Source organism: Azolla caroliniana, unplaced genomic scaffold (assembly GCF_043228905.1).
Source record: "Azolla caroliniana isolate FFs.n. ecotype wild unplaced genomic scaffold, voAzoCaro1.0.p SCAF_15, whole genome shotgun sequence".
NCBI classification, from domain to species: Eukaryota; Viridiplantae; Streptophyta; class Polypodiopsida; order Salviniales; family Salviniaceae; genus Azolla; species Azolla caroliniana.
Window position 1 is genome coordinate 5,118,918 of NW_028230450.1, and position 72,089 is coordinate 5,191,006.

General features: G+C 41.6%; 1 protein-coding gene, 3 non-coding genes and 1 pseudogene across 4 annotated transcripts; 1 reads left to right on the top strand and 4 right to left on the bottom strand.

Moving 5' to 3' along the window:
* Nucleotides 1–24,827: 24,827 nt before the first annotated feature.
* LOC147854450 (CSC1-like protein ERD4) lies at nucleotides 24,828–29,042 on the bottom strand. Its single transcript, XM_087331708.1, has 7 exons — nucleotides 28,707–29,042; nucleotides 28,343–28,491; nucleotides 27,950–28,225; nucleotides 27,448–27,723; nucleotides 26,756–27,306; nucleotides 26,145–26,403; nucleotides 24,828–25,699 (listed from the first exon to the last, which is right to left on the bottom strand). The coding sequence occupies exons 1-7, from the start codon at nucleotides 28,963–28,965 to the stop codon at nucleotides 25,301–25,303; spliced, it is 2,169 nt and encodes a 722-aa protein (XP_087187834.1). The 5' UTR covers nucleotides 28,966–29,042; the 3' UTR covers nucleotides 24,828–25,300.
* Nucleotides 29,043–50,649: 21,607 nt separating this feature from the next.
* LOC147854451 (putative plastidic glucose transporter 2) lies at nucleotides 50,650–51,496 on the bottom strand (annotated as a pseudogene).
* Nucleotides 51,497–68,095: 16,599 nt separating this feature from the next.
* Nucleotides 68,096–68,259, bottom strand: LOC147854452 (U1 spliceosomal RNA). The gene has a single exon (XR_015531113.1). It is a non-coding gene; the product is annotated as a U1 spliceosomal RNA (small nuclear RNA).
* A 2,141-nt stretch (nucleotides 68,260–70,400) lies between these two features.
* LOC147854453 (U2 spliceosomal RNA) lies at nucleotides 70,401–70,607 on the top strand. Its single transcript, XR_015531120.1, has one exon. It is a non-coding gene; the product is annotated as a U2 spliceosomal RNA (small nuclear RNA).
* Nucleotides 70,608–71,418: 811 nt separating this feature from the next.
* On the bottom strand, nucleotides 71,419–71,582 carry LOC147854454 (U1 spliceosomal RNA). Its single transcript, XR_015531124.1, has one exon. It is a non-coding gene; the product is annotated as a U1 spliceosomal RNA (small nuclear RNA).
* Between the last annotated feature and the right edge of the window lie 507 nt (nucleotides 71,583–72,089).

Consider the following 72,089-nt stretch of genomic DNA (forward strand, 5'->3'; position numbering starts at 1 on the left):
TCGACGCCACGGCGGTGGTATGGGACGCCGATCGAGGCTCGAGTCCGTCTCGATCCCTTCGCTCGGGGGTGGTCGGGTGGATCGGCACCCTTCTTTCTCTTTCTCCTTTCTATCTTTCATTTCTTTATCCTTATCTTAAGCTTACTTTAGTACCTAGATCTATAATACCATCTAACCTCTAAGGTGTGAGTGCATGGGTGAACTACCATTGTGAGCTACTCTCATAAGTAATAGAAAGTTTGTTTTCATATATCCATCTCCATGATTGTAACTCTATGTCTCTATCTAATCGATTCTCAATATTTCTAACAGATAATATATCATTACATTATGGATTGCAGGTCAGCGTGCAATATCAGTTTGTTGGTATGCTACAATGTCTCAAGTTGCCTTAGTTGACATTGAAAGCTCATGAGAGTGTCCTGTCTCCTTCACCAGTTCCATGAATCCATTGTAGGCCACTGTGTTGCTTTTTATCATAGTTGCACTAATTTAAGCTCCAAATCCATATTGTGTCTAATTCTCATCATATCTTAGATCAATTCAGGTAATAATTTGTCCACAATCTTGGTAATTTTCTAGTCACCATATCAACATCTTTCAAGGTAAAAGGTATTTCTTGACTATATATTCAATTAGGATGTAGTGGAAATATATACAATGTTTGACATCTTCCATTGTGAATCACACTCAACAATGACACTCTTTCCACATGAAGGCTCCATGGTAATTTGCTTCACTCATCATTATCCCTCTAGATTTCTCCTTCTAGTAGTATTACAACCCATGATAAGGATATGGACATGGCAGAAGAAAAACTTGGATTTGAATCTTCATGAAGAAGATTATATCGGGGGGATAGTGATCATACTATTGAAGCACCATTTGGGATAGTTGACTCTAGGTTTGCATCGTGATCTCTGCCCATTGTCGTAAGTCTTCCCACCCTTGCTCTACTTCTGGCTCATTTTGGATTTAGCATATAAAGGCACCAACTCTCGATTTGTTAACACCTTCTCCTAGGTGGGAACTCCTATCTTCATTTTGCCCTTGCGAAAAGTGATGAAATTCTTCTGTCAATTCTGTTTGATATTAGTTGTTTGAAGCCATGGTCGACCCAATCGTAGAGGGTATGCCCTAGGTACATCCAACTGTAGAACAATTGATGATATTTGAAATGAATGACCTCCGGTTACAATGTCCAATTGACGAATTAGCCCTAATGGTCAGGCAACACTTGTATCTGCCATTCGTAACCAGAATGGACATGCTTCCCATTTTGTGATGCCTAGTCAATTGCATAATGACATCCACTCCCAAGCCTCCATCAACTATGCAGTTTGAAACCTCGCGGCCCCGTATGATTACTTTGATTGTTGTGCTTTGCTCATCCATAATTGTCGGCCCTTTAACTGGATTTATGAAATTATCCTCCACCTATTCTGACTTCTTGTTGGTGAGTATTGTTGTGATTGTTTGTGTAAATCTGGGTACTAATTTTAGTAACCCAACCAATGGTAAAGTGATTAGACAATTTGCAAGCACTTGCCATGTGGGATCATTCTCTGGTGTCAAGTTTGTTACTTTGTGCTTCATTTATGCAGTGATTTCTTCATCGACCATTTCACTATAATCCTAAAGCATTCTATTCTTTTGTTAGCTGTCTCGACCCATTCCTTGGTGGCTTTCCGAATTGCTTCTTGAGTGTCCCATTCTAATTGTTTTGCCTTGCTCTTGGGAGTAACTTATTGCACTTCTACTGTAACCATATTCACAGTTGGAGCTTTGCCCTTACCCTTTGTTGGGCATGGATTCGCATAATGGCCGTCCTCTTGACAAATGTAACAGATAGGTTTAGATGACCCACTTGACTCACCCTTCTCTATTTGCGGTTGGGGCAGTCGAAAATCCTGTCGCTCTGATTCATCCCTATGGTGATTATTATGCTGAAATTGTCGACTATGTTTAGGACATCTGTGCTCGTCCCCCTTTTCTTGATTATTCGACCGATGATTAATTGGTCGGCTGTTGTCATAGTAATGTCGTTGATTGGGATGACCTTTTTCGTAATGTCTTTGATAATGCCGATCGTAACGCGGTGAATAGTCACGGTCATAACGATCTCTCTTGTAATTATCTTGGTGCGCCATTCTTCAATAATCATTGTTATAATCATCACGTCGATAATTACCTTGGTGTTGTCTATCTTGCTTAGATCGGTAACAATCGTCTTATCTAGTTCTATCGATCTCCCTAAATCGATTTGACTAAGGGGTTTTATCATCCCCCCGTCTTTGTTCCTCTTGTGGCTATCTGCCGAATTGTAGCCATCAACTTGTTGAGTAGATTGTACTCACACTAATCAGTAGTGTGAGCTTTAGAGTGACAAATTGGGCAATGTGTTCTTAGTGTGCACTCGATTGTAGAATGGCCTAGATTGAGACAAGTCATACATTGAATGGCCTACAAAACTGTAATTCTTCATGAGTTGGCAATGACTTGTGCAATGAAGCCATGAATATTGTGTTTTTAGTCTATGCTTTATCCATCACAAGTGCCTTGTCGATTACTTCTTTGAGAGGTACGGAGTTGTACAGTCAGAGTCGTATGGAGTGGCTCCCTAAGGTCCGTCAGAAAGGTTTCTTTTGAATCCTCTTCATGAGGTGCACATGCAAGCTGCCTCCTAAGATTATGAAATCTAATCATGAATTGGGGAACCGGCTCACATAGAATTGGCTAATAAGTTCCCGTTGTGTGACCTGAGGATGAAAGAGGTGAACAAACGTTTCATGAAATTGTTGAAATGATTCAAATTCTCCTTGTTTATGTTGGGAGAACCAATTCACAGATAGTCTCTCCAACGACAATCTGAACTCGGCTATCTTTAATGCATCCGCATCAGCCGATGATAACCTATAAAAGACATGGTTATCCTGCCATGTTGTCAAAAAAGGAACACACATGTGCCTCTGCGTCTGCTTCATCATTGTACTTGGAATAAGGGTACACCATTGTATCGCCTAAATCTTCTATGAAATCGATTGGTCGTAGGCGCAAGTCGGATGACTCTTCGTCCGAGGTACTGTTAGTCGTCGTCTACAAATCCGGAATGGCATCCAATTCCTCCTCAGCCTCCTGCCGAGACCGGTTGAAAATGTCTGAATTAATTAGGTTGTTTTGATGCACACGTCGGGTGTTAGATCTCATGTGTGGTCGATGATTTTTTACTGATTGATCTTTGCTCTATTGATCATACGACAACCATTCTCCATTTGTCCTTTTGTCTCTTACAGATCTAACCAGGTGTGCCAAATATTGTGTTGTCCTAGTCGATAGAGACAAGGGTACAACAACTTCCTTATTGAGTTGTTCTTCTAGAGAAATAGAGACAGGGAAAAAGAGAAAGAAAGAAGGATGAATTCTGATTTTTAGATTTCCTGTTTCTCTTCTCTCCTCAATTAGAGAGAAGTGTGTGATGTTTTCATATAGGATACATGTGACTCTTCGTATCAAGAGTCATAACTGTTTATTTTAATTAGTTTACAATTTTATTCTTTTCCTTATATTTTTGAACACTCCTCCCTAAGGAAAATAATCAAAATTCTAAGCTTTTATCTTTGGTTTTTGTATGATTGAGTAGTCCGATGTTTTTGCAACATTGTAGATGTTTATGACTTGCTACTGGCTTTGTTAAGGAATCTGCCCACATCAAAGTTGATGGCATAAACTTTATGTTGATCTTCTTTTCTTCAATCATGTCTCTTAAGAAGTGGTGCTTGACAGATATGTGACGTATGTTGTCGCTAATTCTTGGGTTGCTTGCCAACTTTAAGCATGACTGATTGTCGTAGTAGATTTCTATTGGTTCTTCTTTAGCAAAATTTATTTCTTCTAATATGGCTTTTAGCCAAATTCCTTCTTTTGCAACTAGGGTAGCAACAACATATTCCGCTTCTATGGAAGAGAGTGAAACCGTAGCTTGTTTTTTCGATCTCCACGCAATCGCTCCTCAGGCAAAGGTGTAGACGTAGCCACTTGTGGATTTTCGGTCATCCACATCTCTTACCCAGTCGGCGTCAGTCCATCCATGAAGAGTATTTGAGGGGTTTGCCCATCCACAATATTTTGGTTGGATCAACTCTGAATGCATGGATTGAAAAGTAAGACACAAGTGTTTAGTATGTTTAAGATATCAAAGAATTCTCTTAACTGCTTGCCAATGTTTGGGGCCAGGGTTCGTCATAAAGCGTGATAGTAATCCTGTACTAAAGCATAAATATGGTCTCGTGTTACTAACTAGATATTGTATGGAGCCTATTACTTGTCTATAGGGAATGTTTTCCATTTCAGTTTCTTCTATGAGTGATTTTGGGCTATCTTCAATGGACAACTTAAGTGTGGTAGGAAGTGGGGTAGATATGGGTTTGCAATGTTCCATGTTAAAACGTTTTACAATATTATCAATGTATCGAGATTGTGAGAGTGATATTTGTCCTAGATTTGTATTTCTTTTTACTTCTATTCCTAGAAAATAGGTCATGGGTCCAAGATCGGTGACAGGAAAAACTGATTTCAACTCTTGTTTACAAAATCTTAAATAAGATAGAGAATTTGATAATAAGGGAAAATCATCCACATATACTCCTAATATGATGAAGTTGGATGCCGATTTTCTAAGATAGATGTTAGGTTCACTTTTAAGTCTACTATAGCCACATTTTATTAAGAAAGTGTGGAGACGATAGTACCAGGCTCGAGGTGATTGTCGTAGGCCTTGGATGGACTTCCAAAGTTTGCAGACGTGTGTGGGAAATTGTGTATTTTGAAAATAGGGGGGTTGCGCCATATAGACTTCTTCTTCGAGGTCACCATGTAGAAACGTGGTTTGAACGTCCAAGTGATGAAGCTCAAGCTTTTGAGCCGCAACGATGGCCATAAGTAGTTGAAAGGATGTTATTCGTAGTGTGGGACTAAAAGTATCTATGAAGTCTATTCCGGGTACTTGTGTGAAACCTCGAGCAACTAGTCTTGCTTTGAAATGAATAGGTTGTCCTTGGGGGTCATACTTTATTTGGAGTACCCACTTGCAAGTGATGATCTTACGATCAGTGGGTTTTTCCACTAACTCCCATGTTTTATTTTTGGTGAGGGAATGCATTTCATCTTTCATTGCGTTTATCCAATGATCTGCATTTTGGCTTTGAAGTGCTTCTTTGACGTTGGTAGGTTCTTCGAAATTGATATGTGGACTGTCTACGTCGAGGTTGGATGTATGCCCCGTGTCAAGATCGCTAAAATGAAACTCTAGTTTGTCTAATTCTTGGTAGATGCCCGATAGTTTTCTAAGGCGTCTAGGAGGTGTAGTGTCGATGTTAGAGATGAGCATGTGTTTAGTTTGTGGGCTGTTTGGAGAGTTGAAATTGTTCAAAGTCTTTGGGTGTGACAAAACATATGGATGCCCAATGTTTGAGTGGTCAGTTCTGTTATGGGAACTGAGTTAAGGATGAGGGCTAGGTGACATGGTCTTCAGTTGTCAGTTGTGTAAGTCAGCAATGGACAGTTCAGGACAGTCGCGATGGTCTGTTTGTGTTGGTCGCATGAGGTTGTGATTGTGTTTTCCATCCTCATCAGAAGACATGGTTCTGTAGGTAATAGAGGACGAACCCTGATCGGTGACATGCAAGGGCGACAATGGGCGGGGATGGAGCGAGTGAGCAAAAGATTGAGTTAGTTGAATATGGTCATCTTGCTCGGCCCGTTGTAATGGAGCGTTGCGGACAAGTCGCTTTGCCAAGGTAAGTTTATGATATTTGTACATAGGGTTGTTGTCTTCACACAAGGGGGAAGGCTATGCATCGTGTGATGAGTTTATTTGGGTGTCCAAATATGTGGAGTCATATTCATCGTCAGAAGAGTGATAGTGTGAGGGTGATGTCAGGCAGAGGGAAACTTAGGATGGTGTAGCGGCTATTTTGGAGGAGCCGTCGTGTGGATCATGTAGAGAGTGTTCGTCAAGTTGTAGTGGCCAGGAAGTGATATTACCTTGATGGTGTTTGTCTACTTCTATGTTTGTTAAGGAATTGTCGGGACTCTTATGTTTTTGAAGAATGTTATCTTCATCAAATAGGACGCTTCTACTGAAAAAGAATGTGTTTGTGTCAGGATTATATAAGCGATAGGCTTTATAACTGTGGGCATCGCCATAGCCGATGAAGATTGCTTTCTTGGCTTTTGTGTCAAGTTTCTTTCTTTTGGTGTCTGGTATGTGAGCAAATGCAGGACACCCGAATATTTTAAGATTTTGGAGGTGTGGTTTATATCCATACCAGAGTTCGAATGGAGTGAGGAAGCCTAGGGAGTGATGGTAGATTCGATTTTGGATATAGCAAGCTGTCGCAATAGCTTCTTCCCAAAATTTCGAATCTAGTTTTGCAGCATTTAACAAGCTTCTATTTTTTTCTTTCTATAGTGCCATTTTGTTGAGGTGTGTGTGGAACAGACCTTCGATGGTGGATTCCTTGTTGTGAAAGTGTTTTTAGAATCTAAGCCATTGAACATTAGGAGAATATAAAGTATAGATAATTCACCTTTTGAGGATAAGAACACGAACTAAGACCTTAGGGAAGAAGTCAAAAGTAAAAGTACGAGACCAAGAGAAAAGTAAAAAGAGAAAACGCAGACTATAAAAAACAGTAAAAATAGAATGGTCATAACTCCCTCGTTGTTTATCCAAATATCATGTTTAAATATGGATTAGAAAGCTTGTAAAAAGAGCTTTCTATAGCTTTTTAAATCGCTTAATTTGGATATCGGATGAGGGAGATATGACGATTAGAAGGTTGATGTGTCATAGCTAAAAATAGGGAGATAAAAAGCTTCTAAAAATAGCATGAACGTGGATAAGAAGAGGAAGGTTATAAAGAAGAAGTAATATGAGTGAGAAGGGGCGAAGAGTGAAGGCCAAAGAGTGGATGAGGAGTGTTAGGAAGAAGTGTCTTTGTGGAAGAGGAAGTGTCTTAGAAGAGGAAGGTCTTTGGTTTTAGTTCAATGTGGAGTTTGTCTCCTTTGTATTCTCTTGATGTTGGAATATCAGAATATTCTTATTTCTTGCTCGCTTTCTCTATCTTTTTTCTTAGTTTCTTGAGTTATACTCTCTAATCATAATTACCTAGAGCTATATAATATATTATGATTTTCAACTCCATCTAATCGGTTTGATCAAGCCCTCATATAGTGTATAACTATCTATTATCTTATACACTCTATCATTTTGGCGCTCCAGGGAGGGCGGATCCTTTCCGTATAGGAGGGAGAACTTATCATTTAATTGTGTTACTATATTACATTAACTTAGCTATGCAATTTGCATTTTCAGGTGAAAGAACACAAGATGCGGGTGCCTTTTTGGCATCTTTTGAGCATCATGCTGTCTCTATTGGACGCATCACCGACAATGAGAAGTTACCTTTATTGGTAGCTACATTCTATGGTCGAGCTCGAGATTGGTATGACTCTCTTCCTCCAAACCAACAGGGAGCATATCAATTGTTGGTGCACCAGTTTCGTGCCAAATATATTCAACGACGAAGTGCAACCGAAGTAAGGGAAGAGCTATTTCGACTAAAGATGGAATCACCAATTGGTTTCACTGAGTATGAAAGAAATTTCAAGGATTTGTGGACTACATGGATTCGTCTTCGTGGCGGCACTGAAGACGAGTGGTTTAAAATGGAACGATTCAAGATGGGTCTTGATATGTATTTCCGTTTGGAAGCAAACTTGAAGGATCCCACATCGTTTCAAGCTCTTATCCAAGTTTGTCAAGCTTATGATCGACAAGTGAAGATGATGAGCTCCTTGGGGGATCCCCAAATGACGGCTTTGGGTGCAAATTTGATGCCTCGTGCCAACTTTCAAGCCTCATCTTCAATTGTGCATGGGGGACAAGTGTTTCCAAATGTGTATACCACCACAACAATAAACCCAACAAGTATATCCCAAGAAGTTGAACAAGTGAGGAGTGAACAAGATACCATGGCATTGGTAAATCGGCGCTTTGATGAAGTGATGACCCACTTGCGACAATCCCAAGCAATTCACAACACTATTCCCGATGGTGGTGGCTCTAGAGGGCATCACGGTGTAATTTGTTATTCTTGTCAAGAGGAGGGACACATCTCAACAAGATGTCCTCATGGACAACAAAGAGGCATGGGAAGAGGCATTTATCAAGTGCAAAGGAATGGACAACGACCTAACAACAATGAAGTCGAAGGAAACGTAACACTCCCTATGGCTCAGGTTCCTACAATCCCTCATAATGTGAATCTTCTTAATTTTATTGATGATAGTGATAATTCTTTTGAAGTAGCTCCTGTGAAAAGGACAAGGTCCTCGCAAAAGGAGAAAGAAGTTGAAGGAGAATCTAGTGCCTCAAGACAAAAGAAGAAGTCTAAGGAGAATGAGAAAGAGGAAAAATTGAGAAGGAGACACTCTAGAAGAAAGATCAAGATGGAGGACATTCCTATGGGTGAAGGTGTAGAAGCTTTCAATTTGAAGCATGAGTTGATTTCAAGTGGACCAAGGATAACATGGCCGCAACTTCTCCAATTATCTCCCACATTACGAAAGGAGTGGGGGCGACTTGCAAGTATTCGCCAAAGTCGGAAGACTGTGCATTATGTGGGAATCGTGCGAGTAGAAGATCGAAAGGACATACGACCCACCATCCCCGTCTCCATCAAAGGGTTTCACATCAAAGATGCGTTGGTTGATAGTGGTGCTAGAGTAAGCTTGATTTCTGAATTTGTGGTAAACAAAGTGGGAATTCCTATAAGTAGGTCATCTTCGGCAAGAGTGGCTGTAGCCGATGGTGGAGTGGTCCATTGCATTGGCATAGTGGAGGATGTTGTCATCAAGTGTTTTGGGGTAAGCATTTCCATGGATTTTCATGTAATACCACTAAAAGGACCGTCATATTCTTTGGTACTAGGACGACCATGGATGCAAGAACTCAATGTTGTCCAAGATTGGAGCAAAGGTTTGATGACCATAACGCCATCAAAAGGAGTGAGCATACATTATGATATGCGGCAACAAAGACTTATTGAGAAAGAAGAAGATGGAATAACTGAATATGATAGTGGGTCCGCATATGAAAGTGATGAAAGTGAAGATTCCTCGTCAGAATGGGAAATGACCACATCATATGCCGTTTTGAAGGAAGAAGATGATGAAGGAGGTTTAATTACTATGGAGCAAAAAGAGAAGATGATTTCTAAAGATCTTAAAGGGCAAGAGAGGCAACAATTTATTAATTTGATTTCTGAATTTCCTAACCTTTTCATTAGTGATTATGCTCATATTAGGGGTGTAGATGTCATCCAACATCACATAAATCTAAAGGAGGGTACAACTCCCGTTGCGCAAAAGTTGCGAAGGCTAGGTCACGTGCAAAAGGAGGCCTTATTAAAGGAAGTCAAAGCTTTGTTGCGTGCACAATTCATTTACCCAGTGGAAGATTCTGAATGGGTTTCGCCCATTGTGGTGGTACCTAAAAAGAATGGAAAATGGAGGGTTTGTGTTGATTACAAACCTCTAAATGCGGCTACCAAGAGGGATCACTTTCCTCTCCCTTTCCAAGATGAAATATTAGATGAAATTGCGGGTCATGAAATGTACTCTGTTTGTGATGGCTATTCAGGTTATTTTCAAATTCGTATTGCGGAAGAGGATCAAAAGAAGACGACATTCATCACTCCATGGGGATGCTTTGCATATCGATGCATGCCCTTTGGACTCACAAATGCTGTTTTTACATTTAATCGTCTTGCTATTCATGTATTCCAACCATTCTTTGGAAAGTTTGTTAGAGTCTTTATGGATGACTTTGCAATTTATAGTAGCAGGAAAGACCATTTGGAAAAGGTTCGCTCGGCATTCAAAAGATTGGAGGAATGCAAAATGCAACTCAACCCAGAGAAGTGTCACATAGGTGAAAAGGAGGTGGTGATGCTTGGTCATGTGGTGTCTCAAGAAGGAATCAAAGTTGATAGCTCAAAGATTGAAGCAATTCAAAAGATGACAACACCCACGAGTATCAAAGATTTGGAGGTATTTGTTCAAAAAGTTCGTTACTTTGAACGATTCATTCATATGTTGGCCCAAATTCTCTATCCTTTTCGCATTATTCTTCGCACCAACAACTTCTTGTGGACATCTACAACTGAAGAGCAATATGTAAGAATAAAAGAACTATTATGTAATGCTCCTATTCTAAAGCCACCTGATAGAACATCTACCTTCTTTCTTTCTCTTAGTGTTGGATCTCATGCTATAGGAGCCATTCTTATGCAACAAGATTCTGAAAATAGGCTTATGCATCCTATATATTTTATTAGTAAAGCCATGTCTGATGTAGAGAAAGAATTCTTAGAAGTAGAAAAGTGGATGTTAGCTCTTATATATGCTTGTAAAAAGTTTAGAAGCTTTCTACTACCTCATCATTTTGTAATAATCACTAGCATGTCATTACTCCCATATGTACTCCAACATGTGAGCATTTCAGCACGAATTGCTAAATGGGCTCTACTATTGGCGGAGTTTGATTTTGAAGTCAAATTGGAGTCAACTATGCGTGCCGAATTGGCGGATCTTCTCACCTTTAGAGAAACCTTTCATGAAGAAGACTTGGTAAAGCTACGAAAGGCACTTCCCGAGCCGGATATGGAGGATGCATTCACCTTATTCTTTGATGGGGCATTTCGCAAAGCCACAAACATAGCCGTGGGTGGGATTATTCTCAAGGATCCTCAAGGAGACAGAGTAAAAAGTGAAGGTATTACATTAAGTGGTGTGAATTCAAATAATGAAGCGGAGTATGCTACCTTGTGTTATGGTCTTCGTCTATGTAAAGCTATGAAGATAAAAAGATTAATTCTTAAGGGTGATTCCTTATTGGTAATTAAACAAATTCAAGGCAATTGGAAATGTCAAAGTGATGGGCTTAGAAATTTTTATAAAGAAGCAATGAGTCTACTAAGGTCTTTTGAAAAGATACAGGTTAAGCATGTGGGGAGATTATACAATAAAGAAGCGGACGCATTAGCTCAAGCCCAATTAGATAAGATCAAGGAAGGTTTCGTTGGTGTTTTGGAGACGTGCAAAGATGTAGACTCCCTAGAGGAAGTACATAATTTTCTTAATAAAGGAGAGTTTCCAAATAACCTCAATGCTTTGCAAAGAAAGCGTTTGGTGGCAAAGGCTTCACAATATCATTTGGTGGGTGAAGATTTGTACAACAAAGGGAAAGATGGAGTTTTACGAAGAGTTCCTAACAAAAGCGAGATTATAAAGATACTCTTTAAGTTGCATGAAGAAGTTTGTGGTGGGCATTTAGCCCATGATATAATGATAAGAAAGATTTTACTAATTGGTTTTACATGGCCTACTATCCATAGGGATGTGCATGATTGGTGTAGATCTTGTGATGCATGTCAAAAAGCGGGAATAAGACATCTACAAAGTGGACCTTTACAACCCATTGTGGTGTTTGCTCCATTCGAGAAATGGGGAATTGATGCAGTAGGACCTCTTCCGAAAACTCAACATGGTAAAGAGTTTATTTTGGTGGCCATTGACTACATGACAAAGTGGGTGGAAGCTATAGCAACTTCCTCGATTAAAGCCAAAGATGTAGCCCAATTTGTGTATAAGAATATTTGTACTAGATTTGGAGTTCCCATGGAGATTGTATCCGATCATGGACCCGGTTTTAGGAGTGAAATGTTAGCTTGTCTATTAAGCAAGTTGAAGATTAAGCATCGATATTCAACGCCTTATTATCCTCAAGCAAATGGTGCAGTTGAGAAAGTGAATGGGCTTATAGTGAAGAATTTGACAAAGTTAGTGCAAGACAAAGTAAGAACATGGGATAGGTATTTGGATGATACTCTTTGGGCTTATAGAGTTTCTTATAAATCCTCCACAGGTTTTACTCCTTTTTATTTGGTTTATGGAAAAGAAGCGTTACTTCCGATCGAACTTGAGATCAAAAGTAATAGACTAATGGAGGCATCGCATCGCTCAAAAGGAAATGATGTGATGAGTCGTTTAGCGAGCAACCATCTACTACAATATTCAAGAGAAGAAGCTGTGGAGCATTACTTAAATCAAGCAATGAAGAGAAAGGAGGCATATGACAAAAAACACAAGGGCAACCACATTGAAGAAGGATCATTGGTTCTTAGGTATGATAATAGATATGATTATATTCAAGGACAAAAGCTTGATAATAAGTGGGAAGGACCCTTTGTGGTTCACAAAAAGTATGACAACGGAAGTTACCAATTGAAAGATGTGGATGGAGCACTTCATTCTTATCGAGTGAACGGATGGCGCCTTAAAAAGTATGTAACTCGGGGACCTACTTATATTCCCCAAGTTACTAATGATATTGTTGATACGGATGGATGGGAGCAAGAAGTGGACTTGTTTCCCCATACATTATTTTCTTAATAGTCCATATTGTAGACCCATCTTTCTCTCTATTAACAAAAAGGAAGATGGTAATAGTGATTATTTTTTTTATTTGTAGAGAATGTGAGGTTTTTCCTACCGATTAGCGGGGGTTTTACTCACATCTTTTTATTTTCTTTTTATTATATCTCTCTCATTGTCTATAGCCAAGAGATTGGCGAGAGAGCTTTTGTTTGTTAAGTACTGCCAATAAGTGCTTCGCCATAAATGGCTTAGCCTCTAACAAGGGGGAGGGCTAAATGTGAAAGTGTTTTTAGAATCTAAGCCATTGAACATTAGGAGAATATAAAGTATAGATAATTCACCTTTTGAGGATAAGAACACGAACTAAGACCTTAGGGAAGAAGTCAAAAGTAAAAGTACGAGACCAAGAGAAAAGTAAAAAGAGAAAACGCAGACTATAAAAAACAGTAAAAATAGAATGGTCATAACTCCCTCGTTGTTTATCCAAATATCATGTTTAAATATGGATTAGAAAGCTTGTAAAAAGAGCTTTCTATAGCTTTTTAAATCGCTTAATTTGGATATCGGATGAGGGAGATATGACGATTAGAAGGTTGATGTGTCATAGCTAAAAATAGGGAGATAAAAAGCTTCTAAAAATAGCATGAACGTGGATAAGAAGAGGAAGGTTATAAAGAAGAAGTAATATGAGTGAGAAGGGGCGAAGAGTGAAGGCCAAAGAGTGGATGAGGAGTGTTAGGAAGAAGTGTCTTTGTGGAAGAGGAAGTGTCTTAGAAGAGGAAGGTCTTTGGTTTTAGTTCAATGTGGAGTTTGTCTCCTTTGTATTCTCTTGATGTTGGAATATCAGAATATTCTTATTTCTTGCTCGCTTTCTCTATCTTTTTTCTTAGTTTCTTGAGTTATACTCTCTAATCATAATTACCTAGAGCTATATAATATATTATGATTTTCAACTCCATCTAATCGGTTTGATCAAGCCCTCATATAGTGTATAACTATCTATTATCTTATACACTCTATCACTTGTGATTTGCAGAAATTTATGAATTCCTTTGAGTGGTATTCTAGTTTGTGGTTAGTTAGATTTTCAGCGAGGTGAAGGTAATTTTTGAATGCAGATAGAGCTTGATTTTTTGTTTTTAAGAAAGTAATAATGGTGAATTTACTATAGTCGTCGATAAAGCTTATGAAGTATACTAATCCACGAATTGATTTTGTAGGAAAAGGGCCGTAGAGATCATTGTGGAAAAGTTGTAGGGGTTGACTACTTGTGGTTTGTTGGCTTGGAAAAGGATGTTGGGGCATTTTTCCAAGAATGCACCCTTCACAAATTTTCAAGTTTGTGAGGTGGGCTTTTGGAAGGCCTAATGCCATATTATGAAATTTCATAATTTTTATGACTTGTAGACGAGTGTGTGCGAGTCGATGGTGCCACACATTCGTTAAAGTAGATTGTTCATTTGTTGATGTATAGTGTGCTTCTAATGTGATGGCTATGGGTGTGCATGGGATGCGATAGAGTCCGTCGTCTAGATGTTTACTATTAGAGACATGTACTAATGTAAGCATTAGATAAGGATAGAATATAGATCTAGATAGACAGGAGAGAGAGAAAGAAGGGTGCCGATCCACCTGATCCACCCTCGATCGGCGTCCCATACCACCGTCGTGGCGTCGAGTCGTACCTGGTGCTGGAGCACTCGCTACAAGAGTTGACCCACCACAAGACAGAGTCTCGACGTAGTCAACCAGATGATGAAATGAGGGTAGTTAGGCCTCTTATTTATAGCGATACCCAAGGCCCCCAGGCAAGTTCACACTTGGCCTAATGGGTTGTCTCAATCCCGAGGATTAAAAGTAATCCTCCCCTTCTTTTCACTCTCGTTAACCCTCACACTTATCCACGTGTATAGAATACTACGGTAAATTCTCACCACGGGATATTATATGGTCATGCCCGTAACATACTACGATAAAGTTAGGGAAGTTAGTTCCGAGAGTATTTTCGCGTTCCCATGTGGCATCTTTTATTGATTTATCCATCCATTTGATTTTAAATTCTCGGATTTCTTTAGTACGTAATTTTTTTGTTTTAACATCGAGAATTCTTTTTGGTACATGTGGTTCAAAAGATAATTCTTCAGAAGTAACCAGAGTTTCAGTTGTAATTGTATTGTCGCCAGAACCTAGAAGTTCTTTTAGATAACTCACATGAAAGACTGGATGAATTCCAACACCATCGGGAAGAGCGAGACGATAGGCTGATGACCCAATGTGTTTGAGGACCATAAAAGGTTCACAAAAATGTGGGGCTAACTTAGCGCACTTACTCTTAGACAATGTCTTAGAATTGTGAGGTACACGTAAAAATATCTTCTATCCAGGGTTGAATACACGAGGTTGCCTATGATGATCGGCATAAAAACGCACTCTATCTTGAGCTGTTTTTATATTATCTCGTGCAATATGCAACATATCTTGCATATACCGAAGAAAGTTTTGCGTACTTCGCAACTCATCATGATGTATATTAATATCAATCGGGGGGCTCATGGCTTAAAACCATACATCAACATAAAAGGACTATATCCCGTCGACCTATGCTTGGAGTTGTTATAAGAAAACTCCAAAATTGGGAGATAACGTTCCCATTTAGTTGGTTTTGCACTAACGTATTCTCGAAGCATGTCCTCAATAATTTGATTTACTCGTTCTATCTGTCCATTGGATTGAGGATGATCCATGGAGCTCATGCTCAACATTGTTTCTAATTTCTTAAAGACTTGTGTCCAAAAGTCACTAGTAAACTTTGGATCTTGATCACTCACGATATCCATCGATAACCCATAAAAACGAAATAACTCGTCAATGAATCGGTAAGCCAATTCAGGAGCTGTTACCATGGGTTTAGTAGCAATAAATCTGACCATTTTAGTTAGTCTGTCAACCACAACCCAGATGGCATCAGGCCCTTTTTGGGTGCGAGGAATGCTAACAATAAAATCCATGGATATACTTTCTCACTTATTATTGGGAATGTCCAAGGGATGTAAAAGTCCTGCGGCTTTAAGTCGCTCGGCTTTGTTAACCTGACATTGGTGATATTTAGTCATATAAGTATGTATGTCAGGACGCATCTTAGGGCAATAGAATTGAGTGGAGATGAGAACGACTGTGCGATGTATTACAGGGTGCCCTGCTGAACGTGCATCATGGCATTAAAAAAGAATTCTCTTTTTTACCTCAGGCAAATCTAGAACACAAACCTTCCCATTACAGTAGAGCAGACCGTTAGCAATGTGGAAGTATTCCTTCGAGGATGTGGTGGTGTCTATTCCAGACTCAACTCTTGCCCAGTATTTCGCAAAATAACTGTCATCAGGATACTTTCCTCGAAGGTGATCATAAAGATCTGATGATATTTCAGTGAAGCTAAGCATGTTAACTTCACGGATGCAACTTAGTGCATCAGCGACAGTGTTCATGGAACCTTCACGATATCGTATGGAAAAATCAAAGTCCTGGATGCGATCAACCCATCATGCCTTACGACCTTTCAGGTCTTGTTGGTCACAAAAATATTTCAAGGACTCGTGGTCTGTAGTTTACCACAAAGTGATTTCCATAAAGATAATGGCGCCATGTTTTGAGTGCATGTATAACTGCAAATAATTCCTTTTCTTGAACGGTATACCGACATTGAGCAGAATCAAGTTTCTTACTCTCAAATGCTATTGGTTTACCATCTTGATATAAGACAACACCTATAGCATAATCGCTTGCATCGGTTTCAACCTCAAAAGGTTTTGAAGGATCAGGTAAAAGAAGTGAAGGAGCCTTGCACACCAGGTCCTTGAGTTCCTTAAAGGTGAGGTCTAGTGTAGCATTCCAGACAATAGGTTTTGTAGACTTACGCGTTTGACCTTTTAGAAGATCAGTAAACGACGTTGTCAATTGGGAGTAATTACCAAGGGATTCTCACAAAAACCCTACAAAACCAAGGAATAATCGAACTTCTCGAATGTTCCGAAGAGTGGGCCAAAGCTTGATTTTCTCGATGCGAGAAGGATCAATTTCAAGTCCTCGTTCGGTTATGAGATGTCCAAGATAAGTAATTGATTTCTTGAAGAACTCCCATTTTGAGATCTTCGCATAAAACTGTTTGTCACGCAATGTTTGTAAAACAAAGCGGACATGTTTGGCATGTTCTTGTAATGTACAGCTATAAAATAAAATATCATCCAAGAAAATAACGACAAATTTTCTAAGATGTTCTCAAAAAATGTCATTCATTTCTTGTTGAAATGTAGCCGGAGCATTGGTCAAACCAAAAGGCATAACCAAAAACTCATAATGGCCATAGCATGCACGAAATGCCGTTTTAGGAACATCGTCCTCACTTATACGAATTTGATGGTTGCTAGTACGGAGATCAAGTTTCGTAAAATACCGAGCTCCTTGGAGACGGTCAATTAGATTGTCAGCCCGGGGCAATGGATACGAATTCTTGATCGTCACTTTATTCAAGCGTCGGTAATTAATACACATACGCCATGTGCCCTCTTTCTTTTTAACCAAGAGAACTAGTGCACCCGATCGAGATTTACTATAACGTATATAACCCATTCGTAAATAGTCCTTGAGTTGCTTAGCTACCTCATCCTCTTCAAATCGACTTAAGGGATAAGGAGGTACACTTATTGGTGCAACGCCAGGTACAATATCTATACGATGGTTTATATTACGTTTAGGAGGTAACCCATCTGGTAGTTCACTCAGAAAAACATCACGAAAATCATTTAAGATTTCATCAAGTTGTTGTTGTTCAAAATATGTTAATTGAACAAAGACATTATCGATATTGTAAACGCGAATGTCCGGATCAAGTACACAATAAAATAGAGTAGAACAAGACAACTCGGATATTGATGGAGAGGAAACAATCGAGAGGGATTGTTTTTTTACACATTGAATAAAATGAGTACAATCGTTCAGTACAAATGTTATTGAATGATGAACCCAATCAATAAATAAAGAAGAGTTTTTATTATAAAACCAAGGATAACCCCGTATTACATCGGTGGTACAAAGATTCATTACATGGAAGTCCACTTCCTCTATATAAGTATCAATAGAAATTCCTAATGAATGAATCGTCGCGTTGATGTATTGTACTCTTCCATCAGCCAAGTGCACCGTGTAGGTGTGATCACTTACGGTGGGTTGGATTCCCCATATCTGAACCAAATGATCATTGACAAAGTTGTGTGAGCTTCCCGAATCAAATAAAAATTGTATGGGAGATCCATTGATATACTCGTTTGCACGTAGTAAATCATTGAGACCCAATACATAGTGAGGGAAAGAACATTGACAATTACTTAAATGATGTGTATAGACCTGAAGGACATTAGGAATCTGACCTTTATGGTCTGCAACTTTAGCTTTGTTGTCATGCTCTTTCCGTTAGAGCTTTCGACATTGCTCTTTTGTATGACCCTTCTTTTTGAAGAATACGCAAAAAGGATGTTGTCGCTTACAATTGCGATCCATGAATTCATTGGGGGTCTTGCGTTTCCCAGCGAATTGCGATTGCTTAGTCCCGGGCGCTTCGTTGGGTTTGTTGTGGTCCTTCTTCGAAGTGCGTTGATAGCGAAGAACTATTTCAACCGCCTCTTCGAAGGATTTTGGATCCTTATCGTGCACTATCCAATGATAGTCCGAATTGGGGATGCCATTGACAAAACAAGCTATTAACCAATTGTCCCCTTCTAGACCCGATTTTTGGATTTGGGTTCTAACATGGTGGACATAGTCTTCTAGCGAGGAAAACTTCTTGCTAGAGAGGTTCATTAAAGCTTGAGCTACCTCGGTTCAAGAGGGAGGTTGCAGAAATTGGCCCTTGAAAACTGTGACAAAATCTGTCCAGGTATCGAGCAATTTCCCCAAAGTACGAAGCCCACGCCACCAGGCGGCGGCCTTACCCCCTAGTTCTCAGCTGACATATGCTATCTTCGTACTATCTAACATGGGATAGAGCTCAAAATGCGACTCCCATCGGCCCAGCCACGTGCAGATTGCTTCTTCGGTTCTTTCCTTTTTGTCTCCCGTAAATGGCTTAACGACAAATGATGGTTCACCTTCCCGCTCATCAGGTCTATTAGTGTCACGTTGTAAACTAATGCCACGTGCCTCGAGACCACTTTGAGATTGCCGAAGTTCGGTCATCTGTTGAGCGGTGAAACTAAGGTATTGGCTTATTTGCGAAAAATACATCTCAATGGACATTTGTCCAGGAGGATTCCCTTGAGTTCCTTCCACTTGAGCGGATGCCATCGGGTCGTTATTTTGAGCCATTAAATGATTATTTCTGAAAAGAAATAGGATAAGGTCAGAGAGATAGTCATAACATCATGTCGTGATGTAAACATATCATGGGCGAACATTAATCGATATCATTATCTCACGTCAATACCCCTCTAGACGTATGAGATGAGGTTCAAGATCAGGTTACTATGGTAACACAAAGGTGTTTTAAAACCCATGGGGGTGACAATTTAATGTCTTTCCCTGGTCTCTATAGTGATTTTTTCATGGCGGCTCCCCGAGGCTCAACCATGTATGTTCGTGTCATGAATAGTTTATCCACGAAAAAAATGTTAACAATAAACTATGTTTCTGTGCCCACATATGTGGTTTCGGATCTTTACGTCATATTACGAGGACCCCGAAGTGCACTTAGACCTTAAGTCTAAACATGTGTTATAGTCATATGTATCAACGATGTTGTATGGTCTTGGTCATATTTGAACTCGAGATCCCGAGAACAAATGCATTAAACACTGAGCCAACCCAGTAGATTGCTCTTCTTTGAATGTTTAATGTTTCATGCGTATAAGAGATATGCAAGGCATTTGCCCATATATGTTTTTTTAAAAGAAACATATATTTCAAGAGTCTTTATTTCCCCCTCGTTTACTACAAAATATGTTGGTACGTTACCTAACCTCAAGTCTCGTAATTACGATGGCATACGCCAAAGTGCAACCTAATGGTCAAGCCAAATGAGCCCTCTTTTCGTAGTAGGCCCACGTGGCGCATCACATGGTCACGTCATTACGAATGCATCTCGTAAGAATGATCTCATGGTGGCATTGCATCCATGTAATGAGGGAGGGATGTTGGATACGTGTGTCATAGGAGCGACCTCACATGAAGTGGGTCAAGCCCTACGTACTCAACATCATTATGGCTATAGGCGTTTCTTTACGTAACGAAATATCGAAGTCACCAACGGGGATTTCAACAATGAGAAATTGTTGAAAAAAGGGATGGTCTCACAAAAATGTGAGGATGGCCACCAAGATCCTTTCCCCGAAAAGGAAAACATTCGATATAAAGATCACGTAATATCAAATATACACATATATTTATTTATCACATATATACGATCAAATACGTATACATGTGACCACATATGTGTATATTAAAAAAAATCGTAACATTAAATAGCTAACATATGATGAAATCGAGACACGTAATCGAGGCATATACCTCTAAGCACACGAGACATCCAAAAATAAGGGTTAATCGTAATACGCAATTGAGGTATTGACCTCTTACGCATACGAGACCAAACGCATATCTTTTACAACAAATCGAGGTATTGACCTCATACGCAAACGTAACATGTGTTTGTGAATGTAATACACAATTGAGGTATTAACCTCGTGCGCATACGACAGTCATCACATATTCAATATACGTCAAATGAGGCATTGACCTCATACACATATGTAAACGTTTTATACAACCAATGAATTAACACTACAACATCATTGAATTAATGAAAAAAATCTACATATTCACCATACACATGATTCGATGGGAGAAGAAAAAATAGACAAAAAAAACCAAGAAAGATTACCAATGTTCCTTTGTTGATCCTTGTCTGCATAAAGGCCGACCGCACGTAGATCGATCGTCATCAATCAAGACAACAAAAGACAACAAAAGAAACATTAGAAAATGAGCTCTGATACCAACTATTAGAGACATGTACTAATGTAAGCATTAGATAAGGATAGAATATAGATCTAGATAGAAAGGAGAGAGAGAAAGAAGGGTGGCGATCCACCCAACCACCCCCGAGCGAAGGGATTGAGACAGACTCGAGCCTCGATCGGCGTCCCATACCACCGCCGTGGCATCGAGTCGTAATTGGTGCTGGTGCGCTCGCTACAAGAGTTGACCCACCACAAGACAGAGTCTCAACGTAGTCAACTAGATGATGAAATGAGGGTAGCTAGGCCTCTTATTTATAGCGATACCCAAGGCCCCAAGGCAAGTTCACACTTGGCCTAATGGGTTGTCTCAATCCCGAGGATTAAAAGTAATCCTCCCCTTCTTTACACTCTCGTTTAACCCTTACACTTATCCATGTGTATAGAATACTACGGTAAAATCTCACCACGGGATATTATATGGTCATGCCCGTAACATTTACAAATGTATTTAGTTATCTGTCCATTCGGGGTTTTATGCTTAATTTGTGCATATGTTTCTTCGAACTTTATGGAGGTGCCATTTTTGGTTGCTTGACAGACGGATAGTAGGTTTTTTGTGATTCCAGGAACAAAATATACATTGTCTACTATAAGAACTTCGTTGTTTTCCAGGAAGAGGTTTACGTCTCCTTTTCCTAAAGCATTTAGCCTACCATTATTACCAAACACGACGGGGATTGGTGATGATAAGGTGTTATAATGTTTTATGGATTTTCTATTATTTGTCATGTGATGGGTGGCACCGGTATTGAAATACCAGGTATTGTCAGATTTCTGTTTTGTATCGATTCCTGCTGTTAAAGCTTCGACAAGGAATGCTTGCATAAGATCGTCATAACCATCGTCAATTTTTTCATTATTTGTTTCAGTTGGGTATGATTCATCTTCTGAAATTTCTTCAGCTAAGTGGGCTTCTACTCGAGATCTAGATCTTTGATATGGTTGTTTAATTCTGGTTTGTCTAAACCTACATTGATTGTTTGTATGTCCAAGTTTCTTGCAGATGGTGGATAAAATTTGTGAGAACCTAAGGCCTCCAGTTTGTGATCTAAAATTTTCTGGGTAATATGTGGGCTTGTATTCTGTTCTTTGATTTTGAGAGGGTTGTTTGTTATGGTATGCTATCATTGCTAATGTGTGTTGTGTTTGTTCCGGTCGGCGTGCCTTTTTCATTGCCTCTTCTTGTCTTATACAATTTATGAGGTCAATGAGAGTTGTGTTTGTGTTAAAATTTTGGGTGGTGACGAAAGTGCTCCATGATGGTGGCAATGCACCTAATAGGAGAAGTCTTTGCAACTTTGACTCTAATTCAACTCTAGACGTAAGACAATCATCTAGTTTGCGTTTCCATGAGTTTATAAATGCACACATATCCTCTTCTTCTTGCATCTTTAAAATTACTAATGAGTTTAGAGTCATGACCTGATTTCCGTCTGTAGTTGGTTCAAATTCGTTTTTCAAGTCGATCCACATGGCGTTTGCAGTGCAACAATTTATGACCGCGTCAGCTTGTTGGTCCTCTAGATTCGACTTAATTTCTAACTTTGCTGCCAGATCTTTTTCTTCCCATGCAGCGTAGTTCGGGTCTGACGTTGTGGGTTGTGTCTCTCTGCCCTCAACAACTGCCCATAATTTTAGTTGTTTGAATATGAGGGTCATTTTGCTACTCCAGACTCTATAGTTGGTGCTATTCAATTTGGTAATTGTTGTTTTTCTATACAAGAGGTTTTGGGATGATGAAGGAGTTGCCTCAGCCATGGTTGAATAAAAAATTCAGAACTAGGAATGTACAGGTATTTAAAAAATTCAATTTGGTAATTGTTGTTTTTCTATACAAGAGGTTTTGGGATGATGAAGGAGTTTCCTGAGCCATGGTTGAATAAAAAATTCAGAACAAGGAATGTACAAGAATTGTGGTCCACAAAGCATTTTGTTGACTCTGTTTGCTGTTTCTCTACGAGGTCTTTGAGAAGGGGAAGAAATCTTGAGTGATTTGTTGATTTTGTTCTCTGTTTCTCTATAATTCCATATGGAACCTTGCTCTGATACCATCTAGAGAAACAGAGACAGGGAGATAGAGAAAGAAAGAAGGATGAATTCTGAATTTTAGATTTCCTGTTTCTCTTCTCTCCTCAATTAGAGAGTGTGATGTTTTCATATAGGATACATGTGACTCTTCGTATCAAGAGTCATAACTGTTTATTTTAATTATTTTACAATTTTATTCTTTTCCTTATATTTGCCAACAATTCTATCAACAGAATAGTGGTTGGAGATTGGAGTCGTCGAATTTGCTCTATGGTTATCTAAACACAACTAGCCATAACACAAATAATGAATTACTATATACTATATGATCGACTATTAACTATAGGTATTCTGAGTAAGAGAATTCTGAATAGAAACACAGAATATACTCTAACTAACAAAATTATATTCAAAACTATAGCAAATTATACAAATCAATCATGTTACGATGCTCTCGGCCCCTTCTTAAAGGTGGCCTGAAAGTCCTTTCAAGAATTGTACAACTGCCTATTCAGCAAAAATCCTACGGTTACACTAACTGTCCTAATTTTTACTTGGCAATAATATTATTTCGACTATTTCTTTTCCCATTAGTCCTCTACGACTATGACTACGACTAGCTTGACGACTTATAGACTTGGCTAGCCGACCAGCTAACAAGAGGCATTCGATAATGTCCGATGTAAGAACGATAAAAAAAATGTTATTGGCGCAATTATAGAATATAGGAATGGTTTGAATAAGTTTGAGGAAACTAAAGTTGATTGGCATTGGGGATAGCGTTAATAGCATACTCTTGAAAAATGGTTAGGAGTTAAGAATAAAATGTTCTTGAACTAGTAAACACAAAAGACATCAAAATTGCAAGTTCTGTCAAAGTTTGTGCTTAACAAGTAAAGCCAAGGAGGCCCAATATGAGTGGATTGATGGAACAAATGATGCTTCAGAATTAATGAGGCTGAATTTTAGAAAACGATGGTGTACTACACCGATGGTTGCAAAAATTGGAGTGGATATACGGTGGCAGTACATAGTACCGAGATGGTTGTTCCCCCTTCCCATTAGATGATAGAGGGGCATGAATGACATGAGAAACATGGAGAACAACATGTGGGCTATTGAGTGTAAGATAAATAAGTGAGGTAGCCTATGTGGAAGCAGATAATGACTAAAGTTGTGTATTGTATGTCATTTTAACTAATGAAGTATATTCTTATTTGTAAAAAGAAGAAGAAGAAGAAGAAGAAGAAGAAGTAAAGCCAAGGAAACCCTAAGATAACTAATGCATGAGGATTATGCTAGGTTGTTCCCTCTCACATGGAGGAAGAGGTCCAAATATTTAATTGGGTCTATGCTTTCCACAATAGTGTGTGGATATGTATATTGTAATGGGTTCAACTTTATCTACGAAAAGGGCCCACATAAAGTTTCTACTTATCGGTTCTAAAACACCCTTCTTATTACTATTTTTGTTTTTTTCGAGATATACTAAAAAGAACATCGAGCAAGAAAGAAAAGAGAGAGATAGAAGATAGAAGTAGAGTAGGCAGCTATTATTCTTGCCCTGATCGATGACCAAGTGACCTCCTATTGTCGCCAAAGTTGTTCCTGATACTATCTTCTTCAAATCCAACGGCTGGATTATTGTTTTGATTTCTCTATCTTCATAGATTTTGCTCTGATCAAAATTTATGAATTTGTGAAATTTGCGACTATATATGATGATTTGTAGAGATTTGTTGATCCAAGAACTTACCTTGAAGATTGTAAAGCCACTAGTTTTGTACTAGAGATGAAAACCTTTTGTAACCACTGGATTATTATTTATTAGTGGCGTTTTGGTGCCGTTGTGAACGGTCCCGTGGTTTTTCCTCACATCGGGGTTTTTCACGTAAATCTCGTGTCTCTTTGGTCATTTGTTTGTTAGTGTTTCATTCTGGAGTTTCTTGCTAAATTGCTGTCGAGATTAGTTTGGTTTCATTATGATCTTATATTTTAAAACACAAGTGGGGAAAAGATGTATTAGCTTCCATGTGGAATAGTGGTATTGTCTTGGGCTTCCCCAAGAGATTAAGTGTTCGATATAATCATATAAGGTAAAGATTGGATCCATGGAAGAAGAAGTTTCGAAGTGCCGATACAAGAAAAAGGAGAGTGCAAGTAATAAGAAAAACACCAGAGCCATGTCAGGTTCACCTTATTCTTTTTGAAGCAATGCATTGGCTTTGTTTTAGAAAACTTTGCTCTGTTTTTTGAAAACTTGAATGGGATAATGAATCACAAGGGAGATCTTGGGAGGCTTATGATGACCAAGGCAATGATACCATCAATCTAAGGCTCATGGTTCACTTCTTTTTATTGAAGTGATGCATAGGCTTTGTTTTAGAAAACTCTGCTCTGTTTTCGAAAACTTCAATTGGGTAATGAATCAAAAGAGATCTTCGGAGGCTTATGATGATCAAAGGCATTGAAGCCGTCAATCCTCGACTCATGAACGGAATCAAGGATACAACAAGAGAATTGAGTAACAAGCAAGCTATAGGTATGTATGATACAACAACAGAAAGGTGAATTGGAAGGTGACCGTTACACTACCAAGGGCTGTGAATTGGAAAAGAAGCACCTTACATATATACATATAATACAAGCCAAAAAAGTGATGAGAATCTTCATCAACACTAATGCAAATGGGTTTCTGCCAGCAACTACTCTGGCCCTTCATCCATATCATTTAAATCACTCTGAGCATCCTCAACATCACTCAGAACGTCCTCAAGATCATGTTTCCGACGCTTGGGGGTGAGGTAGGCTGGGGTATAAGCTTTAACTATCGAGTCGATAGAAGAAGGATTAATTTGCTCCCCATAAGTAGCATAGAGAGGAGACACTTGGAAAGATGGGTAGAAGAACTCTCTACATATGTATGCGAAAATGAGAGTCGCCACGATAGGCGGCATCAGTAATGGCACATACACGAACTGCTTGAGTCCGAAATAGCCCAGCATCGTGAGTTGGGATAAGAGGAGAGACGCTACTATCCGGGAATGGATGTGAGGCCACATCTTACCTCCGCTCTCGTACTTTGGCACCATCACATTCAATGCCTACAGAGAAGTAGTCAATAATATTAGACACAAAGAAGGGCTTAAGTACTAAGCAATGCTTCATATTTCCTATCCCCCAAAGGGGCATTATCATTTCCTGACAAATTAGAATGTCTTATAGCCTCCTCATTGTCAGAGAGCATGTAATGCTCTGACTTACTGTAAACATACTTGCCGCATCCATATCCATTAATCTAAACATCAAATTAGATGTATACTACACGTATGTAATCTTCTGACTTAATCTAAACATACTTGCTGCATCCATATGGATTCATATAAACATCTAATTAGATGTATAGTACAAGTATACAAACCAGTAGATACATATGGTATACATCCCCAAATTAGATGCACATGTAGCATTTAGCATGCAACCCAGGATTAATATATTCATGGCATTCTTATTTAATTCTATCCGATGACTCCCCCGGATTGGCCTTACCTGATTCCGCATGAACAGCCAACCCAGCCCGAAGTAGAGGATGGAAAATACTAAAATCAGTGGTGCGATGACTGCATAGCAAAACGTGATTGTCAGGATGAGCATATCTGTTGGGATGCTAGTTCCGTATTTGAAAGCCTTTGGACGCAAGGCTTTCTTGATTTCAGCATTCGACCTAATCCACCCACACCTCTTCTTCAAATGAAATCTGATGAACGGGACTAGCCTCGAGAATGTCATGCCATAACCCACAAAGAACCTGCACATTGTGAATAAGCCATTAGATATCATCTGAGTATATTACCGCCCCGCATTAGCCTTTCAATTTGTTAATTCTTGTTTTTGCTCATGATGTGTTCTTATCTCCCCCTCCTCATATATTCTACACACACATATGGTTGAATTGCGATTTCTATCCGCTCTCACGTCTGCACGCACGGATTTCAGTTTGGACATAGTTGATCATTGTTTTCCATAGCAAAGAAAATGGTTTAGGATTCAATTTAGGCTTTAGACTTTAGTGCATACCCACAAACCAAACCATTTTGCTTTAGACATGGAAAAGAAACAGACACATAAATGACATTAGAGGAGAGAGATTAGAGACTTACGTGAGGGCCACAAATGAGATGAAGAAATTGGCTTGCCCAGGGAGGGATTCACTTAGCAGTGCGACTACGGTTTTCGGACGATTGAGGATACTTTTGAGGGAGCTGAACAGGCTTCCTGCTAAAGTCACACCCAAGAAGACATTAAGAACATTGAAGTAGAAGAATTTGCCGGCAGATGCCCTATCACGCTGGCTTTTCGAAAGAATCCCCTCCATTTCTGAGATCCTCGAGAGCACGAATGGAAGGATGTAAATGAAGACAACCAGAACAATCTGAGGTAAAAATGCTTGGAGTACTGCATTGACTGATGGGATATCCACCAGAGGAGCTAGGAATGGTAGCTTCAGCTTCAAGTTATCGAGGGAGATAATGGCCGACACGAATGTTATGGGGATCATGTAGAAGAAGATTGTGAGCGAGACCGTGAAATAGACTCCCGTTTGTCGAAGGAGCCTTTGTTCAAATGGTATCGCCAGGTTTGTCCAAATCACTTCTCTCGGCTCAGGGGCCACAGAGGTAATCCATTGGTTTGCATAAAGGCTATGCCTAACCTGCAACAATAAATAAAGACCAGGTTACACTAGAACATTAAATCAGACTACTGGTTGAATTTTAAAAGACCAGTTGATGGCAGAACATGCATTAAGATGCACAAAGCATGAGTTAATTCTTGAGTAAGAATATGTTTGTACCTGAGATGCAGTAGTGGCAGCTGCTCTGCTATTAAAAATGACGATCGCAGCGGCTTTCTGAGTCTTGGAGCTTGCATTAGATCTTCGTTCCTCCTCAAGATCTTCTTCATTCTTCTGCTGTTGTGCTCTGTAGTAATCAATGGAGTCTACTTGAGGTCCAAAAAGACCTAGAAATCCAGTCCTATGTTTAGGTCTGGTCTTCTTGTCCACAAAGGTTGCCTCCAGATGAGCAAGTGTTTTCTTAGCACTCTGTCCCATTTTCCAGAACATAAAAGCCTGAAATGGTACACACAAGACATACTTTTTCATGGAGCATCGCCAAAGATAGTGGCTAATGGTTTCTTTGTAAAACGCTTACCCACACAACAACCCTAAACCCTAACGGTGTCTTTTGAAAAGCCATGTTTATTACTAGACTCTAATACAGAGAAAAAACCTAATGGTTTCTTCTCAGAAAGGAAGAACAGGGGGAGATTATGACTTCCTAATAGATAATACATACCTTGGATCCATATGTGACAACGATGGAGGCCTGATATGTTCCTGGATGCAGATCTCTGAAGTATTTGTCCACCTCTTCAGCTATGGTGCCCTTGGTAGGGGCAGGGATATCCCTCACCAGAACAGCATATTCCTCTGGTTTTGCTGTCTGAATGTCAGATTTGTCGTTAATTCTTAAGGTCACAACATGCTTGTAGGTTTTCCAGAGTCTATGCAGAGTGGCTATGGTGAGCCAGTAAGCTCCAATTACGTAGGCCCACAGACGTAAACTCCTATCCTGTATCAGTCAAAAACCAACAGTTTCAATCCAGCGGTCCTTTCATAAAATTATTTCCATTCCGTTTCTCTTTCTGTAGAGTCCTTGTTACGTATATATATATATATATATCATTACCTGCACATTCCCCATGGCGACCTTGTCGAAATCAGTGGACCCAACCGTCGAATTTTTCTGTTTCTGAAGCTCGAAATTCCGATCGGTTATGGAAACAGGAAGCAGCACGGGCACGCAGAAGACTGCCGTGTACAGGCAAATGAAGAAGGCTGAAAGCAATCACAATCATAGAAAAAAGAATAAGAAGTTAATGGAATGAATCGAGCCAGAATGCGACTCTAAATCCAGGAATAACATAAGAATGCTCGCAGTATATCGAAGGCCATTAGATTGCACGGGTGGAAAACACAGGCTGGCTTAATACGATTGAAACACTCAGGGATTTCAAGAAATTGACATAGATTTTTAGATTTAAATTAGGTACCAGATGCAAGGAACTTCATGTAAATGGCAGCATCCAAGCCGGCCTGCTTGATGATGTCTTCCTCAGTAATAGACCAAGCTTCGTGTAGCCATGAGAAGATGCCAGAATTGTAAGGAGGAGAGATCTTCTTGGCTTTCTTCCGAGGGTAGTAGATGGGACCATTGGCAGGGCTGCGGGAGAGCAGGGCATGGAGGGCGAGGAGTGCGAGGAAGATGAGAAAAGAAGTGCTGAGAGAAGTGATGAAGCCTGAGTTATCCATGGCAGCTGCAGCAACAAAAGATCAAGCTTCTCTCATTCAAGAAGAAGAAGATGAAGAAGAAGCAGGAGATTGAGGTCCTGAGCTATGGCTATGGCTATGGCTATAGGATATTTAAGTGGATGTGTGTTGGTCAATTGCCCATCCTGCCAGTGGCCAGCCAAGAAAGAGTTCAGCGCATTAAATGCCCTGCCGTCCATGTCACGTGGTCAGTTGACATTTGACCAGGACCCACACGGTCTTGACTCTTGACCTTGACCTTTCCATTGCCGCAGCCATATGGCACTCAATCAAGCAAAACCTTCAAATGGATGTGGGACGTCTTGTTCACCAAATTAATGGTTAAACTTAAGTGTGGTGGTGCCAGTAGTGACTTGCTCATCCCCAACCTTGGCTCCACTCTAAACACCTAGTCAATTGCTTATCAACTTGCACTTTCATCGAGGTGTCAATGACGTTCCGATTTCTATGCGGAGGGTTCTTATCCATTTCATTGCTCGCCCACAACTTTCTCCATCTTTAATTCTCTTCTCATCACTTTTCGTTGTGGTGGTGGTCGTTATTGAATCTCAATCGATTAGTAAATGAGTGTTTCTCCCCGAGATCACTTTGTCGTGATGTATCTTTCGGCCTTTAGCGCTCTTTATGTTCGGCTTTTTAATGCACTCACAAGCTGGGCCTATCTACCTGTAGTCAAATGATGGAAGTCTATGAGAAAAGTTGCACGAAATAGTTAAAAGGAAGAGAATTTATAAATCAATGAATCAATCATTGGATGATCTAAACATAAGATGGCAAATCATGAGCTCATTAACGCCAATTAAACCATGACCTCGAATTAATATCATAAACAAAACTGCTAGAGTGATGGTGCTCGAGCAATGTGGAGATCCAGGAAGCATACCGATGCACACTTATAAGTGGAGAAGAAAGACAATTTGATATCCTTGAAAAACATGGTGATTGAAAATGCATTTCATTTTTACTGCGAGCCCTTAGAATAATTTTGACTTCTTTCAACCCTACCTCAAACCATCATCTCCCACAAGCAAGCAAACAAGCTCTATGTTCATCTCATAGTTTTAGTCTCCTAAGCCACATTAGATCCTTTAGATTCGTGAATCTCAACGATGTGGCTAAGTGGATGGATCCTACGATCCTACATAGTTGGACCTTTCAAGCGTTTGCTAATTCTAAAACCATTCATTTTGATGGATCATTTGTTTAATGCTTTGCAACCCACAAACAAAGATGTCACTGTACACTCTTATAGCTTTTGACATAGATTTGGCTTTGTGATTCACAATGGAGATAGTGGTACTGGTTTTGATTAGTTGTCAACCTTTGATGGACCACTTTCCATTTCCTTTTGTTGACCATGGAGTCATCAACGTTGCAATAAGCCAACACTCTTGGTTGTGTTGGCAAACTTCTCCATAATTGAAATTCATTTTTCTTGTAAAGCGACCTCTTCATGTCATGAGATATATCGTGTCATAGATCCTTATCTTGTGGGTATTAATTCTTTCTTTCCCGTTCCTCAATTGAGTTTTCTAAATACAAATATGATTCTCAAATGATAAGAGCTATGTGCAAAGTATCTAGCTCAACTTATAAGGGCAAACCACTAGGACAACTTTGTTAAGGAATCACAAATCCATGAAGGCGATAATGTCGTGATGAGGCGAGCCAAAAGTGAGAGAACTCTATAATAGGTTGAGGAAAAGAGTGGCTAAAACAAAGTATTAAAGTTCAATAATAGTATAATAACAAAGTGTATGTCAAATGGTATGGATTACCTATTGGAGCAAAAAAGTTAAAGTATTAAATATTATTAAGGGCGAACAAGAAAATAAAAAGAAAGACTTTTATCTGGTGGAGAGTATTCATTATTCGCCTATTATGGGATTTAGAGAGCTGAGTTTTAGGGCTTGCTTTAGGGTTTGTGAAAATTTTAGGGTTTTCATATTTTTAATTCAGGTTTAGGGTTTCATATTGTCTCTCTCTATGTCTTAGCAATGACAACTTTACTCAAATGTAGTCTTCTTAGAATCCTACATTAACCCACTCTACGTGTTGAAAAGTCATCCTTACATTTTGAGTAGTTATTCGGACAATGGATGCTTTGGTCATGGTGTGCTCAGCCCCCTCCCCCTTATGCATCTAATTCTATTAGCCAATCATTGGGAATATGCAAAAAGCTCGTTAGGAAATTGGTATTGTGTAAAGGAACTTCCACGTATGTACTTAAGGGACAATTATTGCATAGTTGTCCTAAGGTACGTAGTAAGTGATACAAAGTGATCATCACAATGATTAATAATTTCCATCATTTAAAAGTAGAAAATAGATTGACAACGAATTGGTTCCTCTCAATATACCATTTTCTTTTAAATTTTCTTTAAATTTCCAACAATAGTGTACTTACCAATTAAAAAGCATTGGTGACTAGAATAAGAAAAGCACACGAAGTACAACATAGGCTTTGACAAGGTATTATTTGTCCAATGAATATATAAGCTTTACTTCAAAATTACACTAAAAGGGATGATTTCTAATTACAATGAGAGAGTATATATATCCAACTGATTTGGAGGATGCCTATAAAACTATCCATCGATGATGTCTTGGATCATCATGTCTGTTCGATCGTGGCATGCTCGTGTCGAATCCATATGGTCCCATCGCTATCATCCATGGAGATGACAATTGTATCACGCACATTCAGACACTTGAAGTCACAAAAAGATCTCCATTTGCCTTTGAGGACATACGATCCATTAGATATCCATAGGCCATGGATGAACGAATACTTGCGACCGTCACTCTCGTCCCACATTTCAATTTTCACGTCTCGATTCTCCGGGGATGGAGTGTTATGCTTCCCTAGGCACCCTCTCCACTCCTTGGCCATAAGCAGCCGATCTTGTTGGCACGACACATCGCTGGATGTGAGTTTCTTTCTAAACACTTCGTGCAGCTGCCGCCCGTCGCGAGAGAGCCGCTCGATTGCATTCGCCGGGTTGGTCACCATGACATTAAGCGTGTTCCGTGAAGGATTAGTGTGTACGCGATTGACGACGAGTGTGCGATCCTGCTTCTTTGCGATGCTCCTCGAAGAAGATGATAGTCGATGGTTATGCTTCACAGTGGTTTTATGGGGCATATGGGTTTTGATGTTAGAGTGGTTAAGTGCGCTTGGAAGAGTGTGGATGGGACTATATATTCTCTGATGATGAATATGATGCAAGCTGGGGAGATTGTAATTAACCATCATATCATTATTTGGGCTCAGATGGAGATTGATCGTCTTGTGATGATCATCATCATGACCATCAAGTCTAGCATGATGAGGATGATTATCTGTGGGCTTATTATTATGAGGATGAGGATCATGGTGATTAGCATCATCATGAGGAGGATGACCCAAATCAGGGGAAAGAGGGAACAGATGGAGGGCTGCAGGATGACTACTAGTGTCGCTGGCTTCTCTGAGTAATGTTAGTTCTTCATCTATTTTCATCATCCTCAGTATTCTCGCCTTCATCATATCTGCGAATCAAAGAAAATCAGAGCCAAGAAACTACTGATTTCAGCTGTAGCTGTTGCTTGATCGGATTTGTTAATTTTGTTTTGCCTGTGAATCAGAAGAATGAAATGAATGAGGATATGAAGCTTTTCGTCCTGCACCTACGTCGCTGATATACAGTCGATGAAAACGCAAAAACGTGAATGGCAGACAACCAAAGGGCTTCAAAGAAAACGCAATTTCTCAAAAAAAAAAAAACGCAAATCCTCTGCTTTTTCTTTTCTGCTTGCGTTTTTGCGTTCTTGCTGCCATTTGAGATCAATCGTCAAGACAATGTGAAATGGGAAAGGCCACGTTGGCCTCGTGACCCATTCATTGCTTGACACGTGTGTCCACACGACACACTCCACGTGTTTTCTTTCTTCCGGCCAAAACACATGGCCACGACACCACCTCAATGCCTAACTCATGAACAAGAATTTGATGCATTCTAAGGGTTTTACCTTAGGGTTAGTAAGGGTCTAAGGTGTGTCTAGGATTTCTGTCTTATTAGGTTTTTGTATCTTGCATTCTCCACATCCCTCGCAAATTTTCATACTCATTGATTTGGCATGTTAACCTTTCGACTATACTCGTATGCTTGCGGTGTCGTATTCTATACTTGTAGTGTTGTATTCAACATAGAATGTCCAAATGAAATAATTAGAAAATGTACAAAGATGTTCAGCAAATATTACATAGATGAATTCGCTTATAATTGAAATTTACTTCTCATTCCCCATACAAGGCTACAAAGGTGTTTCATCAGACCTCTCTGTACTCGCATCACAAATAGATGGGGCTTGTTCTTGACTTGAATCATACTTACATACAACATTTCTCGAATTTTATATACTTTCGAAATTATGTGATCCATGCTTTACATGAATTCATAGAATATAAGATGCTTTAAAGTAAACCCAATAAAATGATAATGAGTTATAGATATAGATAACAAGTGTCTTAATGCCTTAAAAAATAAAAATAAGGGTGAAAGAACCCATATATGACTAATATTCCATAAAAAATATGAAACCTAGATAATTTTGAGCATTAACAAGTATGAATGCATCCACTAGGGTATTTCCTTTGAATGATGCAAAGAGTCATTTTTCTATTTTCATTATATTTAGGGTCTTTTTCAATACTTAGTTCATCTATATTATTAGTCCAAGTGACTCTTTGTTGCAAATTGAACACTGATCATCCTAAGCAGGTTCTCTTAGAGCCCTTACACTGGTTACCAATATGAGTAGTAATGCTCGTAGAGCCCTTACCCTACTTCGCACTCGATCTCACAAGTTAGGTATTGAAGTTGCATCATTGTATCAAAATGTAACTAATTTGAAGACATGGAAAGTATGCAATGAAGGCATGGTAGAGGATGAATGTCACTTGCTCTTCACATGCTCAACATATAAGGCAATTTGTTCAAGATATCCTGACATACCAAGAGGGAGTGATAACTTAAGTGCCATACTTAAGACACCACCGAGAAGGTTGAGCTCATATGTGTATGCTTTATTCACGCATAGAGACTTTGGGCTTCAATGTATGAATACCCCTTCTTAGGAAGGAGACACATATCAAGAACACATGTATATTCTGGTCCCATAGGTCAAAATTGGCCTCTTTATGGACGATAACAACTCTAATTCTTTCCATAAAGACTTCCATTAGGGGCAATCCCAAAGATTTAGTTGTTGACAACAATGCATCATTATTATCATCAACATCCCCCTTGGGTGGAAATGGAAACTTGGCACAAATGCCTACCCCAAAGTAAGCTTTGTAGAAAATGCAGGGATTTTAGACTACTCTCACACAACAAGATAACATAGAAGAAATAAGGAAAAATCAGTAGATTAGGAGAAAAGAGCTTATGATTACAAAGAAGTAGAAAGGTTTATATGACCTAATTAAGTATGTTCACATCCAACAATTACTTAATTAGGCTCATGCTATTCTAACTATTCATACGATACACATTAAGTGTAACAAACCCCTCTCAAGTGAATGGTGTAAACTTGAATGTCATCACTATCCATGTGTTAGAAGGGTCCTAATTCCTTGTGAAAATGTTCAAACTTTTCTCTTGATAGAGCCATTGTAAAAATTTCTACAACATTTTCATAAGTTGGAACATAGGCAGAGTTTATCTCTTTAGCATGGAACTACTCGCTCACACAATGATAGTACACCTCAATGTGTTTTGATCGTGCATGGAAGACCGGATTCTTGCAATAGCTAAGGCACTTTGACTATTTGTAAATATACAAGTAGGAGATGGTTGCTCAAGGGACAAATGAGACAATAATCTCCTGAGCCAAACATACTCTATTGTTGTGATGAATGTTGCTTTATATTAAGCTTCACAATTTGATGTTGCCATTGTTGGCTACTTCTTTTTGAACCAGGTAACACAGGAATTGCCGATAAAGAAAATATTGCACTATGTGAGACACGAGTGCCGTAGTAGTCAGCTGAATCACTATCAATTGAGGTTGTTGGAGTAGATGAATTGCCATCCCAATAGAAGAGGCTGAAATTCATAGTGCTTTTGAGGTAACTAAAAACTCGCTTGGCTGCTTGCAATGCTTTGTTCTAGGGTTGTCCATAAACCTACTAAATTGCAAAACTATATATTGAATGTCAGGTCGTGTGTTGCAGAGGAATATCAAACAACCTACAACTTGATGGTATAAGAGTATATCAATTGGTTCTCCTTTGTCTTGTGGCCCCCTCAACAATAATGAATTGAATGTTGAGGTAGTAATGGAGATGACTCAGATTTGTAAGATCAAATGTCTTACTAAATTCAGCTTTGAAATCTACGATTTCTTGCTCAGTAGCAAATCATCAACATAAAGCACAACAATTAGTAATATTTCTCCATCCTTTCAAACATAAAGAGTCCTTTCGGTTGGATTGTTCACAAAACAGTGTGGAAAAATATGAGCATGGATCTTTGCATTGCATGCTGGAGGTGCTTGCTTCAACCCATACAAAGCTGTAAGTAACCCACGAACTTTAGTTTCAACACCTTTAATGACAACTCAGAGCTTGCATTACATAAGCCTCGTCTTCTAAATCTCCATTTAAGAAGGTGGTTTTAATGCCTAATTGGTGAACCTCCCATCCTTTATTTGAGGTTGTGGAAACTGTAGTTCTGATTACAATCATCCTTGAAGTGGGGGCAACAGTTTCCTCTTTTTGGGAACAACCTTTCGCTACAAGTCTTACGTTTAAACCATCAAGGCTACCATCCACATTACTCATGACTTTATAAATCCACTTTGTAGCAACTGATTTTCAATCTTTAGGTAGATCCCATAACTACCATCTGTTGTTCTTGTAGATGGACTCAAGTTCTAATTTCATGGCTTCAAAGAAATGGTCATGTGCTAATGCATCCACAACAGAGAGTGACTCCTCATCACAAATTTCAACAATAAGAGCATGATGCCGATAATACATTTCAACTCGTTAATTACATTTTCAAGTTTTACCTTGAAGAGGAGATTAACTTGTTAATTACTTTTTTGGGTTTTACCTTGAAGAGGAGATGTGAGTTTCTTGTCCATAATGGTGGTAATCAACCATTTAGGGACTATTATTGCTTGCTTAAAAGAGGCTTGTTCTTCCTCCAATTCCTTGTCAACATCATGTTGATTAATGACTTGTAAATCATCATTATTATCAACAATATTTGCTTGTTCATTTTCAACCACAATGAATTATTGCAAGAGATCAATTTGAGCATTGTTTCATTGCTCTTCATCTTTCTTTGGAGCATGCTCTTGCTAATGCAAAACCTAAAAATTACATCCATGAGGTTGGGTTAGTTGATCACCTTCAAAAACAACATTTTGGAGCAATAATAACAAAGTATCAAATGCATTTGGTTGATTACGAATTGTTTCAGCAATCCACAAGTGGTTCAGCTGCATTTTCAGCAAATATCACATCCCAACTGATGATGGATGCTTTGGTCATGGTGTGCTTAGCCCCCTCCTCTTATGCATCTAATTCTATTAGCCAATCATTGTGTATAGGAATTACCACATACTTAAGGGACAATTACATAGTTGTCCTAAGGTACGCAGTAAGTGATACAAAGTGATCATCACAATGATTAATAATTTCGATCATTTAAAAGTAGAAAATAGATTGACAACGAATTGGTTCCTCTCAATATCCCATTTTCTTTTAAATTTTCTTTAAATTTCCTAAATAGTGTACTTACCAATTAGAAAGCATTAGTGACTAGAATAAGAAAAGGACAAGAAGTACAACATGGGCTTTGAGAAGGTGTTGTTTGTCCAATGAGTATATAAGCTTTCCTTCAAAATGACATTAAAGGGCCGATTTCTAATTACAGTGAGAGAGTATATAAATCCAACTAATTTGGAGGATGCCTAGATAAAATCATCCATCGATGATGTGTTGGATCATCCTGTTGGTTCGATTGTGGCGCGCTCATGTCGGATCCATATGGTCCCATCGCTATCATCCATGGAGATGACGATAGTATCGCCCACATTCAAATGTTTGAAGTCACGAAAAGATCTTCATTTGCCTTTGAGGACATAAGATCCATTAGATTTCCATATGCCATGGATGAGAGAATACTTGGGACCGTCAGTCTCGTCCCACATGTCGACTTTCACGTTTCGATTCTCCGGGGATGGAGTGTTATGCTTCCCTAGGCACGCTCTCCACTCCTTGGCCATAAGCAGCTGCTCTTGTTGGCACGACACATCGCTGGATGTGAGTTTCTTTTTAAACACTTCGTGCAGCTGCCACCCCTCGCGAGAGAGCCGCTCGATTGCATTCGCCGGGTTGGTCATCATGACATTAAGCTTGTTCCGTGAAGGATTAGTGTGTACGCGATTGATGACGAGTGTGCGATCCTGCTTCTTTGTGATGCTCCTCGAAGAAGATGATAGTCGATGATTATTCTTCATAGTGGTTTTATGGGGCATATGGCTTTTAATGTTAGAGTGGTTAAGTGTGCTTGGAATAGTGTGGATATGACTATATATTCTCTGATGATGATCACATTGGCATGATGATGAATATGATTCAAGTTGGTGAGACTGTAATTGACCATCATATTTATTATTTGGGCTCAGATGGAGATTGATCGTTTTGTGATGATTATCATAATGACCATCACTAGCATGATGAGGATAATTATATGTGGGGTCATGAGGATGAGGTTCATGGTTGTAGAAATTAAGAGATGGAAAGAGAGGGAGAGAGAGAGGGAGAGAAAGAAACTTTTATTAATGGAGAATTTGTTTCTCTGTCTACAACCAACCGACCACAAAGAGAGAGATTGTGGTGGTTATAGGTGCACCCTATTTTTGGGGTGCACCTTTTCATATTTTTTAATATCTTTTCATTGTGTCTATTTTTGTATTTATTTATTGTAACTAATTAGTTTATTACAACAGCCTCCCATAAACTAATTAGTATTGAATCGTTGTAATCCTAAATTTTCACAACAAGCTTCAAATTTGTCCGGAGGTAAAGCCTTTGTTAGAAAATCTGCCAACATATGTTTTGTCGGGATAAACTCTAAGGTAAGTTTGTTTTCTTCAGCCAACTCTCGTATAAAGTGGTATTTTAAATCCACATGCTTTGTTTTCTCTGAGTGCTTTGGATTCTTCGTCAAGTAGATACATGATATATTATCGCAGAAGATTTTTAATTGAAGTGGTTCACATAGTTGGAGTTCCTTTAACACTGTTTGCAACCATAGTCCTTCTTTAGCGGCCAACGCCAGTGCCATGAATTCAGCTTCAGCAGATGAGTGTCATAGATTCTTGTTTTTTCAATTGCCATGTCATTGCTGCTCCTGCCATTATAAAAGAAAAACCATTAGTAGATCTTCGAGAATCAACGTCTCCCCCCAATCCGAATCAGACCAACCAACGAGTGATTTGATTGGTCTTTTGAATTGGGATCGTTTATATGTTAACCCATAGTTAGATGTGTGTTTTAGATATCGTATAACATGTTGAAGTGATTTCCAGTGCATAAGGCCAGGGTTATGCATAAAGCGTGAAAGATAATTAATTGCAAAACAAAGGTCAGGGCGAGTTCCTGTGACTAAATATCGAAGTTTTCCTATTAATTGTTTAAAGGGAAATTGCTTCATAAAATTAATATCTCTTTTTGTGGTTGGACCATCTGATATACTTAAGTTACATGTTAGTAATAAGGGAGTACTACAAGGTTTAATGTTTAGCATCCCGAAGGATTTCAAAATTTCATTAATGAATTTATTTTGATGAATGATCAAAGTGCCCATACTACGATTATGTGTAACTTGCATGCATAGGAAATAAGATAGGGGACCTCAATCTATTATTGAAAATGCTTTGAAAAGTTCTAGCTTTGCTTGAGTAATTTCGGATGGTGTTCCAACTATAGGAATGCCATCTACATATAGTGCTACCACTAACAACCGATTAGATGTATAATTATGTCTAATGTATATATTTGGTTTTGATAACAACCTAGAGTAGCCATGTGAGAGCATAAAATTGTTAAATTTTTGAAACCATAATCTAGAAGATTGTTTGAGTCCATAAAGTGATCGATGTAGTCGACAAACATAGTTTGGTTGAGAGTGTGACTCAAGCCCAGGAGGTTGTGACATGTAGATTTCTTTTGGTAAATCACCATGTAGAAATGTCGTTTGTACATCCAAGTTATGTACCTCGAGCTCAAGAATGGTGGCCAGAGCCATTAGGAGTCGAAACAATGCCATGCAGAGAACGGGTGAGAATGTCTCAGAATAATCAAGTCCTTTGACTTGAGAAAAACCACGAGCTACAAGTTGAGCTTGGTAACGTGCAACAGTACCATCAGGGTTTAGTTTTCTCTTCAACACCCATTTGCATGAAATAGGTGAGCGTTCAGTTGGGAGTGGTACTAGAGTCCATGTTTTGTTGGCATCAAGAGATTCAAGTTCTTTTTCCATGGCCGTTTGCCATTCAACACGATCTGGACTTTGCAATGCCTTATTGATAGTTAAGGGATCATTAGAGACGTCTGATGTGGTTGAGGGGGAACCAAGTGCCGAAAATGCAAAATCAGTTTCAAATTGATGGTCCGCAACAAGGGCATCTATTTTGTTTGTGTGCTCATAGAGATCTTGAATAGTATGAACTTTCTTTGGAGTGGATGTAGGGCTAAGTGAACTAGGTGATTTCGCAATGTCAGAACTATTTGTATGTTCTTCATATTGGTTAGTGGAATATGAAGTATTTCTACATCCTATTTTAATTCCTTTTGCATCCTTGTGGCCAATGGTTTTATCCTTGCCATTAAGGTGTGAGGATCCTCGTAATGGAGTAATGAGATGTTTGCTAGGATGGGAACATGAATAATCAATGTGTGTTAGTGGTGTTCTGTCTAAAGGTTTTTCCTTATGAATATTTAGGTGATTGTTAAGCCTCTTTCTAGTTTGGGTAGGAGTAGTGTTTAAAATTGGGGCATGTACATCAATTTGTTTTGAATGTTTGGTTACTTGAGGCGATAAGTTAGAGTTATCGGTTGAATGTGAAACTTGTGGGAGGGCCTCTAGAGGTGAGGACATTAGTGGAAAAGGGTTAATTGGCATATGGTCAATTGTGACTTGTTGAATTTCCGAGGACGTTGGCAGAGCCCGCCAAGAATTAGTAGGTGATACTATTACTTCTTTGTTGGATTCGGTGTTGGACATGGTAGTCCTGTCTTGTATCTTTTCATCTCCACGGTGTGGGTGAGGATTAGATATTAGTTTATCTTCATGAAATATCACTCTTCGACTAAATAGAAATCTTTTGGATTTTGGGTCATATAATCGATAACCCTTATAGCCATGAGGTTCGCCATACCCAACGAATATTGTGCGAACCGCATGATTATCTAATTTTGATTGAGTGTCTAAAGGTACTAGTGCATATGATGGACATCCAAAGATACTTAGATTTTCATAATTTGGATTTTTTCCAAACCACAAGGAAAATGGAGTTGTTCTAATTGATCTACTATATATTCTATTGAATATATAACAAGCGGTTGAAACAACCTCTTCCCAATATGTTCTGGGAAGGTTTGCAACGGCAAGCATGCAACGAGTGGCATCCATATACAACCGGTTTCATCGTTCAACCCTTGAATTGTGTTGAGGTGTATAAGGAATGGTAAATCGTTGTTGAATGCCATGGTTTTGGCAATAATTTTGGAATTGTTCAGACTTGAATTCTCCACCATTATCTGATTGGAGTACTTTAAGGGGTAGGTCTTGTTGATTTGTTACAAGTTTATGATAGGATTTAAATTTCTCAAGGACTTGATCACTACGTTTTGTCCTTAGAAAGGTGACCATTGTGAGACACGTAAAGTCATTGATGAATGTTAGGAAATATACATTTCTAGATAGGGATGGGGTAGACAAAGGGCCACATATATCTGTGTGTACTAATTGGAGGGGTTTAGTGGTGGTTGTTGGATGTGATGGAAATGGCGAGTTAGAGAGTTTTCCAAAGATACACCCTTCGCAAAGGGATAGTTTCGATTTACGAGGAAGAGTAAAACCAAGTGCGACATGTTGTCGGGCCATGTGAACCATTGTTTGATGGTTTAGGTGACCTAATCGATAGTGCCATAGTAAGGTCGCATAGTTTGATGTGCTTGAATCATCTATGTGGTGTGCTTCTTTAGTAGGGACCACCGAGCGACCTAAAAGGTAAAGACATCCTTGTCTCGGACAATTAACGACATAACCTCGGCCAGAGGGTGTCTTGTGATGAATGATATAGTATTTGTGGTAAAACTCGATCGACGTATTATCATTTGTGAGTTTATTGACAGATATCAAGTTCTTTGCTATGTTAGGTATATAATAAACTTCATTGACTTCAATGAAGTTCCCATCAGAAAGTTCAAGATGGGCAGTCTGATGTCCAAGGGCATATTCAACCCCATTGTTCCCAAATCTCACTGGAAAAGGATGTTCTAAGGGCTTATAGTTTTTGAGCCATTCAACTATTGAGGTAAGGTGACATGTGGCACCTGTATCAAGAATCGACATTGAAGTGGAAGAGTTAATAAACGAAGTGAGGGCCATGAAGGCAATGAAGGAGTCTTCATTGTCCTCATTGGAATTTTGGTCACTATGACATATGTTATCATTTTGATCATAGTTATCATGTGATGCATTGTAAGATTGGTTTTCTTTATATGTTGTTTTCCCTTTGTTGTTAGAATGCCTATAACAATCTTTCGTTTAATGTCCACTCCTTTGACAATTTTTGCAAATGGATTTAAGGAACCTAGATTTGTTATGATCTCTTGAATCATTAAATTTGGAGGTTCGTGAATAAAATTTGGAGCTAGTAGGTTGGTATGTTTATCTAGGTTTATTGTAAGGTTTTGTATTGTATTTTGGATGTTTGATATAAAGTGCGGTGTGAGATGAGGAGGGTTGATTTATTGCCCTACGAAGTATGTTTTCTTGTGAGATTGATGCCACTAATGTTGACTGATTATGATTTTGTGCTTATAAATGGTTGCCATGATGGGGGTAGGGTGGCTAACAGGAGGGTGGATTGAACGGAACTTGGCAAAATAAGTCCTGAAAGGATCGCATCATCAAGGTGAAGTCTCCAATTTTTGACAAATGTCTCAACATCATCATTTTCATTCATATTCATATTTAGTAATGTTTTTACATTGGCAACTTGGGACGTAACGTCTGTATGGAGGTAGTCAGCCTCTAATCTATCCCATATTTGTTTGGAGGTAGTCAAGGTTCTCACACTTTGCTTAAGTGTGTCCTCCATATGAAGGAGAAGTTCTAAGCGAGCGTTTAGATCACGTCGCTTCCACGTTTGCACGTTGAGTGCATTTGTGGGGTCATGAATGTTAGGGCACACGTCAGTTCCATCGACGATATTTAACTAATTATATTGTTCTAATATAATTTCCATGGTCATACGCCATGGTTGATAGTTTTTATCATTCAATTTTTCAATGTGATAAGTGCAAGATTATACCTGGGCGGCATTTGCCGCCACATTCGCTATCGGTCCCGTGTTTGACATTGTCGAAAATCGTTTCTTTAATTGACACGTTCGTTATTGACACCACGAAAAAAGTTCTTGGTGGGGTTTGGCTCCTTCACTGCTCTGATACCATGTAGAAATTAAGAGATGGAAAGAGAGGGAGAGAGAGGGAGAGAAAGAAACTTTTATTAATGGAGAATTGGTCTCTCTCTCTACAACCAACTGACCACAGAGAGAGAGATTGTCGTGGTTATAGGTGCACCCTATTTTTGGAGTGCACCTTTTCATATCATTTAATATCCTTTGGTTGTGTCTATTTTTATATTTATTTATTGTAACTAATTAGTTTATTACAACAATGGTGATTAGCATCATCATGAGGAGGATGACCCAAATCAGGGGAAAGAGGGAACAGATGGAGGGTTGCAGGATAACTACTAGTGTCGCAAGCTTCTATGAGTAATGCTACCTTTTCATCTATTTTCATCATCCTCAGTATTCTTGCCTTCATCATATCTGCGAATCAAAGAAAATTAGAGCCAAGAAACTATTGATTTCAGCTATAGCTGTTGCTTGGTCGGATTTGTTAATTTTGTTTTGCCTGTGAATCAGAAGAATGAAATGAATGAGGCTATGAAGCTTTTCGTCCTGCATCTACGTTGCTGATATTTTAGGGTTTGCCTTACGACTTTGCAAGGAGTGCGGCTCGGTATACCACTAGAATATGGAGCATGTCCACTCGGTATACTGCCATGAGTTTTGTGGTTGTCTGGATGCTTCAAGCATTGCAAGTTAAGCGTGCTTGAGCCAGAACAGTACTGGGATGGGTGACCTCCCGGGAAGTCCTGGTTACTTCTACGATAGTAATGGGTTCGGGGGGACCCATTGCTATCAAGAGTGGACACGCTCCGTATTCGAGCGGTATACCGACCCGCACTCCTTGCAAAGCCGTAAGGCAAACCCTAAAAAGTCAATGGTGGATGGCCGTGTCATGACTTTCTCCACACTTGTTCTAGAGACTTGGGCAGATGCGTCGGAAAGCAAACGTGAGACCCAAGACATGGAAGGTTGCGGTGAGGAAATGAAGGCCAAAACTAACACTGACAAAGAAGAGAGAAGCATGATCGAAGCTTGTTCGATCAAGAGGATCAATGGGTACGAGGCTCATGAGATTGAAGAGATAGCCACGAAAAACAACATCGAGTCGGAGATGGCTATGAACGAGTCGATGGCGGATGGTCATGTGGAGACTTTCCTAACACTTCATCTAGAGACTTCGGTAGTTGCGTCCGAGAACCAACGTGAGACGAAAAGGAAGAGAAGGACCAAGCTAATACAACCAATGACGATGGCCACATTTTCTCCACACTTGTTCCAGAGACTTGGGCAATTGTGTCCGAGAACCGATGTAAGACCCAAGAGACGGGAGGTGATGGCGAAGAACCGAAGGTCGAAACTAATACATGTGACGAAGAGAGAAGCATAATAAAGGATTTCTCAATAAAAAGGATCGATGGGTACAAGCCCCATGAGTTTGAAGGAATAGCTATGGAAAATGGCGTCAAGGCGAAGATGGTGGATGATCATGAAGAGACTTTCCCCACAAAGGTTCTTGAGACTTGGGCATTAACCAATGTAAGACCCAAGAGACAGAAGGTGGCGGCGAAGAAACAAAGGCCAAAGCCAATGCGGACAACCATAAGGTGGAAGCGGCTAAGGGTAGCACGACAAAGACAAACTATGAAAACCTATGGATCCCTCCACACTCGTTCGAGAGACTTGGGCATTAACCGATGTAAGACCCAAGAGAAGGATGGTGGCGGCGAGGAAGCAAGGGTTGAAGCTAGTGCGTGCAACAAGGAAGTCATGGTCAACTCCAAAGTATATCACGAAAGTAGAAAAAGTGAGAAGCATGAAATGTGTTCACTTAAGGACCTCGAGATGAGCATGCAGTTAAAGAATGAACGACTAAGAGTACTCAAAAATAGTATTTCGATAAGGCCTTTGAAAGGCATCCATGGAACAAGAAAGGATGATAAAAGAAAGTTAGATGACCAAGGAGATGGCCGAGATGAAGGTGGCACATGCATAAGGAGTGAAGCATTATGCTCTAGAGGAGCAAAGAGAGCCATGATAATCGGTCATGGAAATGCAAAGACTAAACGAAGAATATGGTGGATCCGATGGCAATGGCGGTTCGGGTACATCGATGAAAAAGTAAAGTAATCAAAAGAGGAACCTCACTACAATTGGCACATACCGGTGGGTGTGTAGGTTTGGTGGGGGTGAATGTTGTGTGGTTTTTCACACACGATATGAAAACCGCACGACAACGTCAATCTACCCACTCACTATTAGTGGTTCACTTTAACCTCATCCATGTTTAGCCCCTTCACGTTTCTGTTCATATCGATAGATCACACATCACACGCTCCAACCTCACCTACCTTCTCCTTCTTGTAATTAATTTAAGTACAACGGCTAGAGGGAAACCATGTGTGTCATGACGTAGAACCGTGCATGAATGGCCATGGGTTTCCGAAGCTATAGAATAACAAAGGAGGGAAACACCGCTGTGATGTCCATGTACAACCAACAATCCTTGAGCACTGGCCGAGACGTGAATCCACGCGTTGTCGCAAAGTTTCGCGCGCTTGTGTTACTTGGGCGGGACCACGGGGGTCTTGGACTAGGGAGTACTCAAGGGATAGAGAAGAACCCAGGTTTGCTTTATGAAAATACTACATCCCGACCCCTTCCCGAGCAAGGGCTCGTTGCCCTTTGTTTTGTAAGGCCGGTGGCTCTCGTTGATCACCGCACGAGCCATAGTGATCAAACGGGTACAAGCAAGATGAGCACGCAAGATGAACGCAGAAGGGGACGATAACACAAACACGAATGCCCGTACGTCTTTATGAGGAGGAGAGGTGCATGGGCAAGCCTGAACGCTCCCTCGTCACAAGACGACCGAACATACAAGGAAGTCACAAACACACGTACAAATGCTCGTACGTCTTTATGAGGAGGAGAGGTTCATGGGCACGCCCGAAACGCTCCCTCGTCACAAGACAACCGAACATACCAGGAAGACACAAACACACACACAAAATGCTTGTACGCCTTTATGAGGAGGAGAGGTGCATGGGCAAGCCCGAACGCTCCCTCATAATGAGACGACTGAACGTAGAAGGAAGACACAAACACACACACAAAATGCTCGTACGGCTTTATGAGGAGGAGAGGTGCATGGGCAAGCCCGAAACGGTCCCTCGTCACAAGATGACCAAAAGTACAAGGAAGACACAAACACATTCACAAATGCTCGTACATCTTTATGAGGAGGAGATGTGCATGGGCACGCCCAAAACGCTCCCTCATCACAAGACGATTGAACGTACAAGGAAGACACAAACACACGCACAAATGCTCGTACACGTTTATGAGGAGGAGAGGTGCATGGGCAAGCCCGAAACGGTCCCTCTTCACAAGACGGCCGAGCGTACAAAGAAGAAAAAAACACACTCACAAAATGCTCATATGCCTTTATGAGGAGGAGAGGTCCATGGGCAAGCTCGAAACAGTCCGTCGTCATAAGACGGCCGAACGCACAAGGAAGACACAAACACACACACAAATGTTTGTACGTCTTTATGAGGAGGAGAGGTGCATGGGCACGCCCGAAACGCTCCCTCGTCACAAGACGGCTGAACCTACAAGGAAGACACGAACAAAGAAACAAGGAAAGAAAGAAACACGAATAATATCGGCCAAAGAAATAAATACGGGTTTGATTCCAACGCACGAGAACCCTTTATAAAATAGGGTTTGATTACAATGGCAACTTATAGTTAACCACAAGCTCAATCAAAACATAAATACTAAATGCACTTAGATACAAGAGCAAATCCGAACACAGCGAAGATGAACACACGAGCACCACCAAAACGCCAATCCCAACGAACCACGACCACCCGAATGGCGAGCACATGGGCTCGCAACGACGAACCAACGAAGCTTGGGCTCATGAGCACTTGGAGTGCCGATGCGATGAAGACGAGCACGTGGCGATGGGGGGATGAAGGGGTATGAGATGAAGAGAAGTGGTGAATAAGAAGATGAAGAGCTCCGAAGGAAAAATGACGATAGTCTCCTCCTTCCAAAACGTCCTCCCCAAATGAGTCCCCTTCGATCTCCTTTTATAGGAAAAAAAGAAGGGAGGTTCGCTAATTTTGTCTTCAATGAAAAAGGAATAAAATTCCTTAAATCACGTTGCATTGTAAGACTAGATTTGAACCATGCACCTCTAGCTAGAAGTCAATGTGACTATCCACTAACCCATTAACTCTCTCTTATATAATATATAATTCTATCTCTATAAATTCTTGCCTGTCTCCCCTCTACCTTTTATCTCTCCTCTCTCTTACTTTTTGCACGAGCTTCTATACATCCTTCCCACCTTTTCTTTTCCCTTTTATTTTGCATATGCACAATTAATCGCCTTTGTGTGCACACACATTGCACATGCACATTTTGGCCCCCCCCCTTTCGCCGGTTTTTCCCACTCTCGAGCACGCCACATCATGACATCCACCCCCACCAAACCGCACATTCTCTGGTATGTGCCAAGAATGGCGGGCTGAGAGTGGTCAATAGTTCATTTCCTCCTCCTCATTGACCCCGTGTCTTGTTGTTTGCTCGCCTTTATCTTCGTTAAGGTCATCGAGGTTTGGTTCAGCGAGATAGTGCCAACTTAGTCCCATCGAGTTCAGCGAGATGGTAGGTAGCATTCTCGTTTGCACTCATTACCATGTACGGCCCGAACCATTGCTTTGCGAATTTCCGCAACGAACTATTTTGATTGTCGAGACTGCTATCATACACACTCACATAGTCTCCTTCTTCGAACTTCCGAGGGCGTAGTCGGTGTGTCTTGTCGAACCGGGCTTTGTTACTTAGCCTAGCCGCTTCTAACCTTTCCTTTGCCAACTCCAAGTGTTCGGGTCTTCTCTCAAGTTGCCTTATACTTGTTGCTAGAAGCTCTTCTCGACTCATCTCGTTTTCCCACGGCATCGCTACCCATGACGCGATCGTGTCTTCAATGGGCATCACCGACTTTTGTCCGTACATGAGTTCAACTGACATGAAATCTGTAACTGAGCTATGAGTTATTCTGTCGGCCCACAAGGCATAAGGTAGTAACCGAGGCCAGTTCCCGACTGGCCCATCGCAAGCTCTTACAATGGCTTTTATGATAAGCCCGTGTCCGCGTTCTATCTTTCCATTAGCCTCCGGGTTATAAGCGGTCGTGAGAGATAGGTTCACTCCAAGTCGGTCAAAGAGCTCTGTAGCTTCGTCAGCGTTCAACCTGGTTTGTTAGATCTTCTCTTGCTAGCACCAAATATTTCATTTAGCCCACTCCCATTGGCATCGAAACCAAATCCACCATCCATTTGAAGTGGATGGTGAGTGGGTAGGTTGGGTGCAACTCGTCCCTATGACGTATGGTGGAGTGTATTTGGCAACTTTCACACGTCCCCATGAAATGGGCGACATCCGTGTACATTCCCGGCCACCAATACTTCTCCTTTAACTTCTCAAATGTTGCCCACGTTCCTCTATGGCCTGCCCAAGGATTCTCGTGGAACTCAGACACCAATATTGTCTGGTCTTCTTCCTTTATGACCACTCATTGTGGCGTCCCCGTCCTTCTCTTCGGGTGTCTCTAGAGGAATCCCCCTCATAGGAAGTTCTTGTACGCTTTCTTTCGGACTCTCTGTGGTTCCTGCTTCGACCATGAACTATCCACCGTCATTGAGCTTAAGAACTTGCCAATGTGTAGCCACTCCCCTTCGTATTCACTTTCGTTCAAGGCGTGGAGTACTCGCACATCTCGATCATCTATAGATGCTTGGGCCGTCTTAAAGAAGTCAAGAGAGACATCATCATCTTTAGACACCATGTCACTTTCGCCCTCGATAGCAAATCTGCCATGACATTGTTCTTCCTTGAAATGTGGTGAATCTCCAGGTTCATTGATTTGATGTAAGCAATCCACCTTAGCATAGCTAGGTCAGGTGTTGCACATCCTGAAACCATCCCTAGGATTGGAAGGCAATCCGTCTCTATTACCACCTCTGACCCGATTAGGTAATCTTTATCTGCCTTTACTGCGGACACAATACCCCAAAGCTCACGTTTTACTTGGGCGTATCCTCGTTGTCACTCGCTTAAGACCTTGGCTCCGAACTGGATGGCGTAGCATGTACCATCCTCTCCTTCTTGGTTTATGACCCATGCGATCCTTGTTGGACTCGTATCTACCGTCACGTAGATGGGCACCCCTTCCTTGTATACGACTTTTCGTAAAGCTAGTGTTGCTACCAACATTCCTTTGAGCCTCTTCATTGCCTCTGTGTGCTCTTCCTCCCACTTGAACTTCCGCCCCTTCTTGAGTAGGCCATACAAGGGCTCGTCTAGGTGAGCATAGTGCGGGATCTAGATGTGGTAGAATGCACAAGTACCAAGAAATCGCCTCACCTCTGTTTGCGATTTACATTCTTCCCTCATGTCTATGATGGCATCCACCTTTGTCGGGGACGGCTTCCGTCCATACACCTTGCACAAGTGTCCCACCACAAGGATCTCCAGGTGGCCGAATGGCGATTTCTCACCCGAGAAGGTCAAGCATGCATCTTCGAGTCTTTGTAGAACGTTCTCGCAATCAGAGATGTGATATGCCACAAAATGTCTACACCCATCCTCATTGAAGGTTTCATCTTTCTCCACTTCGACGCACCCTTTTATGGGGATGTCATCGAGGAACGGCGTGGTGATGTCTCAATACCTTGTTCATTGCATTTACCATGTGGGCTACAGAGTTAGTGCCTCCTTGTGGCAAGGTACACATTCGCACTAGGCCGATAGGGGTTCGCATCGTCGTGATGTCCCTACTCTCCACAGCTAGTTGGAATTGATCATACCCCAAGTATAGATCATCGATCAAATAAATAGACCTTCTAGCGAAGGCCTCGGCAAATTCGTCAACGCTCGGTCCGACCCCTGCATCTCGAATTATCACTTGATTAATAGGTTGTAGGTCCTGGATGAAGCGTAAGGTGTCGTTCTTCTTTGGCATAGTGAACCACCGATTCGAGTATGGGGCGCTTGATGGCTCGAGGATACCCATCTCGATCTTTTCCTTGAGTAGCTCAATCAACTTCGGGATGTGATCTCTCGGAACCGGGATTGGCTTGATGTTCCACGGTACATGCGGCACCATAAAGATCACCATTGGCTCCACGATCTTAGGGTTTACACACCCTATCTCACCCGACGAGAAGGTGAAAGCCCTTCCGTGGCTTTTGATCATCCTTCTAAATCTTTCCTCCTCCCTAGGCAATAGGAAGCCACCCCCACCAATCTGGAGCTTTTGTCGCGTCTCGTCGGTGAATCGGTGCCCTATGCCTCATGGGTCTGACAAGCTAGGATCAACCGCTACCCCATTTATCCGATCCCAACTATCGTTAGGCAATGGGGCAGCAACATGCTTCACCTTCTTGTCCACGGTCTTGTACTTTGTTTGCACCTTGACCGTCCTTGCTTTCTCAACCAACCGCCCAAGCTCTTCGATGGCGGTGTACATGTCAACTGAGTTGACTGGAATTACCTTGTCCTCATTGAGGCCCAAAACGACTACCCTCTCCATCTCTGTAAGAGTGTCGTCGAACGAGACCGCCTCCATGGCGCCGCTTATGGTGTCATCTTCCCCCAATAAATTACATTGTTTGAGATACCTTGGCCCTAGACTTATCTCTATCACTTAAACTAGTAATTTTAGAAGCTCCATTTTCGGAGAACCAAAATTTTTTCCTATTACATTTAATAGTTTTACAAGGGTTTAGGGTCTTAATATTGTTTCATCTCCACAAATATATATTTTCAAAAACAAGACCAAATATAAGCTTTGGCATTTATCAAGATACTGCTAGCTCAGCCTTGTCACTAACACCTTTACCAGGTAGAAGACCACATCTAAAAACGAAAACAATGTCCAACCTAGTTGTCCACCCTAGCTGGTAGATTGAAAACTTCTTGTTCGCCTTCTACGAGTATCCAGCTTTGCAATGGTTCAATCCCACAAAGACCAACAACTTTGAAGGAGAGCAGGGCGACCATGTCACCAAATGAACCACATAATAACACCTCCTCAGAAAACTTGTCTTTTACATTATATTCCCTATCCCCTGTCTTCCCAGTCATCTATATCAGGTCAGGATCTGTAAGAAGATTCACAATGCAAACCTAAACACTTGCAAACAAATCTGAACTGATTCCAACATTTCTAAATATTGTTGGGGAAAAATAAAACAGAAATAAAACACAACATTGATTCCAGAGAGCTGTTGCAAAACAAACATGGCTGCTCCAATTGACCATTTCGGGCTCTTAGAACAGAACTCCTTCATGTTCGCCTTTTGTGTCACATGTACTGAAGACCATACCCCACCTATAAACAACATCTACGAATATCGAGCTTTTTCGATGGTTCAATCACACAAAGACCAACATCTTTGAAGGAGAGGAGGCGACAATTTCACCAAATGAGCCACATAATAACACCTCCTCAGAAAACTTGTCTTTCACATGATATTCCATGTCCTTTGTCTTCCCAATCATATATGTCAGGTCTGGATCCACAATCCCAACATAAGCACTTGCGAACAAAACAGAACTGATTCCAGCATTTCTGAATACTTTTGGGGAGAGATAAACAGAAATAAAACACAACATTGATTCTAAACAGTTGTTGCAAAACAAACTTGGCTGCTCCAATTGACCATTTCGGACTCTTAGAACAGAACTCCATCCCAACTAAGAGCATTGCAGTAGGCAAGATGGATATCCAAAATCAATTCCTCCAACAACCAGGAACAGTTTCTACTAGAAGCCCAATTACCAGAGCACAAAATATTCCAATGCATGTAGCAATCTGCACGAAGTATTCCAATGCATGTAGCAATCTGGCAAAGACTACCATTAGAGACTACCATACGTTCCATTCCTGTACCTACTCATAATATTCTGCTTCAGCCCCCACACCATCTTCTCTCATCCTTATCCCTCAAAACAATTTTGCTTCTTAAGTCCACATCAACCATCTCGCCGATTACCACCAAATTCCTGTATACAAAATAACAAAGTAATTTTAAAATGTTTCCTCATCCCCTCATATATTTGCTTCAACCCCCACACCATCATCACTCATCCTCTCATCATGACTAACTCTATAAAGACAATACCTACATGACAACAACTAGAAGACTATCCTGTTTGTTGCACTCCCTAAGATGAAACCTAAAATCTTCTTCACTCTGTGCCATGCCACCAAATTCCATCAAGCATCATCCACAACAAACATCTCACCTTCTCGCTAATCGGCACCAAATTTTGGCTTGCCATCTCCTTGATTTCCTTCCATCAAGCATCATCCACAACAACCATCTCGCCTTCTCACTAATGGGCACTAGGTTTTAGCTTTCCATGTCCTTGATTCCCTCCCATCAAGCATCCTGCCATATAGACCGCAAACAAATTAATGTAAAAATTTCCTCACCAACTCATGATAATATGCTTCTTCAACCCCCACACCATCTACACTCATCCTTATCGCTCATAAGAAATTGCTTCTTACATCCACAACAACCATCTCGCCTTCTTGCTAATCGACACTAAGTTTTGCCTTGTCATGTCCTTGATTTCTACCAATATCAGTTATCCTGACAAAAATATCAATAGTTATGTATATTATATCATGTTATTTATACTAAAGATGGTGTCGGTGGCGGGAATAACCACCGAGGCGGTACATAGTTCCACTTGACATCTGCGGCTTCATTCAACATAATAGGTATAGACGACCAAACTTTACGAATTCTCATTCTTTTCTTATTAGTTGTGTGACCAGAACTCTTATAACTATCATATTCACCTTTAACTATATGTACCAATAAGTTCCAAAAAGACTTAACCTGATCCACAATGTGAGTGTTTTCATCATTGTATAGCTTGGAGCACCTAGCTTTCCAAAGAATCCATAAAGCCAAAGAGGAGACAATTTGTCAAACGTGACTATAGGAGAAAAACTTGATTCCCTGCAAGGAGGTTGAAGTATAGTATACCTGACAACTTGTGACACGTAATGTCAAAGAAGAATAATGATGATGATAGGAAGTCATTTGTTGATCTAACCTTCCCCATAAGACTGCACCCCACGTAAAAATCCCCGACCTATACTTACGACCTAGTAGCCTAAGAATTCTAAACCAATTTTTTTTTGCGACAACACATTCCCAAAATACATGATGCAATGACTCACGTACATAACCACACATAATGCATGACCGATCCATTACAGATCCCCTCATCAAATCACCTACTGGCAACGCATAATGAATCATCAACCAACGAAAGTGTAATATCTTGTTCATACATTTAATTGACCAAAACTGTTTCCAAAACATCATCATCTGAGAAGATGATACATTACCTTCGTCCCAATACTTTTTTCCCACCGGTATTGACTCAGTCTAGCGTGTACAACCCAAATCTAAGATGCATAGTTAGCAATTAAGGGACTAGGGTCAATCACCAATTTTTTATCCAATATAGCAATTACTCGCACTAGTAACTGCTTCGCCATAGACACGATTGTAGACTCGTCATCTACTAATACCAACCTACCATTATCCACCACTTCATAGAATTGAATACTACCATTTTGATGATATAAACGAGCACCTATAAGTATATTAAGTGTCGAAAACATATTGTACCACCTTTGAAAATGATCAAGCTGCAAAGTTGGTACTGTGACCTGATACACCATGGACAATTGATCTACCATTATATTTGCCCCTCTTAAACTAGACAACCTATTATTTCAGTCTTGAGCCGATGTCTTCAAGAAGTTTATCCAATCCACAACAGTACGGGCTGGACCATTATCCATTGCAGCCCAAGATAACCTAGGTCGTAGACCCAACACACATGCGGCTTCATCCGTAAATAAAGGGTTCCATATCAAAGGTTGACGCATGAATTGAGTATAAGTTTTCGGTGGGACGAAAACAATTGCTTGGCGAATACTTTCCCATGCTCTAAATATTCCATTAAAAAACATAAAGATGCAACATTAGACTTCGGCAATGGAAAATCTGCATTAAAAACCATCTAAGACTATCTTTCCATTGATCACTTGTTGATGGCTTGACCTCTACTTTTAGTTGCATGCCTTTTACTTTTAGTTGCATGGCCTTGGCTTTTAGTTGCATGGCCTTGGCTTTTAGTTGCATGCGACCGTCCGTATAATTTAGCCAAATGACCCAATCATCCATAAAGTTTAGCCCATGCGCAATCCGTACGTGCGTCGTAACCAAACCGTAGACGTGTCCACGCGCGTCTCGACCGCGCTGTGTACACATCCATGCGCTTGTCCGCATACACGTGTCCGTCCAAAACGTCCATGCAGTCGTGCCGTGCACATGCACGTACGCCCGAAGCATGCACACCACACAATGTAGCCTAAGTCACCTGGAACAATCTATGCTCCACACATTGATAGAATGAATATGTTTTGGTTTCCCTTATATATCCTGGGTTCCAATGTTGTCCTATCTATGTGGGATATATCACAGTTTTGTCTTTTCTTTCTTTTTTTCTTCAAACTTCACACTCACATAACTTGATACTTGTTTATCCGTTTCATGCGTAGTAAAATACGCTATAAAGCTCTTGAAAACATCTATCTATATGAATACATTAAGATAATCTTAAATAATCTTAAGAAAAACCACACAACATTCACCCCCACCAAACTTGGACATCCACCAGTATGTGCCAATTGTGGTGAGGTTCCTCTTTTAATTACTCTTTTTCAACCTCGATGTTCGAGGCTATATAATCCAGAGCTTCGATCTCAAGATTTGGGGCCTCTCTTCTCTTAAAGATCTTGATTCTTTTTCCTACAATTGGCAAAGCAAGTCGAGCTCCATCTAACTCCGCTAAAAAATAGGTTGCATTGCTTTCTATTTTCTTGACCATATATGGGCCAAACCATCGTTTTGTGAACTTTCAAGCAATGCTATATTGATTATCGAGATTACTATCATAGACAAGAACCCAATATCCTTCTTCAATTTTTCTTTGTCGAAGACGATGCTTTCTATCAAAATTCTCCTTGTTCTTCAATCGAGCTTGGCGCAACCGTTCTATTGCCAACTCGACATCTTCGGGCCTCCGTTCTAGTTGTTGAATCCTCGTGGATAACAAGTCTTCTCGACTCATTTCCTCTTGCCATAGCAAAGATGTCCATGAAGCAACACTTTGCTCGATAGGCATTATTGGTTTTTTGCCCTAATATGAGTTCGGTTGGCATATATTCTATAGTCGTGCTATGTGTAGTTCTATCAGCCCACAATGCGTCAGGTAGTAATCGTGGCCAATTCCCCATCTTGCCGTCGCAAGCCTTTGCTAGAGCTTTTACAATCGGATTATGTCCTTGTTCCACCTTTCCATTTGCGTTCGGGTTGTATGCCATGGTGAGCGATAGTTTGACGCCTATTCTTGAAAAGAAGTCTTTAGCTTCATTTGCATCTAATTCTCCCCTATCAACTACTATTTTGCCAACACATCCATATCGACAAATAACATCTTCAAGGAGAAACTTACAAACTACTGAAGTTGTTTTATTCCTCAACGCCAGTCCTTCTACTTGGTTGGTGAGATCCTCTCTTGCTAGCAGGAGATACTTCATTTGCCCCAATCCCATCGGCATAACCACTATGTCTACCAACCACTTATAATGCATTGATAATGGATATGTCTGATGAAGTTCATCCCTATGTTGAATATTCGAGTATAATTGGCATTGCTCACATGTTTCAACATAGCTTGCTACATCTTTGTAAACACCCGGCCACCAATACTTCTCCTTGAGCTTTGCAAATGTTGCCCATATACCTCGATGACCTGCCCACACACTATCATTAAATTCAGCAATTAGTGTTTGTTGATCTTGTTTCTTGCATGCCACTCAAAGTGGAGTTCCATTCTTCTTCTTTGGAAACTTCCATAGATGTCCTTCTTTGAGGAAGAACTTGTAGGCCTTCTTCCTAATTCGGTAGAAGTCTTCCTTTGACCATGATTCATCCTTTGTAAGAGAGCTTAAGTACTTGCCAATTTCGATGAATTCACGCACAAGAAACCGTAAAGAAGTTTAGGCCAACATCTTCTTCATCGGAGTGCAAATCTTCTTCACCCTCATACCTTTCCCTTGACAACATATCGGCCACCACATTATGATTTCCATTTATATGTCGAATCTCGGGGTTGAGGGACTTCATATAGGCAATCCATCGCAGCATAGCAATATCCGGTGTAGCACAACCGGGTATCATTCCGAGAATAGGTAGACAATCAGTTTCGATTATGACCTCTGTTTCGATAAGGTAGTCACGATCGGTTTTAATCGCGGATACTATTCCCCATAGCTCTCTCTTTACTTGGGCATACTTCCTTTTTCTTTCGGTTAACACCTTTGCACCGAATCGGATTGCATACCGATTCTTTTCTTTGTCTTCTTGGTTTATGACCCATCCAATTCCGGTTGGGCTTGTATCCACCGTCACATATATCGAGGTACCTTCGGTGTAGTCGGCTTTTCGCAATGCCGGAGCTTCCAATAATAGTTTCTTTAGCTTTTGAACCGTGTACGTATGCTCATCTTCCCATTCGAACTTCTTCCTTTTCTTTAGTAATCCATACAATGGTTCAACGAAATGAGCATAATGTGGAATCCATATGTGATAGAATGCACATGCTCCCAAGAATCTTCGCACCTTTGTTTGAGACACACATTATTCTTTCATCTCGTGAATAATGTTCACCTTGGATGGAGATGGCTTCTAGCCATTAAACCCACATAAGTGTCCTACTACCAATATATTTCTTGATGACCGAATGCAGAATTCTCTCCCGAAAATGTGAGATTTGCATCCTCAAGCTTTTGCAACACCTTCTCGCTATCCTTTATATGATCAATGATGAATCTTCAGCAACCATCTTCATCTTTCGATCCATCTTTTTCTTCCACCAAGCATCCTCTGATTGGAATATCACTGAAGAAGGGCATTGTGATATTAGGGATACAATCCCTCAACACTTTGTTCATGGCATTCACCATGTGGGCTACGGAATTTGTTGCACCTTGAGGTAAGGTGCACATCTTTACCAACCCCATCGGCGTCCTCATTGTCGTTATGTCTCTACTATCGACGGCCAATTGAAATTGATCATACCCTGAGTAGAGATCACCAATGGAGTAGATCAATCTTCCCGCGAAGGCTTCGGCAAATTCATCCACACTTGGACCAATTCCGGCATTTCGGATCATCACCTTGTTGACGGGTTGGAGATCCTCAATAAAGTGTAAGGACCCGTTCTTCTTTGGCACCGTAAACCATCTATTGGAGTAGGGAGAATTGGACGGCTCAAGTATGCCCATCCTAACCTTTTCCTTTAGAAGCTCAATCAACTTCGGAGTGTGAGCTCTTGGAACCGGTATCTGCTTGAGGTTCCAAGGTACATGCGGCACCGTCAAAATGACCATTGGCTCTATCATCTTCGGGTCGGCACATCCGATCTCTTGTGGAGAGAAGGCAAAGGCTTTCCCATGTCTCTCAAGCATTCCGTGAAACATTCTTTCCTCTTCAAGGAGAAGGAAATCTTCCCTTCCAACTTGTAGCTTTCCTTTCGTCTCTTTGGTGAAGACATGACCTATTGCCTTTGAATCCCTTAAGCTTGGATCATTAGCAACTTCCTTCATCTTCTGCCAAATATCTTCTGGTAGCGGAACCGCAACTGGCTTGATCTTCTTATCCACCATTTTATATTTTTGATGACTTCAGCTTCCTTCATCAAGATGCCTCGATGATATTCATCGATGATAATGTACATGTTGACGGAGTTAACTGAAATCACATGTTGATCGTGAAGGTAGCTCAAGTCCACGACTTCCTCGATTTCGCTGATGGTGTCGTTAAATGAGGCTTCCTCTAGAATATGAGACACAAATTCTTCTTCTTCGATTATGCTTTCTTCTTTCAGCATCTTCTCGAAGTCTTGTATCCGACGCTTGTCCTTCTTGTTGAGTAGTGTTAGTTTACATGCGCCACTAGGTGTCACACATGTTGTTTCTCCTTGCGATCCACTTATTTTGCTTCCTTGTGGGGACTTATGATTGCTCGGACTATTTGTGCCCCACGCTTCAATAGTCTGCTCTAAAAATCTGAGGATTCGCCTCCAAGGCTATCTTGGTTCCTTCTGTGATTAGCCCGCACCGTAAGGAATTGAACTGATCTTTGATTGTCAAGGCTCTTGACTCGCACGAAGGCCGCTCCATTATCGAACACCTTAGTCTCCATCCGGGACGATGTGATATATGGTTGTCCTAGGATGACGGGATGTGAAGCCGAGTCTTGCACGAAGAAGTGTTGATCCATCTCCACATCTCTGATCGTGACTTTAACATTGGGGCAAGCTCCGTACAAGTCTTCTGTGGCCTTCGTTGCCGCTTATATCTTCCATCTGTGGTTTGTGTGGATCGTCCATCTTCCTTTCTTGTAGAATTCGGTCGACATGAGGTTCATCTTCGAACCATGGTCAATCAAGGCTACCACGGTCTCTTTCTTTTCTCCGATCTTCACCGGCGTTTCCGTTGTCGCACTTGCCCAATGAGGCCGAGAGTAATGGTTGTCCGCCATCACTTCTTCCTCCTCCTCCTCTTCCAATCTTGCCATGGTTATGGCACTTGTTTTCACCTCCTCTTCATTTGATTGTTGCCGCTTTTGCTTAATCAAGTCCATGATAGTATCGTGGAACTCCTTCTTAGCGATCCCAAGTAGCTCTCTCAAAGTAAGGTCGACATGAATGTCTAAAGCCTTCTCCTCAAGGACCTTCCGGAAGTCGGTTGTTTGTTCTATGTCTGACCTTAGCTTGTAAGTCGGCGCCGCTCGTTCTTTTCTTTTCTTCACAGATTCATCGACTTCCATCCGAGAAGGTTGGCTCAATCCACCAGGCTTCATGCTTGTTTCTCCTATCTCTTTTCATGGTGTAGGTTGGGCTTGTCCTTCTTTCCCTACATTCCTCGTATTGTGACGCTTTGATGTGCCATCTTCTTCACCGGTTCCTTTCCTCTTCTCTTCAACAAGAGCTTCATAGTTGTCACACACAACCTTCGCAAGGCTTGTGTTATCGTCGACTGGATCTGACCATCCGGTAACTCGTCGCACATTCTGATCAGCATGTTTTAGATCCTCCAAATCTATTTTTCCTTTCTTTTCGCACTCGAATACCGTTGGCCAAAACCCATCTCCTGGCTTGATCGTCTTTAGATTCTCTCTTCCGACTCGTATTCCCGCCCATGCGGCATAGTGCATGGCTTCCACATGCCTTGCATCTTCCTCTTCCACGATCTTTTTCAGCCCGTCTCTTCCGAAGTTCACTCGTAGTGGCTTTCGGGTCTCGCTCGAGTGGATCATGTTGTCGTCCAAATAGACGACATTCTTGCGAATTGAATCTTGCAAGTTAGTGCACTCCCTTCGCCAGTGCTTTAAGCTGTCACACCACACACATCTATACGCTTCTTTTCCCTTCGGCCCGCGTTGACCTAAGTTGGCCAACGATACCGCTTCAAATTTCTTGGAGAGCTCTTCGATTATAGATTCCTCCATCGTTTTCCAGTCAAAATTGTTGATCGGCTTGTTAGAATTGATCGCCATAGGTGCATTCCTCCTCCACGATTGTGGATTCTCCATATCAGTTCCCTCTTGCTATTGTCGGTGCTTATCAAGACGACTACAAGCCTTCTTCACCACCACCCAGTCCGCTACCAAGCCATTTGGTTGTGTTTCATCCTCCAAAAAGTTACCCAATTCACGCCATTCTTTCGCATTCACTGCCTTCAGGAATAGTTGGACTTTATCTCCATCAAGAACTCGTTGATCAACACTCGGAAGTCGGTTATACTTCTGGTCGAACTCGGCATATACTCCAGACGCACACATATTCTTCCCTTTCTTCTCGATCCAAGACATTAGCGTATGTCGAGTCATCCGTGATGCGTCTTCAAGCATGTATTCAGCGAGAAGCGCCTTTTCAAACTCCGCCCAAGTTGCATGCTCATTTTGGATCTCCATGATGCGCTTGCGGATCCCTGGTTCCACCACACGTTTGAAGCTAGAAATTTGTTTGAAATCATTGACATCCCTTTGTTGCATCTCGTTCCAATAGGTAGCAAGAAAATCTGTGATGTTCTTGCCACCAAATCGTTCAGCTATCTCGACAGTACGATCAACAGCTTTGTCGATTAAAGCTTCCCGATCTCTTACCTTCAGCATGTATTCCACTACGGACACCATGCCTTTCGTTAATTCCTCTCCTTGAGTTCCGCTTGTGGAAGCCATCATTGCACTTGATATCCTCCCTACCGCCTCTTTCACGTCGGGTTCACCACTTAATTATGTCTTGAAAATACGTCACTATGTGCGAATCACGAGGCAGAACCATCGGGGTTCTGGACTACAAGGATTTAGTGCAACACGTACAATACAAGCAAAATTCACATATGAGACGAGTAGATGAGAGAAAACGTTTGTTTATCGCATAAGAAAATAGATTCTTTTTAAAATTCAAGAATATTGTTACAACGGGATAGAGATGAAAAGGAGAGATAAATTTTTTTAAAGAAAAGAGCCAAATACCATATAAGGAGTGGTCCGATATCAATCTGAGAGAGATTTCTTCCCCAAGGAATGGGAGAGAGAAGAAGAAGAATGGAAAAGGGAAAAAAAAACTAGAGGGAAAAAATGGGACATATATCCAGCTCTTTGTTGATCCTCCTTTCCAATGTTACTTTGCATGTCCCCTTTTAGTTGTACGACATCTATTTTTAGTTGCATGGCCTCTACTTTTAGTTGCATGCCTTTTACTTTTAGTTGCATGCCCTTGGCTTTTAGTTACATGCGACCGTCCGTATAATTTGGCCAAATGACCCAATCATCCATAAAGTTTAGCACATGCGCAATCCGTACGTGCGTCGCAACCAAACCGTAGACACATCCGCTCGCAATGTACGCATCCACGCACGCGTACGCCCGAAACTTGCACACGCGCATATGTCCGAAAACATCCACGCAACCATGCACACGGACATACGCCCGAAACTTGCACACGCATCCATGCACACACATGTACGCCTGAAGCATCAACTGCGCAATCCGTACGTGCGTCGCAACCAAACCGTAGACACATCCGCTCGCAATGTACGCATCCACGCACGCGTACGCCCGAAACTTGCACACGCGCATATGTCCGAAAACATCCACGCAACCATGCACACGGACATACGCCCGAAACTTGCACACGCATCCATGCACACACATGTACGCCTGAAGCATCAACACGGCCGTGCATACGCGTGTACACCCGAAGCGTGCACAACACATAGTGTAGCCCAAGTCACCTTGAACATTTTATCCTCCACACAATGATAGAATGAATATATTTTGGTTTCGCTTATATATCCTGGGTTCCAATGTTGTCCTATCTATGTGGGATATCTCACAGTTTTGTCTTTTCTTTCTTTCTTTTTTCAAACTTCACACTCACATAACTTGATACTTGTTTATCCGTTTCATGCATAGTAAAATACGCTATGACGCTCTTGAAGACATCTATCTACATGAATACATTAAGCTAATCTAAAATAATTATTTTACTATTTTTCATATCGTGTGTGAAAAACCACACGACACCGTATAACTCCATTGCTTGGGTCGCCGCTCTAATCTTCCACCTATGCTTCGTGTTAATCGGCCACTTTCCCTTTTTATAAAAGTCCATGGACATAAGGTTGATCTCAGAGCCATGGTCGATCAATGCTACAACTGGCTCTTTTCCATCTCTGACCCGTACCGTTGTCTTCGTTGTCGCTCTCGACCAATGCGACGTCGTATAGTGATTGTCCACATAGTCTTCATCTTCCTCGGGAACCCCAGTTGACAATGCATTTACAATCGCGGGCTTTGCCACTTCTTGCTCCGTTGAGAGCCGCTTCCTCTTCATTAGGTCAATGATGACCTCGTGGAATTCTTTCTTGGCAATTCCGAGGACCTCTCGCAGAGTAAACTCTACGCCACTATCGAGGATCCTTTCCTCCACTACCTTCTCGAAGTCCGGTTCTTGTTCGATCTCCGAGCAAAGCTTGAAGTTGGGGGGGTTCCCCTTCTCTTTCCATCATTCATCGCGTGCTTGAGACTAGTTCGGCTCTTCACTTCTTCGTGCACCTGGAGTGTCGTATTTCCTTAATGGACCGACTCCCTCGTCATTTCCTACCTTCTTCTCTTCTACCATTACTTCGTAGTTTTGGCAAGCGGTTTTCACTAAGCCTGTCTTTTCTTCCATCGGATCCTTCCACCCGGTTGCCTCTTGGACCCTTCTTTCCGCTTCGTCCGTTTCTTCTCTTTTGAACTTTCCCTTACAGAGGCTTCCAAGGATTGATGGCCAAAAGTCAAACTCTTTCTCCTCTTTCCCCACTCGGATCCCAGTTGACGCCGAGTAGTGGACAACTTCAACATGTCGTGCTTCGGCCTCCTCCATTAGCCTTCTCATGCCCCCTCGGTCGTGATTCAATCCCAAGGAACGCCTTGTCTCCGTCGAATAGACCCTATTGTTCCAAAGATAGACAATATCCCTCCTTAGGGCCTCTGGAAAGTCTCCACACTCCCTTCGTAGGTGGTAGGGGTTGTCGCACTACATACATCTTTGCTCGAATAGGGGGCGTCGATCTTGAGGGCCACCACTCTCTCTCCTAGCTTGCGCTATTTGGAGATCTCACATCATCTTTGTGAGCTCTTCTATTGCCGACCCTCCTGACGGTGCTTCCACGTTTCTCTCGGGGACGACCCTTGCATTTTCTTTCTCTCTTTCATGAGGTATTTTACCAACCCTGGGTTCGTGTGTCTCAGTAATGGAGCCCATGGATGTTTGGCCACTCAACGGAGACCCATCGTTCCATTCCCTTCTCTTATCGAAGCGACTACAAACCCATTTTACCATAGCCCAATCCGTCGTGAGCCCATCATCAGTTTCGAGGAGGGACCTCACCTTCTTTCAGTCTCGTGCATCAACAATCTTTATGAATAGTAGAACATTGCTTGTGTGAAGCACCATCCTATCGAGAGCTGAGAGTCGCGCAAAGCGCTTCTCAAATTCTTGTAAAAGTACCACAATATTTCTCCCCTTGCCGGTAAGCTCAACCCACTCCATTAGATCCCTTTTCAAAATTCTAAGTGAGTCATCAAGGTCGTACTTCTCGAGGATTCTTTCTTCGAACTCCACTCGATTGCAATAGTCCGCTTGGATCTCGAGTACCGCTACGTGGATACTCGGCGTTACCACTCTACCAAATCCGGCTAGGTGCCTATCTTTGGGGAAGTTTTGCATAAGCATTTCGGCCTTATAGGCATCCAAGTAGCTAGTGATATCTCTTCCATTGAACCGATCCGTTGTGCTGACCACCGTCTCTATGGCCCGGTCTAGGCTGGTGATGCCTTCTCGGGAATTTACCAAGAGGTCCACCATCGCCGCCATCGCTTCAGCGAGTTATCCTCCTCGCATCTTGGTTCTCCCTTGCCGCCCTTTCACGTCGAGTTCACCAATTTATGTCGCAAAGTTTCGCGCGCGTGTGTTATTTGAGCGAGACCATGGGGGTCTTGAACTAGGGAGTACTCAAGGGATAGAGAAGACCTGAGGTTCGCTTTACGACAATGCTACTTCCCGACCCCTTCCCGAGCAAGGGCTTGTTGCCCTTTGTTTTGTGAGGCCGGTGGTTCTCGTTGATCACGACTCGTCGAACTTTCAAGATCACTACATGGGGAGAGGTGCATGGGCACGCCCGAAACGCTTCCTCGTCACAAGACGGCCGAATGTACAAGGAAGACACAAACACACACACAAAATGCTTGTACACCTTTATGAGGAGGAGAGATGCATGGGCAAGCCCGAACGCTCCCTCGTCACGAGACGACCGAACGTACAAGGACGACAAAAACACACGCACCAAATGCTCGTACGCCTTTATGAGGAGGAGAGGTTCATGGGCAAGCCCGAAACGGTCCCTCGTCACAAGACGACCGAAAGTACAAGGAAGACACAAACACACGCACAAATGCTCGTACATCTTTATGAGGAGGAGATATGCATGGACACGCCCAAAACGCTCCCTCGTCACAAGACGGACGAATGTACAAGGAAGACACAAACACACGCACAAATGCTCGTACACCTTTATGAGGAGGAGAGGTGCATGGGCAAGCCCAGAACGGTCCCCCATCACAAGACGGCTGAACGTACAAGGAAGACACAAACACACACACAAAATGCTCGTACGCCTTTATGAGGAGGAGAGGTCCATGGGCAAGCCAGAAACGCTCCCTCGTCACAAGACGGCCGAACGCACAAGGAGTACACAAACACACGCACAAGTGCTCGTACGTCTTTATGAGGAGGAGAGGTGCATGGGCACACCCGAAACGCTCCCTCGTCACAAGATGGCCAAACATACAAGGAAGATACGAACAAAGAAAGAACGAAAGAAAGAAACACGAATGATATCGGCCAAAGAAATAAATACGTGTTTGATTCCAAGGCAAGAGGACCCTTTATAAAATAGGGTTTGATTACAATGGCAACTTATAGTTAACCACAAGCTCAATCAAAACATAAATACTAAATGCGCTTAGAGACAAGAGCAATTCTGAACACGGCGAAGATGAACACACAAGCACCACCAAAACGCCAATCCCAACGAACCACGACCACCCGAACAGCGAGCACATGGGCTCGCAACGACGAACGGGGCGGAGCAACGTTGAACCAATGAAGCTTGGGCTCACGAGCACTTTGATTGCCGATGTGAAGAAGACGAGCACGCGGCGATGGGGGGATGAAGGGGTATGAGATGAAGAGAAGTGGTGAATAAGAAGATGAAGAGCTCCGAAGGAAAAATGACGATAGTCTCCTCCTTCCAAAATGTCCTCCCCAAATGAGCCCCCCTCGACCTCCTTTTATAGGAAAAAAAGAAGGAGGGGTCGCCAATTTTGTCTTCAATGAAAAAGGAATAAAATTCCTTAAATCACGCTGCATTGTAAGACTAGATTTGAATCGTGCACCTCTAGCTAGAAGTCAATGTGACTATCCATGTCATGTGTATACAAAACCCAATAAGCTTTATGGTGATTTAAACCCATGACCTCCTCAAAGAAGGCATACAACCCCATCCATTAAGATACATCATATTGTATATATTAAATAATAAATTCTATTATATGAATAGGAAATACATATAATAATATTATTGAAATGTCGCCACCTTGCATAGGCTAACGCATGATTGCCAAGGGGCATGCTTGCATGAATGCCAAGTGGCGATCATGTGTGCCGATGAGGTGGCGAGGATGCATGTTGTTGAGAATCAAGCTCAACTTGGTCTAGTGTGTGAACTCATCTTGAGAGTGAATAGACACTCCAACGGTCAAGAGTCACCATTATGTCACCACTTTGTATTCTAGCATTTAGTATGAATCATAGAATCATATTCTATGACACATAACTTATGAGCTTTCACATTCCCCATGCTCCATGAGTCTTGTAGTTAATGAAGAGAGAGGGTGACTATATAAAGCACCCTCCTCCCACCTTCTATAATGTTGAGTCTTTCTCCTTTGTTAATATACTTAACCTTGCGTATTCTCGGTGTCTTACTCCTTGTGTCTCTCATTCTCTCTCTCTCTCTCATACACACACACAGTTCATATCTATTCCGCTGCACAGAATCCATCTCTTGATTCTTTACACATGTATCCAAACCATGTTATATAAACATGTATTTGACTATTGATGAACCATTCTGGTTCAACGCTAGTCTTCGACATATTCTTGTAAACATTGCTCTCGTTGTTAATACATTATCAAATTCTTCTTATCTCTCTCATATATTTCGCTTCTCATTCTCTTCTTCATTTTAAAACTCGTTCCTAACTTTGGCCCTAACAGTTTGAACCAGAATTCTCCTACCTTCTCTCTTTCTTCCTTGCTCTCTCTCTCTCTTTCATCGTAATTAGCTTACCCTAGTGGTAAATCGATAACAATACAAGCCCTGTGTCTTGGGTTCGAAACCCAATTTCCTCACCTCTCTATTATATACTTCATATATATCTCTATTTCACTAGATGCCACTGTGGAATGTAGGGGTTGAACCCATGATCACCTGATCTCCATTGGGCAACCTTACCAACTGAGCTACATCCATCTAGGCTCTCTCTCTCTCTCTCTCTTTCTCTCTCACTCTCTTCTCCTTACTTCCTTCTCCTTGAGAATCTTGCCAAAGTTATCCTCTCCATGGAGTCAGTTAGCAAGCAAGAGTATGCTTGAGTCGTCTTTGAACTAGAGCATCTCGCAAATAAGTTTGTGGTGTTAGAACAAGAGAATCAACTATTACTTGGAGATTTGCAACAAGTAAGCATAGAAAAGGCACAACAATATGATGAGTTATCAACACGTGTATTGCAACTCGAAACAACATTGCGGTCTCTTCATCAACAAGCTTCAATGCAACAACCTCTCCCAAAGAACCGAAGATTTGTTTGCCTGGGAAGTTCGATGGTAATCAATCACAGTTTCGAGGGTTTCTAAACCAAGTATGTCTAGTAATTCATATGCACCCTAATAAGTATCCGACTGATGCAGCTCAAGTTGGACTACTTGGGACCCTCTTAATAGGAACTGCATTAGCGTGGTTTGCACCACTTCTAGAAAAGAAGTCTCCTCTTCTCCAAGACTTCGAAGGTTTTATTAGAGAATTTCAAGCAACCTTTGGAGACATTGATAGTGTTAGAAAAGCGATTAACAAGATTCGAAGACTGTGTCAAGGGGACCGTCCTGCCTCTGCCTATGCCACAGATTTCCGCCTCCTAGCTTGTGATATTCCGTGGGATGAAGAATTCTTAATGGATCAATTTCTCTATGGTCTAAGAAATGATGTAAAGGATTTGCTATTAACTTTTCTTGAAGATCCAAGATCACTTACAGTGCGATGTGACAACCGCTTATTCGAGGGACGTTCGGAGCGTCAATTAATGTCACGACCAAGAACGGATCAAACATATGCATTAGTAGTGGCCTCGACACCTACAAGCACTACCCAAAATTCACACATGATTCCATCAGGTGGTTCAAGTCCAATGGAGATCGATGTAACACGTCATCAAGGACCTTTATCTGAAGCTGAGAAGCAAAGACGTCAAGCAAACCGTCTATGTTTGTATTGTGGTGGTCTAGGACCATCGCGATCACATGTATTTGACTATTGATGAACCATGCTATATAAACATGTATTTGACTATTGATGAACCATTCTGGTTCAACGCTAGTCTTCGACATATTCTTGTAATACATTATCAAATTCTTCTTATCTCTCTCATATATTTTGTTTATCATTCTCTTCTTCATTTTAAACCTTGTTCCTAACTTTGGCCCTGACAATCCACTAACCCATTAACTCTCTCTTACATAATATATAATTCTACCTCTATAAATTCTTGCATGTTTCCCCTCTACCTTTTATCTCTCATTTCTCTTAATTTTTGCACGAGCTTCTATACATCCTTCCCACCCCCCTTTCGCCGGTTTTTCCAACACTCGAGCACGCCACATCACGAGAGCGTGCGTTGCTTGACCAAGAACGCTTCATTTCTTTAGGTCCTAGAACAGAAGGCTTTCAACGCATGGTGAACGTCCATGAATCGAGCAGAGAGACGAGCCAAACCGATGCCCGGGCTACAAAGAAGAACTATTGGAATGGGAGAGAAGATAAATGGGGGATGCGGCGGGCGTCCGCCTATGGTCGTTAGGCGTACGTATGTGGTCTCTCATGGTCCAAGGCAGAGAAGTGAACTAGATTTTACATCGACGCATGTGCAGCTCGTCGCGTGTATCCACTCAGAATTCTCTTCACTCTTACCATGGGTACGCCATGTGCCACCTCCGACCTATGACACGTGTATATCCTATACGTGTATATCCCCTCTCGATGGTTCTTTATACTCCTCTCGTTTCTCAGGGTAGTGGAAATCGGTGTTGTGTTGGTGTCCGAAACCATATTGTGCTTCCGCCAAATCATTTTGCATAATATGCATGGCCGAGGGAAGCCACCAAAAAATAAGATGCTTCCGCCAAGCAAAATGCCGAGGGACCCTTAGCGCAACCGACGCTTCCGCCAAACATGGCCAACTTGACGATCAAGCATAAGCGCATCATTTGAGACGAATCCGCCATGAGCGACCAATGCTTCCGCCAAACGTGGACGACTTGATATCACTGGATTGAGATGGGGGCCGCGCGAACGCGAGCCCCTGCTGTCACAAATTATGACGTGCACTCTCCCGCTTGGGGAGATGCTAGGGCAAGCAGTCCCTCCGGTGGTGCAATGGAGGCACCGGCCCTAAGCCATCGGCCTTCTTGATCACCGATTGACCCCGCCCAGGTAAGTATGTTTTGGCTTAGCGCAACGCTCTCGTTTTATAGCCCCCTTGCTCTGCATCCTCTCTATGTGGGACGTTCTTATCTTGCGTCTGTGTATTCACCATGACACGCACGCACAACCGTCATCGCGCCACCATCCTCTCACGTCAATCTACCCACTCACTATTGGTGGTTCACTTTAACCTCGTCCATGTTTAGCCCCTTCACGTTTCCGTTCATATCTATAGATCGCACATCACACGCTCCAACCTCGCCTACCTTCTCCTTCTCGTAATTAATTTAAGTACAGCGGCTAGAGAGAAACCATGCGCGTCGTGACGTAGAACCGTGCGTCAATGGCCATGGGTTGCCGAAGCTGTAGAATAACAAAGGAGGGAAACACCGATGCGATGTCCATGTACAACCAACACGCTCGCACAATCCTTGAGCACTGGCCGAGACGTGAATCCACGCGTGCGTCGCTTGTGCAATCCCCGTCGACAGCCGAAGAACGTGAGGAGGATGAGGCGCATGTCTCACATCAGTCAATTTTGAGAATCACTTCCCGTCTCCCAAGCGCACAAATTGCGCAGATATGAGGAGGAGATACAACGCTTTCTAAAAGTTCGGAACGTCGGGAGCAAGAACTTCAAGTCGTGCGTTGCAAGCCCGGAGGAAACATAAGACGAAGCACGGAAATAGCAACAACGCAACCCTTGAGCTACATCAGGGTTGTTCTTCTGAATCATGTGCTTTATCGTCTTCTACATTATTTCTTCTCCCTTGCGTGTACATGTTGAAGCCATTATATTAACGTATAGATCGTTAGATCATGTTGCCTTGGCCATACTTTATGCGTCGTATAAATCGTATGCGTGTTAAATGTATTGCTTGTGAGGTTTACGCCTACATTACGCATTACACTATCTACTCCGTTATTCGAAATCCATATAGTACATGTTTGATAGGAGATGTTGTCTCATGCGTGTATCAGGTCAATGGCTCAAACCTCATGTTTCATATACCCCTCCGGTCGCCGAGTGTCCGTAGAGCCCAAAGGCGTTTATTACGCGTCTCGATTGCATCGTCATTGGATTGCGTCTTTGTTTAAGATCCGTTTATGTATGCATATGGATGGGATCGCGTGTATGCCTATGCGATGTTATACATGTCCTAGACATGTAGTGTGCATGTTCAGAATTTGTTATACGATATCGGTATCATATGCATGATGGTGTGTGTTTCGGGGTTTAGGGTCGCGGTGCCCACCCTCGCATTTCTGTGGGGAAGGTGCGGTGACCATCCTTATTTAACGAAATTAGTGCTACTACCCTCGGTCGCCCCGATTGTGCCATATGTAAAAATTGCGCAAAGCATGGCCACGGTCGGTGTATGTTGCCTTGGATCATGGTGTCTTGCCCATTCCCCGCCCATTTAAGGGGAATTAGGGTTAGACCCACTTCTCATTGGGTCGCCCTTACGAATCCCGCATCGAGTCTCCCGCGTTCGTTACTTGATTAGGGGGGCGTCACGAGACCATCATTGTGAAACGCATTGGTCATGAGATAACCATGTGACGGGCCACACTAGCTTCAATGCGGAGAAGAGGGCGCGTGTCGGCGTGGCCATTCGGTTGCTCATTAGTGTGTGCCATTGTCATGACGAGACTCGAGGTTGGGTAACGTGAAAACGTAGTTACCTAGATGCAACGATGCGGAACATATTTCCTTGAGGTTTACGCGCGCCGGTCGTTCAAGTAATTGTAAATTCTCTTTCCCTCGACATGCAGTGGGGCCTAATGATTTACTACGTGCAGACGGGTGGATCTCCATTACAATTCTCGCTCGATTCGGGAAGCTCACACGATTTCGTGAACGTTCGTTTGGTTCAGATATGGGGGCTTATAACCACCAATAACGAATCGCACCTATAAGGTGCACTTGGCGATGGGAGAGTATGTATATCCCGACTTGGTATAGGGATGGATAATAGGGTGGCTACAACCAAACAACAACAAATGTGGTCCCCACGATCGGCCAAGGTGGTTTCGATGCAATGAGAGGACAAAAGTTTGCTTTAAATGTTGAGATGATTATATAACGTATATCCCACATGGTGAGGCATGTTAGGGTGCAGCCTATAAGAAGCAAATCGGTTCTTCAAGAGAACTCATACCTTTCTCGGCCTTTTGGCTAAGATCAAGTGTAGTATCTGTTCTTATCAGTTTAATATCTGATACGCGGCCTATCAGGCCGCACGATATTAACCTAATTTCTTTCATGGGGGCAGCTCTCGCTCAAGGCAGCTTGCTGCATTTGGGAGTTGCGTGCGTCGCCTCAGCCTTGCACTGATGTTGAGGTCACATAGGCGCGCCCTCATTCTACAATGATAATAAAAATGAAGGAAGGTGTTACATAGGCGCGCCCTCATTCTACAATGATAATAAAAATGAAGGGAGATGTTCCATAGGCGCGTCCCGCTTCTAATGATAATCTAAAGGACGATGTCACGCGGATGAACGTTCTAGATAAATGCATCTATCTTTTCCCACATTTCTTTAGGTACTAGAACGGAAGGCTTTCAACGCGCGGTGAACGTCCATGAATCGAGCAGAGAGACGAGCCAAACCGATGCCCGGGCTATAAAGAAGAACTATTGGAATGGGAGAGAAGATAAATGGAGGATGCGGCGGGCGTCCGCCTATGGTCGTTAGGCGTACGTATGTGGTCTCTCATGGTCCAAGGCAGAGAAGTGAACTAGATTTTACATCGACGCATGTGCAGCTCGTCGCGTGTATCCACTCAGAATTCTCTTCACTCTTACCATGGGCACGCCATGTGCCACCTCCGGCCTATGACACGTGTATATCCTATACGTGTATATCCCCGCTCGATGGTTCTTTATACTCCTCTCGTTTCTCAGGGTAGTGGAAATCGGTGTTGTGTTGGTGTCCGAAACCATATTGTGCTTCCGCCAAATCATTTTGCATAATATGCATGGCCGAGGGAAGCCACCAAAAAATAAGATGCTTCCGCCAAGCAAAATGCCGAGGGACCCTTAGCGCAACCGACGCTTCCGCCAAACATGGCCAACTTGACGATCAAGCATAAGCGCATCATTTGAGACGAATCCGCCATGAGCGACCAATGCTTCCGCCAAACGTGGACGACTTGATATCACTGGATTGAGATGGGGGCCGCGCGAACGCGAGCCCCTGCTGTCACAAATTATGACGTGCACTCTCCCGCTTGGGGAGATGCTAGGGCAAGCAGTCCCTCCGGTGGTGCAATGGAGGCACCGGCCCTAAGCCATCGGCCTTCTTGATCACCGATTGACCCCGCCCAGGTAAGTATGTTTTGGCTTAGCGCAACGCTCTCGTTTTATAGCCCCCTTGCTCTGCATCCTCTCTATGTGGGACGTTCTTATCTTGCGTCTGTGTATTCACCATGACACGCACGCACAACCGTCATCGCGCCACCATCCTCTCACGTCAATCTACCCACTCACTATTGGTGGTTCACTTTAACCTCGTCCATGTTTAGCCCCTTCACGTTTCCGTTCATATCTATAGATCGCACATCACACGCTCCAACCTCGCCTACCTTCTCCTTCTCGTAATTAATTTAAGTACAGCGGCTAGAGAGAAACCATGCGCGTCGTGACGTAGAACCGTGCGTCAATGGCCATGGGTTGCCGAAGCTGTAGAATAACAAAGGAGGGAAACACCGATGCGATGTCCATGTACAACCAACACGCTCGCACAATCCTTGAGCACTGGCCGAGACGTGAATCCACGCGTGCGTCGCTTGTGCAATCCCCGTCGACAGCCGAAGAACGTGAGGAGGATGAGGCGCATGTCT

Excerpts from the sequence above, each read along its gene's own strand:
- LOC147854450 (XM_087331708.1), bottom strand. The coding sequence starts at position 28,965 with ATGGATAACTCAGGCTTCATCACTTCTCTCAGCACTTCTTTTCTCATC. Across the intron at positions 28,226-28,342 it reads TCGCCATGGGGAATGTGCAG|GATAGGAGTTTACGTCTGTG; the intron begins GTAATGATATAT and ends TGACTGATACAG. Across the intron at positions 26,404-26,755 it reads ATCTCATTTGTGGCCCTCAC|GTTCTTTGTGGGTTATGGCA; the intron begins GTAAGTCTCTAA and ends CACAATGTGCAG.